The 67,383-nt window shown below is 53.8% G+C and overlaps 3 protein-coding genes and 1 long non-coding RNA gene across 7 annotated transcripts in view; 1 reads left to right on the top strand and 3 right to left on the bottom strand.

Annotated features, from left to right (window-relative positions):
* The window catches only part of Mfrp (membrane frizzled-related protein), a 4,184-nt gene extending 556 nt beyond the window's left edge, over nucleotides 1-3,628 (bottom strand). The window contains exons 1-11 of the mRNA XM_090319794.1: nucleotides 3,575-3,628; nucleotides 3,392-3,494; nucleotides 3,203-3,316; nucleotides 2,944-3,111; nucleotides 2,612-2,825; nucleotides 2,292-2,422; nucleotides 2,045-2,170; nucleotides 1,773-1,849; nucleotides 1,052-1,200; nucleotides 564-694; nucleotides 295-423 (exon numbers count right to left, since the gene is read on the bottom strand). Coding sequence (XP_090175920.1) covers nucleotides 295-423; nucleotides 564-694; nucleotides 1,052-1,200; nucleotides 1,773-1,849; nucleotides 2,045-2,170; nucleotides 2,292-2,422; nucleotides 2,612-2,825; nucleotides 2,944-3,111; nucleotides 3,203-3,316; nucleotides 3,392-3,494; nucleotides 3,575-3,628 — 1,396 coding nt within the window. The remainder of the gene's footprint in view (nucleotides 1-294; nucleotides 424-563; nucleotides 695-1,051; nucleotides 1,201-1,772; nucleotides 1,850-2,044; nucleotides 2,171-2,291; nucleotides 2,423-2,611; nucleotides 2,826-2,943; nucleotides 3,112-3,202; nucleotides 3,317-3,391; nucleotides 3,495-3,574) is intronic.
* Nucleotides 3,629-8,996: 5,368 nt separating this feature from the next.
* On the bottom strand, nucleotides 8,997-35,753 carry Usp2 (ubiquitin specific peptidase 2). 4 transcript variants are annotated; one of them, XM_090319336.1, is made up of 13 exons: nucleotides 35,542-35,753; nucleotides 26,460-27,295; nucleotides 13,295-13,345; nucleotides 12,366-12,489; nucleotides 11,888-11,999; nucleotides 11,682-11,792; nucleotides 11,456-11,520; nucleotides 11,155-11,258; nucleotides 10,989-11,069; nucleotides 10,574-10,652; nucleotides 10,273-10,380; nucleotides 9,984-10,104; nucleotides 8,997-9,373 (listed from the first exon to the last, which is right to left on the bottom strand). In XM_090319336.1, the coding sequence occupies exons 2-13, from the start codon at nucleotides 27,252-27,254 to the stop codon at nucleotides 9,286-9,288; spliced, it is 1,839 nt and encodes a 612-aa protein (XP_090175462.1). In that variant the 5' UTR covers nucleotides 27,255-27,295; nucleotides 35,542-35,753; the 3' UTR covers nucleotides 8,997-9,285. The 4 variants fall into 4 exon arrangements, with proteins under 4 accessions (XP_090175462.1, XP_090175463.1, XP_090175464.1 ...); XM_090319337.1 differs by having other exon boundaries at nucleotides 35,546-35,753; XM_090319338.1 differs by lacking the exons at nucleotides 26,460-27,295; nucleotides 35,542-35,753 and adding an exon at nucleotides 16,421-16,773.
* Nucleotides 35,754-35,920: 167 nt separating this feature from the next.
* LOC150045467 (uncharacterized) lies at nucleotides 35,921-36,484 on the top strand. Its single transcript, XR_016532857.1, has 2 exons — nucleotides 35,921-35,996; nucleotides 36,114-36,484. It is a non-coding gene; the product is annotated as an uncharacterized LOC150045467 (long non-coding RNA).
* Nucleotides 36,485-42,529: 6,045 nt separating this feature from the next.
* On the bottom strand, nucleotides 42,530-46,681 carry Thy1 (Thy-1 cell surface antigen). The gene is made up of 4 exons (XM_090319335.1): nucleotides 46,575-46,681; nucleotides 44,285-44,344; nucleotides 43,636-43,971; nucleotides 42,530-43,172 (listed from the first exon to the last, which is right to left on the bottom strand). Exons 2-4 carry the CDS (start codon nucleotides 44,319-44,321, stop codon nucleotides 43,060-43,062), a joined length of 486 nt encoding a protein of 161 aa, XP_090175461.1. The 5' UTR covers nucleotides 44,322-44,344; nucleotides 46,575-46,681; the 3' UTR covers nucleotides 42,530-43,059.
* Between the last annotated feature and the right edge of the window lie 20,702 nt (nucleotides 46,682-67,383).

The following is a 67,383-nucleotide window of genomic DNA, read 5'->3' as shown; positions in this document are numbered from 1 at the left end:
ATGGAGAAGGTGGAGAGCGAGCTCCAGGCTAGCTCTCATCCTGGGCACTGTGCTGTCTTTGCCCTCAGGAAAGATGGGCACTGCTCACTGCAAAAATCTCCCCTAATCTTTGAAGCGGGCTGTGAAGAGATTGTGAGACAAGGCAGCTGGCAAAGCCCATGCATTGTCCCCAGGTTGCCATGTCCCTTTGGGGTGACATTCCCATCCTCCACCCCTTCCAGACAGGAAGGGTGTTGGGAAATAGGCTGTGGGGTTCCCTGGCTGCTCAGGGTGCGAGGATGTGGGGCTCCTCACCTGGGGGCGGGAATGAGGGGCTGCTGCAGTTGGTGGCCCTGTCTCCCGTGCAGTCTCTCCATAAGTCACACACCAGCTGCAGGGCTCGGCAGCTTCCATGCTGGCAGGGCTCCCTCGGCCCACAGGGGTCTGTAGGCACAGAGGCATTGTGGTACCCTGGGCAGTGCTCGTGTCCACTGCCCTCCCGGCATTCTCACCACGTCCACAGCTCCTGTCTGTCCCAAGGGGGAACCACAGCTGCCCACACCAGCTCTCCCAGAGACACGTACTCTCTGTGGTGTTGAAGGCCCGGTAGGTGGCGGAGAAGCCCTTGCTGCTGGTGCCCTGAGCCGTCCTGAAGAGCACAGCCAGCTGATGGTGTGAGGAGAGGAGGTGTGGGGGTGGCTCAGCCCCACAGAACCTGCTCGGAGCAGAGGCACAGGCTCTGAGCTGGGCCATGCTGAGGATGGAGGGGAGGGCATAGTCCCCATACCCAGAACTTGGAGTCTGAGGGGAGGGCACACACCCAGTAGATATGTGTTAAAGAGCTTAAACTAGAGCCACCAGGATGGGAAGAGTCCGGGAGGGTCAGTGGGAGGTGAGGATGGCCCCTTACGATGGGAAGGGTGAATTGAAGAGAGGTTTGAGAGAAAGCCTCCTGGCAGGGAGGACGGCTGGAGTGAGACTTTGAGGTGGGAAAGCACAAGCCATGTATGTGTAGAGATTCTGGCCTGGCAGATGGAGGGCGAGTGGGCCATGCAACGCGCCTGCTCTGTACCTGCCCACGAGGCTGGGGGATCCTGGGTTGTGCCCTTCGTACACCTCCACGTAATCAAACTTGCACTCATCCTGCGCTTCCAGGCTGAAGTTATGGAACTGGAGTTCTATGCCATATCCCACTGGCACTGAGACATACCATGTGCAAAGCTGGGGGCGGGGCGGGCACAGATAGAGACATTCACCTGGCTGAGCTCCTCTGGCCCCTGGCCAAGCAGGGCAGAGAGTAGTGGCTGCAGTCCACCTGGAAATCACTACCAGGTCTTAAGAAGGTTGTCTTTAAAGCTAGGTGCCAGTGGCTCATGCCTGTAAATCCTAGCCATGTAGGAAGCTGAGATCTGAGAATCACAGCCTGAAGCCAGTCCAGGCAGAAAAGTTTGTGAGACTGCTATCTCCAAAATAATCAGAAAAAAAAGAAAAGCTGAACTGGAGGTGTGGCTCAAGTGGTGGAATGCTAGCCACGAGGGAAAGCATGGAATGAGGGATGACGCCCAGATTTCAAACTTGCAGGCACACACACACTCCGGTTCCTGAGATGGATGAGTTTACCCATAGGCACGCCTCAATGCTTGATAGTAACATTCCCTTCCTGCCCGTTTGACCTCTGACCTCCTGCACATAAGACAGCCTGCACCATCTTGTTCCCGGTCACCCTAACCTTGGTGGCTCTACAATCGCCATGCGCGCATACTATACCAGTTCCCAAGGTGTGCTGTGCTTACCTGTTGGGGAGGATACTGCTGTGGAGAGTTGGGGGTAGAGAAAGTGCCCTGGAGCCCAGTCAGGTTCCCCCCGCACCCTGTGGAGAAGCAGAAGGGCTCATGAGTGGCCGGAATCTGGACCCAGCAAGGACACGTGTAAGCCAGGCCAGTGAGCCAGCAAGGTCTGGCTGGAATGACCAGGCAATGAATTCCCCTGGGAACACTGGGACTCCAGCCCGACCCAGGGTCAGGGGCAGAAGACAGTGCTCCCACGGGCCTGGCAGGGTGCATACCCCAGATCTTGGCACTACAGTTGATCTCATCACTGCCATCAGCGCAGTTGGCAAAGCCATCGCACACCGAGTCTGGTAGCAGGCAGATGAGCTGGTCACAGTGGAACTCATCCTGGGCACAGCTCCCTGGGGGGACATCTGGAGTCCAACCCTTTTCCGTTCGGCAGTGCTGGGAGTGGCTGCAGCTCTGGACCAGGGTGGGGATGCTAAGTGGACAGGCAGCTGGGGACACTGGAAAGTCACTCACCGTGGCCAGGGGCCATGGCCTGGTACCAGGCCTGGAAGCCAGATCCTTCCACACTGCTATCTGAGACAAAGGTCACTCGGAGGCGGCTGGCATTGGTGTTGAGTGTGGGGGGAGGCGTTCTCCCACACACCCTGAAATAATCCAGGTTGAGGGTGAGCTGAGGGCAGCGGGGAGCGTCCTCCAGGCTACCCAGCAAGGCAGTGACAGAGCCAGGTCCCAGGGATCCTCTCTCAATTCCCTGCCAGCCTTGACTTTTTTCTGTTTCTTCCCAGTTCTCTCCTTTAGACAGGGCAGAAGTACTTGGTGGAAGGGAGACCTACCTGAGGAGGGGCCCATCAGGCTCTGTGAAGATTTCCAAGCGATCAAAGAGACAGGAGGCCACACTCTCGATGCTGAGGGCTTCGATCTTGAGCTGTGTTGCGTGGTTTTTCGCCACCTGGATATGCCACACGCAGTGGGCATTGGGTGGGTAAGGGTCCGGGTAGTTGGGACTGTTGAAGAAGCCGCTTGGTCCAAGAAGAAGGCCCCCGCAGGCTGCAGAGTTGTAGGTTAGAACTTAAAAGTGAGAAGGAGGGAGGTCCCTTCCCCCTCCCCCAGCCTGGCTTTCCTGCTGCCATTGTGGGCCTTTTCTAGAAGACTTGCCCATACTCACTGGCATGGTGTGCAGGGCTCATGTCTGCCTCCTGCTGCCCTGTAGTTGTTGGGGAATTGGTGGCTCTGGTGGTGGTGGTGGTGGTGGTAGAGACAGCGTTGATGGTGGTGAGGCCCGGGGTGTGCAATGGACCCCCAGCAGTTCCGGACAGGGGTGTAACCTGCAACTCTGGGTACAAAGGATTGAGGGTGGCATTTGGGTGCTGCGCCCCTGGGGGGTCACAGAATCCATTTAAAGACCTGCTGTCCTGGGTACGTACGTGTTAGGGTGACAGCCACCAGCAGCCCGAGCAGCAGCAGCAGCAGGCTGCTGAGCAGGAAGATACAGAGCCAGGAGAAGCGACAGTCGGGTCGCAGCCCTCGGGGACACCGGCCTACAGGCAGACAGGGTGAGGGTTTGAGAGCCACTTCTCCCGGACAGTCCCCTACGGTCCCCAAGAGACGGTTACCATGCCAGGGAGCTTGGGTGCTGTGTCTGTCATCCTGCTGGAAGGCTGGAGGGAGGCAAGGTGGCCCTGCTTCCGGTTCAAAGGCGGGGTTGCAGAATTCATTCTGGAAGGTAGGGAGCCTTGCGGTGCATGTCGAGTGCAGACGGAGGGGCTCGGGGTGCTTGCTGTTCCTGTGGCCCTTACCTTGCTCAGTTCTGTGACCTCTGTGTAGAGGGTGGCGTCTGAGTGCTTCTTCATGGCCCAAAGATCTGCACGGCTCTGCAGTTTCCCTGCCCTCCGCGACCCCCAAGGGCTCACTCCCACCCCGTGGGGCTCCTATCAAAGGGGCAGCTTCTACTTGCTAAGAGGAAAGGGCTGCCAGACTAGGCCAGTGCTCTTGGCAGACTGCGTGGGGCCCCTGGCTGCTCAGTCCGTGGGGGGCAGGTATGGAAGTGTGGAGGAATTTGCAAAGGCATGAAATGGGCCCTTAATCCAACTCAGCTGAGGGGGCTGAGGTCAAGACCACGGCGCAGGGGAATGTTCTTAAAGGCGCAGGCAATGCCTGGGAAGCTGGGTTACACAGGGGCCTGGACTAGGGGAGCCCACCAGCCCCTTCCTCCTCACCCCAAGGTGCTGAGCAAGCTCCTAGGGAACTGGAAGAGAACAAGAAGCCTCAGATGGTCTGGGAGACAGAGAGAGAACAGAAGGGGGGGATAAGGGTGCGACTTCAAGGCCTCTGCCATCAGTCCTCGCGGCCTTAGTGATGGGGCCATTTGCCGAGCCTGGGTCTCTGGAGGGTCCTTGTGATACCACCTGTGTGAACGGAGTAAGAAAAGCAGCCATGGCAGGGAGAGCCTAGCATGGGCTGGAGTCAGGGAATCCGCTGCCCATCCTCAGACCCCCAAGTCTGCAGTGGAGAGGACGGTGAGGAGAAGGGACTGTGGCAGAGCGGGTTGTCTAGTTGGTGACACTCCTGTGTGCTGTCACGGGGTCTGCTGCTTCTCCTGCCACCATCATGTGGTGGGGGGGCGGGAGTTTGAACTTAGTGTCTATGCTCATTCAACTTGCTTGCTCAGCTGGTGCTCTACCACTTGAGCCATGTCTCCAGACCTGCTTTTTGCAGGTTGTTTTAGACATGGAACCTCATGGACTGTTCTTCCTGAGCTAGCTTCGTTCCTTGAGATCTCAGTTTTGCCAAGCTAGGATTGCAGGCATGAGTCACTGGTGCTTGGCTCACTTGTCCTTTCCACATATATGAAGCTTTCCGGGAAAGTCTGGCCCCCTGCCCTTGGGGAGAAAGGAGAGGGACTGCGAATCAGTTTGCTATTGGTTATCTGTACACTCAGAACCAAGCAGGGAAGAGGGTCTGAAGCAGTTAAGCATTGCTGGCTACCACTTGTAGAAGGTCTTGGGCCCTAGGCAAGAGTGTCCCTCCTTCTAGAACCACAAAAGACTAGGTCACACAGCTGGAAACATACTGAGGTGGGAGTTGAACCTAGAATGGAGCAGACCCAGTGTGTTTTTCCTACTTTCACCCACAAGGTGGGAGAGCAGAGGGGCCAGAGTGGTAGAGGGGAACACAGGAGGAAGCCCAGGAGATGGAAGAACCAAAGGAGAGGGCAGCTCTTCCATACCCAAGGAACGCCCCCACCAAGCCCCAATAGCAGCCAAGTGGACAGCTCTTGAGTATGTACTGTGTGCCATACTGATTTTTAATTATTTTTTTGCCAGTTCTAGGCTTGAACTCAGAGCTTGAGCACTCTCTTTGGGTTTTCTCAAGGCTAGAGCTCCACCACTTGAGCCACAGCACCACTTCCGGCTTTTTTCTATGTATGTGGTACCAAGGAATCGAACCCTAGTCTTAGTCCATGCTAGGCAAGCACTCTACCACTAGGCCAAACTCCCGGCCCCCATCCTGATTTTTTTTTCTTTTTTTTTTCTTTGCCAGTCCTGGGCTTGAGCTCAGGACCTGAGCACTGTCTTTGGACTTTCTCAAGGCTAGAGCTCTACCACTTGAGCCTCAGCACCACTTCCGGCTTTTTTTTTTCTATGTATGTGGTACCGAGGTATCGAACCCGGGTCTTCATGCATGCTAGGCAAGCACTTTAACCACTAGGCCAAACTCCCGGCCCCCCATCCTGATTTTTTAACTGGACTCATAACTCTGAGTTGGTAGTTCTGTTCTGGTTACAGATGAGCAAGGCTCAGATAAGTAATCTTGGGCTATAATTCCTGATTGCTTTCTGCTGCCTTTGGCTTCCTGCACAGGCGTTTGTACCAGGAGGGTTTGAAGGACCAGGACATTGATTCAGAGGTATCCAGCTGAGACTGACCTACGATGGGCAGCATAGGTAGCTTGTGTGGGTTTGTTGGGTGTGTGAACGTTACATTGCTATTCAACTGGGTTCCTGATAGGTGCGGGGTGAATTCTGCAGAACATCTTGCAATCTTGCACAAGGCTGGTGATGATTCAGTCAGAAGCAGAGTGCTCTGATGGAAGGAGAATCAGCTTCATCCAGCCTTGGCTTCTGCCAGGCCAAGCGGCCTTGAGCTCAGCATCCTCACCAACAAAATGAGTGCAGGGTGGACCAAGTAACAGCGACAGTTCTAGCTCTGAAGCTTTAGAGAACTGATCTCTCAAAATACCCGTTCTTTAAATGGGAACAAGGGAACCATGGATGTGTCAAGTCTTATCTTGAACGTGTAGTTGGAGGAAAAATGACTTAGCATGACAACAGCTGAGCCCAGGCCTTCAGGACTCACTAGATCTATCCAATTTGTGGATGAGGCCTAGAGGCTCCTGGAGGGGGAGGTTCTAGTTCAAGGTTATACAAGAGAAACTGGAGGGAAGGGGAGCACCTCCTCCCTGGGGGAGGCCTGCAGGAATGCCAGCACAGAGGAGGGAAGAAATCCAAGTTGCTAGGAGGCAAAGCTTGATGACAAAGAACCCCAAAGACAGATCTGCTTCGGGGGGGGGGCGTGTCTGTGTTGCACCTGGCCTGTTGCCAAGGGGGCTCGAAAGCATCACAGGTTAAGAACCGAAGGCAGAGCTGGGAGCAAGAGCCCAGGGCCTGTGTTGACAAATGTACAAGGGGCTTCTACTGCCAGTGCAAAACTAATCTCAGGCATTAGAAGTTATTTGGGGCACATTGCCCACTCAGCTCTAAGCTTATTCCATTTTGAAGAGGTTTTGTTCACCTTCAGCGTGTGGGAAATCATTGGCTTTTCAAATCATATCCTGAAACGTATTCATTGCCTGACTTATGTAATGTAACCCCTCTGTATATCACTTTTACAACAACCATTTAAAAAATCCCACAAAATAGTTATATACTGGTTCAGGTCCTTCCTAGGGTGGGCAGGGAGGGCGCCACCACTTTCAATCCTCCTCCACTCTCAGGAAGTGTCCAGATAAACGCCCTGACTATTGTCCCATCCACAAGGTGAATCACAACACACAGGCCTTACATGACAGCGGGTAGGTTCCCAGCTCAGTGAGAATGGGAGAGATTTGCCTTGATTTTTCAAGTGTCTAGGAAGGCAGGAAGATTGGCAATGCCAACGCTAGGCTTAGCTGGTAACCTCGGCTTCTCAGTCTGAGATGAGCAGCACGAAGGGCGGCTGAGCAGTGTTACCATCTGAAAGGCAATCTAGAGGTTAGATCCAATGCCTTCAAACAAGTTCTTTGATAGGGCTTATCAATCAATGGTACAGTGTTTACCCAGAATGCATAGGCTCTAACTTTGACTCCAGCAGCACAAAAATGAAATACCCCCCGACCCGAACCCAAGCCACCAGAAACTCGTTAGGGAACTAAACCTTTATCATAAGTTTTTTTAAAATCAAGAATCAGGCCCTGCCATGCCCACTGATACCAAACCACTCCACTCCAAGAACCCGGGGGCATCATGCTCAGTTATGTTCACTCCAGTGGTCAGGCTTTTTGCCCTCGCCACGTGCGCAGCACCCTGGGGGTTCAGTGAAGACCCAGGATCCCCAAACCAGCCGCTCAAAGTGACCACTGACTACACAAAGCTCCCCGTGCCAAAGGAAATGTGTATCAGCGATGCCTGTCCTTATGAGAAGATACTGGAACATGCAGAGGTCTTTCTAATAGTCTATATAAACAAGTGTGAAAAGGCCTGGGGATTAAATGCAGAATTGAAATGTTTAAGGGCGGGTAGGCAACTTATCCCAGAACCTAGCATTCCCAGGCTGACCCGTGCTGCAGGCCCGCTGCAGCTCCAGCTCCCCCCCAATCACGATTCCACCACTCACCAGCTTCTTTCTCAAAGCTACTATTTATTCTGTACAAGGTTCCACTGTACATCAGACATTCTTCCACTCTTGCTTACACAGTAAACAAGTGTACGCCAGCCCATGGGCTCAGGTTCACAGGTCTTCCCTAGAGAAGGGTGTCAGGCCAGGTAAACTCAGGGATCTTTTTCAGGTGCTTCTTCCTGGGAGCACAGGGCCCCCAGGCTGTGAAGGCCCAAGCCAGGCCCGGCTGTGGGGCTGCACGGAGCGCACAGTGCTCCATGCCTTAGTACCCAACAGCTTTGCTCTCCGGGACAGCACGGAGTTCAAGCCCATGGAAGGAAACAGATGATGGAGGCAAGTTGTCCGTAGACTCCCGGGCTCCAGCTCCCAGGGAAGAACCAAAGACCAATGCCGAGGGGAGCAGGAGGGGTGGCATGGGCATCCCTGAGAAACTCAGTCCAGAGGACCTGTGTCTAGGAGGCTCTGAGAAGGGGCAGGGACCAGGAGCCTTGGGAAGAGGGGACTAAAGAGAATAAATTAAAGGGGAGAGCAGCTCTGGGGACAGGGGCTTGTGCTATCCTTCAAACAGCTGGGGAGTAGACCAGGGGAGGGCGAGGAGTTGGGCAGGAAGAACTTGATACACTATCTTAAGAAATCTCCTTCTGTCCATTTCCCTTTACCTCACTGCATTGTACAAGGAGCCCCGGGTCCTCCTTCCCCACGGGCTTGAACATGGCACTGGGGAAATGGGAGAGGCTGAGGGCTGTCTCAGGGAGGGGCAGTTACCCCCTGGTCCCCAAATGCTATAAGGCACAATTCTTGGAGGCAACTGGATTCCATCCAAAACAGTAAAATAACAAAAACAAAAGCCAAAAAAAAAAATCCCAAACCACCCCAAAACAAAACCTTTCAGATCCCAGGTCTACTGTGGCTATGTTTGGGCCTGGCCAACACCCACCTCGCTGCCACAGGGGGCTAGCATGAACAAAACTGAAACTGAATTACAAAGAAAAACAAGTCGGCCCCAGCTTCGAAGAGGTGTGAAGTCGAGCATCTCCAGTTCGTTCGTTCGTTACAGTAATTAAAAAGATGGGCTTCTAAAAACCCAAGCCAGCCTTTGACAAAGGGGTGCCCTTATCTGTGCCCTGGGCTTAGCAGCGTAAAGAGGGCGCTTGGCTCATGGTGGCCTGATGAGCACGTCCCTGCAGAGACCGGGTCCTCCTCTTGCGATCCAGGCAGCGATGCTCCCTGCGGGCTCCAGAGGGCGCTGTCTCCCCGGAAGGCGTGGGGCTGGAGAGGGCAGCGGGTGGATGAGGATCCTCTCCCCACGGACTGTTGTCGTGACACACAGGATAAAACCACAAGCTTAATGCAAACAAGAGAAGCCGAGGGAGCAGCTGTGCCGACTCCAGTCTCCGTGTCCAGTCCATCTTCCCTGCCAGGCCTGGCTCAGGGCACCGGGCTCCTTTGCTTCAGACCTTGACCAGGCTGTATCAACTCCTGCTCGGCAGCTTTATTTTAATTTATTTTCTCTTATTTGTCAGGATTTTTTTGTGTGTGTGCGTGTTGTTTTTTTGTGGTTTTCTTTTTGTCTTTTTAAAAAACAGAAAAGGGGCCACCACAGGGAGGGGAGGGGGAGCAGCGCCTCACTGCCGCTACATTCGGGAGGGCGGGCTGGCCAGTTCATAGAAGAGCAGGTAGGCGTCGCTGCTGCGCACTTGGCTGGAGGACATCGGTGTGACACTGTGGAGAGAGGAAAAGTCCATGGACACCGTGACACCGTCAACTTCTCTGTGGCACACCCAACTTTGGCCTTTCAAGCTTTGGGGTAGGCTGCACTCCTGGGTGTAGTTTGCTGCTTTCTGGACCTGATTTTTTTTTTTCCCAGTCTTGGGCTTGGGCTCAGGGCCTGACCACTGTCCTTGGACTTTCTCAAGGCTGGAGCTCTGCCACTTGAGCCTCAGCACCACTTCCTGCTTTTCTATGTATGTGATACTGAGGAATTGAACCTGGATCTTCATACGTGCTAGGCTAGCACTCTACCACTAGACCAGGCTCCCGGTCCACTCCTGAGCCTTTCTGTGCTCAAGGCTAGCACTCTACCACCACGTGAGCTACAGTGCCACTTCCAGCTTTCTTTTGGAGTATTTTACCAGAAATAAGAATCTCGTGGACTTTCCCTGCCTGGACTGGCTTCAAACTGGCTTCAGTCTTCAGATCTCAGCCTTCCGAGTAGTTAAGATTGCAGGCGTGAGACACCAGTGCCCAGTTTCCCTGACTCTTTTTGTCTTGGACAGATGAGTGGGGTACAGGTGGCCAGACAGCTGGGGGCCCGAGTGGAGCCCTCTCTCACCTGGAGTCATTGAAAGTGTGCCATTCGCCCGTCACTGGACTTCGGCAGTAGGCTGTGTAATGGCCGCCCATGGTGGTTCCGGAGTGATTGGACACAGCGTACAGGTTGTAAACAGCGTGGTCTGTGGAAGGAACACGTGTGGAGCCCTGGAGGTCCTCCTCCTCGGCCCCACACTGCCTCTCCACCTTCTCCCCTCTTCCTCATCGCCACCTCACTCACGCTCGAGTTCTATAACCTCGTTTCTGCCCACTTAGAGTGGACCCGCTCGGGCCTGCTCAACGATACTCACTGGTGTTTTCTGAGGCGAATTCTCTCAAGTCCAGGTCTCTTAGTGGGAAATTCACAAATGTTGTGAGCTTGCTGGTTCGTAGCCTGGATTCTGAGAATCGCTTCAGGTCTGGGCGTGCTGAGTCAAGGACAGTGGAACAGGAACAGACTGGGCAGATCACGTTCTATAGGGGAAACAACTTTTGGGGGGAAACTGAACAGCAAAGAACAGGAGCCAGTCCCCAGTGCACCTCTCATCTAGTCAGTCTCTAGTCATCGGTCACCCCGCCCGGGTCAGCTCCCCGCCCAGGACTGAAGGATACGGAGCACCAGGATCTTTGGGAACCTCTGGATGGAGAACTTCTTGATACATCGTTTTCTGGCTCGGCAGCGGCAACAGGTCTGGAAGACAAGAGAATGGAGCTAGAAAAGTCAGTGGAGCCAGGTGCTGGTGATGCATTCCTGCCTCCCTAGCTACTCAGGAAGCTGAGATCTGAGGAGTTAGGTTCAAAGCCAGCCCAGGCAGGTTACGTCTGTGAGACTCTTAGCTCCACTTAAAAAAGTTAGAAGTAGAGGCCCCAGCTTTGAGTGAAGGAGCTAAAAGGACAACGAGTTCAAGCTCTAGTACCAGCACATCCATAAACAGGTCATTAGGTCAAGCTTGTAACTCCTCAGCTGGACATTCCCCAAAGAGGATCCATGCAAATACGTTCTTGCCATTTCCAGAGAAGGACATACCGGCTTCTCATCACCATCCAGCACATCCTCTTTGGTGAAGAGCCTCATGCAGTCCATTAATGTCACTTCAGGATAGCCTCGCTGTGAAGCAAAGGGTCGGTGAGTACTGGGAGGTGCAGAGGCATAGGAGAGGCGGCTCCAGAGGGGTGGCAGCAGTGGTGCGTACCTTGGCAATGGGCAGTGAGAGGTCCCAGAAGGGATCAAAGACTGTAGAACAGTAGCCACAGTCGGTGCATGTCAGGGAGCTCTTCAGCTGCCCAACAAAGAGATCTGAGAAAAGAAGGCCGGGAGATGCTGACACGGGAGGGCGGGCTCTGGGTCTCCCTTCTCCTGTCCCTGCCAGGTTTACAGGACACAGGGTGATATAGGGTTCCTGGGAGAGGGGTCCTCAGGGCTTTGCAGGCTCTGCTCAAGCAAAATGGTAATAAGTAGTGAACGCAGGCATTCTGTCTGTCCGATGCACTTACCGCCAATCCGGCTGTCTTCCCGCTCTAGGTATTTTCTCCACATCTGCCGCCCTTTTTCGTCATCACTGGGAATCAGAGACAGGAAATCAATTGGGTCAGAGCTAAAACCATGGAGAGTGTAAGGGTCTAGCGTTCTAGATCTGTAATCCTTCGCCCAAATCAGGACTCCCAACCAAGTAGGTAAACCATGTTCACAGCAAGGCACACAGCGCTCTGCCGCACTCACGGGAGGTGATCCAGGTTCTCTGGGTTGGACTTCGGCCTCACGGTGACACGGTTCACCTCATTGTGGAGCCCGTCCAGAAGAAAGCGAAGGAACTCCTGAGCATCCTGCTGACTGAACCCAAAGAAGTAAGCAAGCAAGATCTCTGTACTGAGACCCTGCTCATGCTGTCCTGAACCCTGAAAAGGACGTATGTTCAAGGCCCTTACTTATAGCCAACGAAGCGTGGTGCGTATCTCTGGATCTGGGTCTTAAACTCAGACGGACTCACCACATCGTTGGGGGATGAAGTCCATATGGTCTGAATTAGTTTTGCAAACTCTGTTGGAAGAAGAGATCAGAGAGAGGATGTGGAGGAGAGGTGAGATATTTTCTATATAAACTCTGAAACTAAAGCTGGGTGTGGCGGTGCCCATCTGAAATCACAGCACTCAGAAGGATGAGGCAAGATGATCTCCAGTTCAAGGCCAGCTGGGACTACACATAGCTAGATCCTATCTGAGACTAGAATGACAGCAAACAAGTGGGCAAAGAAAGAAAACCAGGGAAATGTACACACAGAACACAAGCAGGGGTGAGGTATGCGTGGCACACAGACCTCAAACCACCACAATCCCATGACCACTGAAAAAAAGCATGGCAGAGGAGGGAGGGCGAAGCAGGGCCCTGCCTACTCCGGTTCCTCACCTTCCATGAGGGCTGTGTGTGCGTTGCTGGTGTGGCTAAGGTCCCGCATGTAGAGCCTCTGGAGGCAATAATCTCTCAGCTCCCTCGTGTTGCTCAGACACTGCAGAATTGAGTTCATGAAGCACTGCAAGACACCGCTGGATGATCAGTGGATGAGCAGGGCTGCCACGGCCCTATACAGGGAAGCTGGGTCCCGGGCTTGGTGGATCTGGGTTGCGGTAGAAGGTTTGGGATGTGGAGCCTAATGGGAGGCCTTCAGGTCCTGAGAACATGCCCTTGAGGGGCTCCCAGAGCCCCAGCCTCTCCCTTTCTTCTGTCATTCCACCATGCACTTCTACTGTGCTCACCTGCCTCATGGACTTGAAACCTCCAAAGCTGAATCAAGCAAGCTGATTATTTTTAGAAGTTAATGGGAGAGAGGGGTCAAAAAAGGGGGTTAATCTGCCTCATCTATTTGTTACAGGGGTGGAAAGCTGACTAACACTGTGCCCCCCACCGGCTTTCCTTCAGTGAAGACCAAAGGCTGTCTCTTCCAGTTCAGCCACCACAAAGTCCTCTCATGACCCTGTTCACAGCCTCAGGAAGCTCATTTCTTAAGTGGGACACGAGGCCAGTCTCTACCGTGGGCCCAGCTGATGTAATTGGCTATTTACTACAGAGGTGTTCAAAAGGGTGGGAAGTGATGAGAATCCTGGAGAAGGATCCAGGAGAGTAGCATGCTAGGAGTTACAAGGCCAACTTCCTTTGGGCAGTGCTTCCTGTTGGGAATGGGTGAGGCAGAGCCCAGCAATTCTGTGAGGCCCCAGCCAGGAAGGACAGGTCCCAGCTGCCTTAGAGGGTCACAAGTCAGCTGGAGGTGAGAGACTGGTGAGACGATTCCAGTCAGGTATGTACGGGGTGGCCTCAGGAAAGGAGTGGGAAGAACTTACCGTGTTCCCAAGGTTTCGAAGACCAGCCAGACCCTGGGCACTCTTAGAATTCTGTAAGCAAGAATAGGTGGCATGTAAGCATAAGGCAGAGGCTGGCTGTGCTAGGCCCTCTCATGCAACGTTCTGCCATGGAGGAAAAAGAACTGAGAAGTGCTTCGTATTTCAACCCAGCCCCCAATACTCTTCAGGGCTTTGTTTTCTTGTGTTGACCCATCTTTGTTATTCTTCATTCTCTGCTAGGGTATGGACTGGAGATTACAACTAGATACGAGGGATGGTATTATCTGGGTACATACTTGGCTCCAAGCGACAGGAAATTTGAAATCCCAAATCCAGACACTAACTCAAATGACCTATATTTTTAGTACAAATTCAATATATAAAGCAGCTATAATTACAGGCACATCAAGGAAGTTATGAAAAGTTAAACGATAAAATACTCTGATTCAGTTTACATCTTTTGCTGGGAAACACTCAAGCTTGCCCGCTGTTCTGAACTGCCAGAGACAGGTGGAATTCCTTCCAGCTGAACTCAGCTCCAGAGGCTGATTAAAGGCTGGGAGAATCCTCCCCGCCTGGCTCAGGTTTCAACATCCTGACCAGCCACTGGCTGGGAATCCCTACGAGGGCTGATTGCACTAAGCAGAAGGAAGCACCTGGCTGAGGTGCCACTGCTGCTGTGCCTGTTGTGGGGGTTGGAGAGAAAACAGACACTAGATCTGGGTCTCAGTACTGTGCGTCAAGACCTCTTGGCTAATACTGGCCACTCCTAGGAGTCAGAAAACCTTCAGGCGCAAAGGGTTAAACAAACATTCTGGCGGATGAATCTGCCGCTCTGTGTCTCAGGAAGGGGATCTGGGCGCAGGCAACTCTGGAGCAACCGTGGCTGGGGCATGCGTGGGGCCAGCTCCACCCTCACCACAACAGGAGCCTGAAATAACTCAGCTAAAATTACTCATGCCGTGTGCTGACAGCCTCCATAGGCTGTCAGCAGCTCAAAGCCCAGGAGGATTGTCAGCTGGGGGGTGCGGGGGGCGGGGGGAGAGGTAGGAGCAGGCCGAAGGAGGGCTTTTCTCAACTACTGCTTTGCCCATCCCACGAGTAATAGGATCCTTTCCCTGGCCACTTGCCAGGTCCAGCACTAACAGGTAGAGGAAGGAAACCTGCCCAGAGAGAGACCTGGTTTAAACCTGAAAGCCCACTGGCAGCAGGCGGGGCGTCAGTGCCCCGTGGGAGCCTGCTAGAGCTGGCAGTACATGGTTCCCCAACACAACGCTGAGTCTCATCCCACAGACCAAACCCTAATGGGCCCAGTAAAAAAGCCACCATGGAGATAATTCCCTGGGAATTTATCTCTGGTGAACCTGCAAAAGACATCCCCAGAGACCAACAAAAAGGCTGCAGCAATCTCCACGCTGCCCGTTTGGAACCGGCAGTTAGAGCATGCCCACACAGAATGCCCACTTACACCTATTTTTGGCAGCGCTTTATTGGCTCTTACCCCCTGTTCCTCAGCCGACATCTGCCTGAACAGAATGTAGATGTAAAGTATTCCACCACTGGTGACCATGTGCACCAAAGCGGGCCCTCAGCTGAGAGGACGACCCAGTGCCAGTGGGGGAGACGGATTCATCGGTCTGCTCCACTCGGAACCCACAGTGTAAGGGTTGAGAACGCCCCGCTCCCCCAGGTTCTTTCCTGGGGCTAATAGTTTACACCTTCCGTTGATCTAGGGGTGGGGAGAAGGGGAGGCAGAGGCATCATCTCACCTCCTGTCAATTTCAGTGCTGTTTAGGCAGAGAGCTACATTTTTGTCTAAAATTTCTTGAGCTCAAGACCACATGCCCTTTTCTGAGGGCTCTGTGAAGAAACTGGGGGATTACAGAAGTAGGGGGCGTGGGTGGAGGGGCGAGCTAGCCTGCTCAGCGGCACACTCTTCTGCCATGAATAGGAGATCAGGAGCTCCAGGGAGAGTCAGCACTTTCCATTCCAGAGAGGAACAAAATGTCCCAGGAGTGACCTTTCTTACAGGGCAAACAATCCTACCTCCGAGCTGGCAGGGAGCGAGAAAGGCTGGAACTGGAGGAGGTGGGACAGAGGCTGGCACAGCCAATTGCTCACTGGAAAGCAGAAGGAAATGACCCCAGCTGCTGGGCTGTGACTCAGGTGCAAAGAGTTGACTAAGTTTGAACCTGGCACCTCCTTACCCTTGGCCACTGCAAAATGACTGCTGTTTAAGTAGCAAGCATGGCTCTAGAGGGCAGATGCCACCTTTCAAAGAGCGGGTTAAGTGCGGAGGTGGTATCTGGGAACGGGACTGCAAGAGCAAGGCCATCTGAGGTGGCCGTGACTTCACGCTGGAGAACCCCATCCAGGCCTTTTCTGCCCGATTCACCTGCCCCACGAGGGTCAGCCATGTGTTCTGGCTGCAGCCAAGGAGCCTGGTGTAGTCCTGGCACGGGGCAGGGCACGCACTGCCAATGGGAACCGATGCCTGTTACATAAGACCTGTCAAACCCGGGCCCCTTCTCCCTTCCCGGGGGGACAGCGCCCAGCTCTGGCCTCTGCATCACTCTGGGAGTTGCTTCCCGGGAGGACCCCCGCTGCCCTCTTGACGCAGCTGGCGAGGGCAGAGGACGGAAGGGACGCCACCCTCCCTCACCTGTCCGCAAGCAACTCCTCTGCCCTTCACAGGGTCGAAGGGCCCTGGCATGGACCGGAGGGAAGAGACCCCTGCTGAGCCCCGCGAGGGGGAGCCCTTGGGGCCGGCCTTGGAGGGGTGACCCCGGGGTCCGCGTGCTACATGCGCTCCCGCACGCGCCAGGCTGGTCAAGGTTACACTTCCCCGCACCTGTCCCGAGAGGTGCCCGAGTTAGGCGGCCCAGAGCCACCTGGCGCCCGGGACGCGGAGGGAGGGTGAGCGGGGCGCGGGGGCCCGGACACCACGCGGGGCTGGGGGCGGGGGCGGAGCTCGCCTGCGGCCACCTCGGGGGGGGGGGAGCTCCTGCCCGAGACCCCGACGAGGGCCGGGGGAGTCGCCGGGGACGCGGGGCGCGCCAGGGCACCCCGGAGGAGGCAGGCCCAGACCCTCGGCGTGGGGGGGACCCCGGGAAGGAGCCCGCGTACCTTGGCTTTGTTGAGCAGAAGCCCCACGAAGGTGGACAGCAGCAGGGACGGGGAGAGGGGGGAGCGCGGCCGGAGCTCCTTGGCGAGGGCCGGGAAGGGGGCGGCGGGGGGCTCCTCGGGCAGGGTCACGGTGTACGAGGTGCGCATGCTGCGGGGCGGGCAGGGGGCTCGGCCGGCCCCACGCTCAACGCTTGGCCAAAGGGGGCGCAAGGAAGTCCCCGCGCGGTGCCGAAGCCCGGACACCGAAGCCGGCGAGGCTGCCACAGGACACCGTCCACGGCCGTAACCGTTACTGCGGGGCCGATCGCACACTCGTCCGCCTCAACCTCCCCACGGCGCGCGACCAACCGCCCCGGCCCGGCTCTCGCGCTCCGAAGGACTGGCAGCCCCGCGGGCGTCTGGAGCAGCGCGACGTCAGCGCAGGGGCGTGGCCTGGCGCCTGGCCCCGCCCCCGCCCCGCCCCCGGGCGGCCGCACGCGGACCCGAGCGAGGCCGCGGCTGGCCCCCGGCCCCCGGCCCCCCGGCCGCCGGCCGTTCCCCGTCGCCCCAGGCCCAGGCCGAGGCGCGGAGCCCGGGGCCGGCCTCGGCGTCGGATTCTCTCTGGGGTCCGCAGAGCAGGCCTCCTCCAGGCTCAGCGGAGGGGGCGCCCGGCTAGGAGCAGGCAGCTCCCAACTCGTGCGGGGCTGAAGTCCACGATCGCGGGGGACCCCGACCCTCGGGACGCCGCGCATGCTCCGCGCCCGCGCGGGGGTGGACGGAGACCCGGGACGGCTCAGCTCCCCTGCCGCGGCGGCGGGGAGGGCGCGGCGCCCCGGGCCCGGGCCCGCGCCGCCCTCTCCCCCAGCCGGGCGCGCACGGATCTGCGCACGGGGACGGCGGATCGTGGGGGGAGCCGGCCGGCTATTTTTAGCTGGTATTTTTAGCGTTCCGAAATCCTGGTGGAGGCAGCGGCGTGCGCCGTGACTCCTCCTGCTCCTGCCGGCGAGCTCAGCCCCGCACGCACACGCGCACCGCGCGCCCGGCCTCGAGGCCGCCCCGCGCGGGCGGGAGGCGCCCCGGGTCGCGCCCCGGGTCCCGCCCCGGCTCTGCTCCTCGATGGCCCGTGTCCGGTCCTGCTGAGGTGGCTTTGGCAGGGCCCGCACGAGGTTTTCTCCAGGCGAGGCGTTCCCTACCTGGGTCTGGTCTTCAGACTCTGACCCAACCTGAAGCCAGGAAGCTGCGCGCTTCCCCCCACCCCGGGAAGCTTCCTTCTTTGCATGCACACTCCTCCCAGCCCTAGGGCACTCCCCGCTACAGCGCTTATATTTTATTCCATATCTTTCCCTTTATCTTTTATTATTTATTTTTTTTCTTTTTGTGGGTCATGGACCTTGAACTGGGCCTGGGCACTGTCCCTGAGCTCTTCAGCTCAAGGCTACTGCCCAACCCTTGAGCCAAGCCCCACTTCCCGTTTTCTAGAGGTTAATTGGAGAAAAGGAGTTTCAGGTCCTTTTGTGCCCAGGCTGGCTTTGAACCTTGATCCTCAGATCTGAGCCTCCTGAGTAGCTAGGATGACAGGCGTGAGCCACCAAGTCCAGCCTTGTGTGTGTGTGTGTGTGTGTGTGTGTGTGTGTGTGCGTGTGTGTGTCTGTGTTACTGCAGTTTGAACTCAGGGCCTCTTGCTTTCTAGACAGACTACCTATTGAACCACATCCTTAGCCCTTCTGAGCAACACTTCTTCCCCCCTTCTCACTCCCAACATCCAATTTTTGAGACAGGATCTCACTATGTAGTACAGACTGGTCTCTAACAGGACATTCTTTTGTCTAAGCTTCATCACTTTGTTTTGGGTTTTGTTTATATTTTGTGGCAGTGCTGGGGTTTGAACTCAGGGTCTTGCACTTGCTAGGCTGGTGATTTTTCCATTTGTAGATCTACTGGTGATATAGTTCTGTTAGCTTTAGTTTTTTTCACATGGGACCTTGCCTTTCCTGCCCTCCTCCCACTATCATTCTTTTACTTAAAGTCTTCCACACCTAGCTGGGATAATGGGCACATGCCACACCATACGTTGTGTGTGTGTGTATACACTGAAGTTTGAACTCTGCTTACATGCTGGCCTTTAGTTTTTTGTTCAAGGCTAGCACTCTCCCACTTGAGCCACAGCTTCACTTCCCATTTTTGGGTGGTTAATTTGAGATGAGAGTCTCACAGGCTTTACTGCACAGGCTGGATGGAACCTCACATTCCAGCCTCTTGAACAGCTGGGATTATAGGCCTGAGTCTCATACCTCCTTTTTGTCTTGGTATGAGGTCTTGCTAACTTTGTACTCAGGCTTGTTCTCAAACTTGATTCTCCTGGCTTCTGCCTTCTAAGCATTTTTTTTTTGCCAGTTCTGGGCTTGAGCTCAGGGCCTGAGCACTGTCCTTGGACTTTCTCAAGACTAGAGCTCCTTCACTTGAGCCTCAGCACCACTTCTGGCTTTTTTTCTATGTATGTAGTACCAAGGAATCGAACCAGGGTCTTCATGCATGCTAGGCAAGCCCTCTACCACTAGGCAAAACTCCAAGCCCTAAGCATCATTCTTGATTGGAAACAACTAGAGCGTCTTTTGTGCAGTCTGGGAGTAAAGCTGCCAGTCCATAACCACCTTCCACTATCACCATCCTCCATCTCCTCACCTATGCCATCATCTGACCTGCTCTTGTGAGCAGGGTGGTGCATGTCTATAATCCCAGAATTCAGGAGAGTGAGACAGGAGGAGTTCCAGGACCGCTCAGACTACACAGTGAGACCTTGTGTGTGTGTGTGTGTGTGTGTGTGTGTGTGTGTATATATATATATATATATATGCAAACTCAAACTAAACCAGAGCAAATCTACTGCCACTGATTAAGTCCTTATTCAATGCCAGACAATCTCTAAGATATGCATATATATATATATATATATATATATATATATATATATATATATAGAGAGAGAGAGAGAGAGAGAGAGAGAGAGAGAGATAGGAAGTGGTGCTGTGGCTTAAAGTGGTAGAGTGCTAGCCTTGAGTAAAAATGCTCAGGGACAGCTTCCAGACCCATGACCTCATGACCCCCCCCAAAATATTATTTGTATAGAGACGCTGATCTATATAAATATAACATATAGATATATAGATGTAAATATCTCTATAAATACAAGCATATAGATGCACACACATATCCAGTTAGTTGCCATAATGGCATCGTGAACGAGTATCTATTACCTGTACCTTATAGATGATGCTCAGAAGTGAAAATAACCTACCAGAACCACACAACTAATACAAATAGAGAGCTTTGAATCCAGACACAAACCCTAAGAAATTCTGGGATAGCCTTCCTTCTCTGTGTCAATAACCTAATAAAAAGTTGACTCAAAATTGGGGTGTTATGTCTAGTGCCTGGTGGAGCACTTGCCTGTCCTACGTGAGGCCCTGATTTTGATCCCCAGAACAACAAACCAACGAACCAACCTCAGGTTTTTCATAAGGTCTTTCTCATTAACTATTTCTAGACACCTCAAGACTGCATATACTTAGTCTATTGGAGTTGCATTTCAACACAGTCATCTTACTATCTCTACTTGTGTTTTGTAAGTGTCTGTAAAACTTTTGTAAATGGCTGGAGGATGTGTGGCTTGTCTTGGTAGTGCCAACACACCCTAGACTTCTCTAAGACAGGGTTGTGAGTTCTCCCTCTCCCTCTCTCTCTTTGTAGTTGGTCGTGGGGCTTGAACTCAGGGCCTGGTCACTGTTGCTGAACTTTTGTCACTCAAAGCTAGCACTCTACCACTCTGAGCCACAGCTCTACTCCTAGTTTTCTGGTGGTTAATTGGAGAGAAGAGTTTCCTCAGACTTTCCTGCCCAGGCTGGCTTCCAACCACGATCCTCAGATCTCAGCCTCCTGAGTAGTTAGGATTATAGACCACTGATGCCCGCCCTTGTGGCTTCTCTTAATGAGGACCCAGCCAGACTCTGCCTGGAGCTCTGGAAATCTCACTGAGCCGGGTGAGGGCAGGGTGTGAGTCTGGTTTTACATGCTAGGACGGATTGCTGCGGGTGGGGGCAGCATCCCAGAGAGGCCTAGCCACGGTGGCATTTGGTCTATAGCCCTGTGACCCAGAGACCTGACACTGGTAACCCAGAATGTCTTAACACTTTCCTAGCATGCTCTTGCTCCTTCCTGGGGAGTAGGAGGCTGAGGGAGGGGGTCTGGGAGCCAAGAGTGGAATGAGGAAAGCTCTACCATGAGGACTTTGCAAAGTCCAGGGTGTAGAGAAAGGTTCACATAGGGTCCAGTCTTCTCCACAATGTCTGACTGTTGTAGGTCACAGACAAAAGAGAAACATGGCTTTTTTTTTGGGGGGGGGTCAGTACTTGAACTCGAATTTAGGGCAGAGATTCTGTCCCTGAGTTCTTCATTCAATGATGTTGCTATGCCACTTGGGCCACAGTTCTTCTTCCAGTGTAGCTTTCCTCTTTCTTTCTTTCCTTCCCTCATCTCTTCTCTTCTCTTCTCTTTTCTTTTTTTCCAGTTCTGGGGTTTGAACTCAGGACTAAGACACTGTCCGTGAGCTTTTTTTGTTCAAGGCTAGCATTCTTATCACTTGAAACACAGCACCACTTCTGCTTTTCTCTGTTTAAATGGTACTGAAAAATCATGCATGCTAGGCAAGCATTCTACCACTAGGACACACTCCCAGTCCAAGGCTCACTTTCTTTTTTTTGGTGGATCACAGGGCTTGAACTCTGAGCCTGGGTGCTGTCTCTAAGCTCTTCAACTCAAGGCTACTGCTCTACCCCTTGAGCCACAGCTTCATTTCCCATTTTCTAGTGGTTAATTGGAAATAAGAGTCTTATGGACTTTAGTGCCGGGGCTGGCTTTGAACCACCATCCTCAGATCTCTCTTGAGCAGTTAGGATTACAGGCATGAGCCATGGCGCCCGGCATAAGGCTTACTTCTTAAATAGCCAAGTCTGAGTGAGATCCTTCTCTCCCCAAATCCATTTCTTGAAGTGGCTGGGTACAAACAAAGTAGTCTTTGGGATCTGCATCTGGCTCAGCCAGGCTCTGACATTTTCTGTGTCTCAACAATCTGGAGCTCATTCTTAGCCCGAGACTGCCATTTCCCAGAGTTGGGCTCTACCCATGGTCTTCTGAAGCATAAATCAGTTTCTTTTCCTCAAATCCTTTCTGGTACGACATAGACTATATCTTCATTAAAGTCAAGGTAGGCCCCCATGAGGACAGGACCCAAGAATATCCTGCTTCCCCCAGATCTGAGCAGCGGTTTCATCTAGGGTTTGGTGATGTCGCTTGGGCTCAGGCAGATGACTCAAGGTCAGTGGCCTGGCTCTCTGTACGTGTCTCCCATCGTCACAGCAAATGGATAGACTGGTAGCTTGATTGGCCAACAGATAAGGGGGTGCCATGGGGAGGAGGTCAGCTGACCCCACCAGCTGTAGGAAGCCCTGCTTCCTGGTATGACTTGGAGAGCCAAATAACTCCAAACTCCTCCAAGCCCCAGGCAGTCTGCCCTGAACCAGCCAGATTCCAGAAGCCCACACACTTTTTTTTTCCCTGTTGTTTCCATCTCTGTCTGGGGTGCAGGTTTTACGCATGCATTGAGGTAAGAGGGGATGAGGAGCCAGGTGGCAGCTCTAGGCTGTGAAGCTGGTGGTCAGTGGAGCGGCTCCCCCAGGGGCAGGGAACATTTTGCCAGCTTCGGATTAACTTCTCATTGCTAAGCTCCACCCAGCACCAATTAACTCATGGAGTGTTCTGGAGTGGGGGTGGTGGTGGAGAGGAGGGGTAGGGGGAATGGAGGCTGCTAGGCATGCACTGAGAAACACAGCTTGGGTAAGGGCAGTGGCAAAGCCACAGGGCTGGTCACAGCTCACAGAGCGTCTTCACCAGCAGCATTTTGCTAATTATAATCACAAACCCCAATGGCTGCCCATTCTTTCTTAGATCCCGGTCCTGGCTGTGAGCACTCTGTCCCTTAACATCTCCTCCAAGTGACCTTCATGGGTGGCAGCCCTCAGGAAGCTTGACATGCTCAGGGTGGCTGTGTGAGCGGGGAGGAGAGGGAATGGGTGAGGATGGGCCTAGCGGGGGTGGGGGGATGAAGCTGGATCAACAAGACAACAGAGATGCAATCCAGAGTGGCTGAGCCAGAGATGAGAAAGAGAGAGGGACAGGGGAGGGTCAACTTCTCATCTAGGAGCTCTGGGCAGCTCCTGCCATCCTCCACTTGTTCTCTCCAGGGCAGCTTTCAAGTTCAAAGTCCCCCCAAGAGGAAAGTCACGTGACTTGAGTTTATATAATCTCCCTGTCATTGAACAGCTGGAACCCAAAGCTTCAGAAGATGAGTCAGCAGTGCCAGTGACAAACAGGACCCAGGTACTCAAGTTCTCTTGCTTCTAGAAACAGGTCCCCAAGCTGAGGGCAAGGGTGTGAGAGAGGCAGCGTGTGGGAGAATGGCCTGTGAGAGGAGCAGGTGTCTGTCCAGTCTGCTGACAGTGTCTGGGAGGGACGTAGGCCAAGCCCTGGCTCTTGGTAGGGAGAGGAGGGGAAGGCCTGGGCGGGGCAAACGTGGTACTCAGGCCAGCAGGCAGAAAGCCAGGGCTGGCTAGGGAGCAGCTGGAGGGGTGGAGCAGAGAAGGATTAGGAAGGATTGTAGGGGTTAAGGCAGAGCCCTGGCAGGGCTCAGTGGGAACAGCTTGTCCTTCTATAGGCCCCGGGTACAGGGTACAGGAGAGGTGGGGTGGATGGGAAGATGGGTGGTTGGTACTCTGGTTTCTGGCTGTCTACAGGGCCAAACCACCTGGGCTGGCTTGGAATGCCCACAGTGGGGGGGGGGGCGCAGTGAAAGCTTTCCCCCTCCATCTCTGTCCCTCCTGGCTCACCTCCTGCATTTTCAGAGGACAGTGGGGTCTCAAGGTACACCCTCACAATCTTAGTGCCATGTTGTACCTGCCCACCGACTGGCTTTGTACTGGTGTGAAGGAAGGGTATTCTGAACTCATGTTCCCCACCATCCCCCCCCCCAAAATTAGTTCTTGTCTTGTGCTGACTGTGGTCTGGTGGAACGTTTCTGCCCCTGGTCAGGGCCTGTATCTTTCTTTATGAAGGTCAATTCCAAGACGGTCGCCCTGAGAGCCCTGGGCTACAGGACACACATTCTCCTGCTCCTCCCACAGGTCAGGTATTTATTCTTGCTTTGGACCCAGGACCTCACACGGTGCTGGACGAGCAAGTGTTCTGTCCCTGAGCCGCATCCCTAGCTTTTCCCTCCAATGTAGAAACAAACTTTTCTGCAGTTTTACTGGTTTACAGTTCTTCCACATTCACTGTTTGCTTTGGCTCTAATGGCATTCCATGAGGCAGGCAGGGCAGGTGTGACCATGCCCTTTTATAGATGAGGAAACAAAGTTCAGCTGACAGGTGTCCAAGGTGAACGAAGCAAACTGTCTCTCCCAGAGGTCCAGGCAGCCTGCCGCAGCCTCAGGTGACCTGGGCCTTCCCTACCACTGCAGGCACTTATGAACACCCATGGCGGCCTCCTACTGTATTTATTTAAGAGCACATTTCCCCGAGTGAACTGTGACAGCACAAGGGCATGGATCGTGACTTTACATCTCCTGTGGTACCGCAAGGGCACAGGTAGCAGTCCTCCACTGAGTACTGACACTGGTCAGGCTCTTTCTCAACCATCTCTGAAGCTGGAACTGTGAGCATCTTCAATGTACAGAAGAGGAAACAGCTTCAGAAGTTAATGCCTCAAGAAAGTGAGTGAACGAGAAGTCACGCCCTCAAATGGAGATCTCAAAGGAAACTGGGCTTGGTATAAAAAAAGAAGGGATAGGGGCCGGGAGTTTGGCCTAGTGGTTAAAGTGCTTGCCTAGCATGCATGAAGACCCGGGTTCGATTCCTCGGTACCACATACATAGAAAAAAAAACCAGAAGTAGTGCTGAGGCTCAAGTGAGAAAGTCCAAGGACAGTGCTCAGGCCTTGAGCTCAAGCCCAGGACTGGCAAAAAAAAAAAAAAAAAAAAAAGGAGGGATAGGGCCGGGAGTTTGGCCTAGTGGTTAAAGTGCTTGCCTAGCATGCACGAAGACCCGGGTTCAATTCCTTGGTACCACATACATAGAAAAAAGCCGGAAGTGGTGCTGAGGCTCAAGGGGTAGAGCTCTAGCCTTGAGAAAGTCCAAGGACAGTGCTCAGGCCCTGAGCATAAGGCCAGGACTGGCAAAAAAAAAAAAAAAAAAAAAGAAGGGATAGGTAGAGCTGGGCAGTGGTGGCTCATACCTGTAATCCTCGCTATTTAGAAAGCAGGGATTTGAGGATTGTGGTTCAAAGCCAGCCTGGGCAGAAAAGTCCTGTGAGGTTCTCATCTCCAATTAACCACTCAAACCCTGGGAGTGGTGCTATGCCTCAAAGTCATCGAGTGCTAGCCTCGTGCAAAATTGCTCAAGGACAATACCCTGGCCCTAAATTCAAGCCCCATTACTGACATGGTTTATTCTCCATAGTCAGCTTCTAGAAGGGAGCACAGAAGCAGAGAAGTCAAGAAAAGGTCTTAGGCCACTGCCCTAGGATGCTCAGGATGGAAGGCTAGCTCAGCTGCAGGGTTCTGAAGACAACTGGACAATCTCCCCTGCTTCTGGGCAGAAGGGAAGGGTGTTGGCATGGCTGAATTTGCAAATATGTCACTCTTCTGAGGCCTTCTAAGTTTACCTCTCCTGGGCTCTGGGGTGGAGGTGGGCTGGGTGTCCCCTGGAGAAGAGGTGGAGGGCAGAAGACCCCGGGAAGGTTTGGGGTAGCCCTTAGCTCTTTTTTTTTTTTTTTTTGCTCAAAGCTGTTACTCTACCATTTGAGCCACAGCTCCACTTCTTGGGAGCTGCTTTTGACCACCCGCTGGATAAACAACACCCAGTGTGTCCAAGTGACTCCTGTTCCACTCAAGCACAGCACAGGTGCCTGGGCACAGCCTTCTCTCCTGGGCCAGCTGTGTGGATGCCTTCTCCCCACTTTCTTCCACAAGCTCACCCGTCTAGTCAGCTAGCTATGTCTCCCCTGGTCTGAATGTATCTCCCACAGCGCTGTGCCTCCCAGACTCCCCAAGGAATGTTAGCAAAGCTGTCCTCTCGAGCTCTCAGTTACAGTATATGCACTGTACAGCCGGCAGTCCAGTACCCTGCCCAAGTCCACAGCCCCTTCCCCCATTTGTCCCGACAGGCCCTTTTGAGTGAAATTTCTTGCTATAGCCCAGGTCCTCTTGTTCACAGAAGGTCTGTGTTCTACAGTGTGTGGGGAACTGTAAGAAAATAGAGAACACTAGCACCCACATGTTTGAACGTCCATCTGTCCATGTACCTATCCATCCACCAGACCATCCATCCATGCAATCAGCAGGTCAGCTGAGCTGGGCGCTGCCAGGGCACGTGGTGAGGGATCTAGAAATAAAATCTTTCTCAACCTCTGGGAGCTCGCCACCTAATGGGCACATGAATAACTACAGAAAAGGCAGAAGGTATTGTGTGCTAGTAGCTAGCCTGTCATCCTAGCTACTCGGGAGGCTGAGATCTGAGGATCGCAGTTCAAAGCCAGCCCGGGCATGAAAAGTCCATGAGACCCTTATCTCCAATTAACCACTAGAAAACTGGAAGTGGAGCTGTGGCTCAAGTGATAGAGTGCTAGCCTTGAGTTGAAGAGCTCAGGGACAGTACCCAAGCCCAGAGTTCAAGATCCACGACCGACCCCCCCCCCCAAAAAATGTCTGGGGCCTGCAGAAACCCTGGCATACTGGGTGGCAAAGGAAGAGTAACAGTGTATATGGGGGTAGCCAAGCATTCCACAGAGCCTTTGCGCCCCCAAATGCACAGGTCCTGGGGAAGCAGGAGACACCCCTCCCCTTGGCACTGAGTCACAAGGGTAGCGGCCATGCACAGCCCTGCCCCAGCCTGACTCTTCTACATGGACAGCTGTCCCTGGGGCCCATCACCACCTTCCCAAGGGTAAACTCACCATGGTGTCTCGCCCTGGAGAGCTGGAGCGGCTGGGCCCAGGCGTCTGGGTCTTGCCCTTTTCCCACAGTGTATAGCGGCCGCTGGGTCGGTAGGTGGGGCTGAGGACTTGAGGGGCTCGAGAGGGAGAGGCCTGCATGAGCACCTGTGGTGAGCTGCTCTTGTGACTGTAGTTCTCCAAGTAATCCGTCAGGTACTCCGAGCGGCTGGCCGCCTGGTACAGCCCCTGCAGGGCACAGAGTTCCTTGCGCGTGCGGGCTAGCATGGGGCTGCGGCCCAGGTTCGCAGCGTCTATCCTGTAGCCATCAGAAGTCCGGTAGCTGTCTGAGGTCCGAAGGCTGGAGAAATCCCGGGCCAGGTCGGATTGGCTGTTGGATTTCTTCTGGGTCAGAGTCACTCCTGGGTCACGGGCATTCATGGGCAGGTAACTAAGGGAGTTGCTGGTCACTCCATAAGGAAATCCGCTGCCCCCACTGAGTCCACTGCCTGAAGGCCGCTCAGAGCCCCGGGTCTGGCTGTCCGCCCGCTTACCACTACCAATGATGTCAGGTCTTGGCAAGGGGCGGCCTCGATCATAGTCCAGGATGGAGGAGGGGCCGTAGGTGCGTGGCCGGGGCAGGAAGCTGTTGGGGGTACCCTGCTTGAAACCAAGTTTCTCCTTCTCCAGGAAGGAGGTGGCCAGGTTGGCCCCATAGGAGGAGGGGGAGTAGGTACCATAGCCCGATTTGGCAAAAGGGGCATCTGTGTAGCGAGTTGATTCTGTGTAGCGCTTCAGGGTGGAGGAGAGCTGGGACATCCTTCCGGGCGGCACTCAGTGGGAACTGGGAGCCTCATGGGCTGAAAGACAAGAAGAGCAGTTGTCAAAGGGCCCTGCTGGGTGGGGTGGTCCCCACTGGGCGAGTGAAGGCTTCGGCAGCGACTGTCCAGCCTGTGTCTTCATGAGGTCGCCAGGAAATGCATGGATGACCGCAGATATGCACTAGGTTTCTCTGCATCTTGTGACCACAGAAGCAGCGTGTCCTGGGTACAAGTCTTCCTCTCAAAGGGCTACATTGACAAATACCACCCCATACCCTTCTCAGCCCCACACTGTCTTTCGGCAAACTGTCCCCTGGTTCCTCTCTTTAGCTTCTGCAAAAACTCTGAAGTTGGAGTTCCACTGTCCTCATCCTTTGGCCTGAGGGTGCTGGATATTTCATACGCAATTAGGCTTCCTGCCTTGATTTATAGCAAAACACGTGTGTGTGTGTGTGTGTGTGTGTGTAGTTTTGGTAATAATGGTATTTGAACTCAGCCTCATCTTTGCCAGGCAGGTGCTATACCACTTGAGACCTCCTCCACCTTCCCGCCCTCTGACTTGTGTGAAGAGCAGGAGTCTATGACATTACTGTCTCCTGGGCTGTGCTAAAGATCACGGAGTCAGATCCCTCATGAAGAAAAGAAGGCTCTTGAGAGGAAGTGATGAGTGGTTGGGCTGGGGAGGTAATGAAATGGGGCTGGGCCTGTCTCGAGACTCCATCCCTGGACACCCTACTCAGTGGGGGATAGTAGCATGTTAGAACTTGTCCTCCTTAGTGCACTTAGCCTTCGGTTTTAAGTGGTGTTAGGGCGGGTGGCGCCCCAGGAGGGGTCCCCTCCCAATGAGATGTCTCACTACCTCCTGGTGATAGTTAGCTTGTGCAAAGCACGCCCCCTAGAGGCCAAAGTCCTGCACTGAAGTTGGCACTGCCAGTCCTCCCCTCAAGTCCTTTGTGGCTGGGGAGGATCTGGCGAAGGAATGCAGAAATCACGGAATATGGAGCTTGGGGGAGGGGGCCCGAAGGATCATGTATTTAAGCCCTCTGTTGCACGGATGGGAAAAATGACTCAGGTTTGTCCAAGGTTGCACGCAAGCAGAGTCAAGACTAGAATCCAAGTTTTTCGGAGTCTGGCCCGGTGATCTTCCCAATAAACCTTGATTTGCCATCTGAGTTAGGCTGAATGGGGGACCCTCAGAGTCCCTCCCGCACGCTAGCATTCTGGCTTTATCTCCAGTGGAGCGGGAGAGAGGAGTGAGTAGGATCCAGCTCCTTTCCTGGAGTCCCGGGGGCTCCCTCCAGTGTGTGGGGAGCTAGACCCTCTAGAACACATGACTTTCCCCATGAGAGACTAGCTGGACAATTTTGCATTAGCTATTTCACTTCTCTGAGCTCCAACTTCCTTCCCTGTAAACGAGTTAAATAATTACCATCCTGATTCCCATCTCCCACAGTTGTTGTGAGGAATAAATGACACAATAACACGTGAAAGCATTTAACAATGACTGGTTATTATCTCCTCCACCTGCAGGCAGGCAGCCTGGCTCCTCCCTTTGCAGTCTATAATAATGGCAGGGTTGGCTACCTCCTGGCCAGGCCAGCGTGACCTCAGCCCAGGCGCCACGCTTCCCTAGCTGCCCCCAGTGAGATAAGCCAGGGGTGGGCAGACACTAGCTGTCCTGCAGACACTGGTTGGGACAGCCTACCCTAGGCCAACAGCCTAGCTCATGGGACGGACGGGAGTTGGTGCCAGGCGAAGTGCCTGGCAGGAGGCTAGAGAAACCCAAGCCACATAAGGCTTGGGATAGATAGGTGCAGGAGTGGAAAATGAACAGGTGGCAACTTCCACATAGGCTCTAGAAAGACATTCCTTAACGCTGTCAGAGACCATCAACTAGTTTCAGTGCAGGCAGGCATCGGAGAGGCTGGTCTATCTTCTAGTCTGCCTCCTTGCCTGGCCCAGGGTACACTCTATCCTTGTGGATTGACTGTTCCCACCTCCGGCACAACTTTTTCCCTGTTCTAGGAAGAGGTAACTGGGTGACCATGTCGTGCCCAGGGCTCGAGGCAAAATTACACAAGAGAAGAGCGACTGAAGCTCAGGGGTGGGGGCAGGGGACCAGTCCTGCTCTATTTCACTTTGGAGAATTCCATCAATAATGCAAAGTCAAAGAGACTAGGAGTGTCAGGAGCTGGGCCCTGGGACAACTGACAGCCAATCAGATACAGGGCCACCCCCTGGGTATGAGCTCAGGGCTCCTCCCCCTGGCCTCCTCCCCTCCTCCACTCTGGGGAATTGGTATTCTGGTGGCAGTTACCCAAGCCCATGACCTCTCTTGGCCCAGCAGGGGAGGTCAGGGGCCAAACAAGTGCAGTGAATATGGACAAACAACCCTGGGAGGGATGGGGGCTAGACATGGAACCCCATCTTTTGGCTTCCAGAATCACCAGAGGACGCCCCAATCCTGCCCCTTCATTTGCTCTAATCTGGCAGGCAACTGCAAGCCACCCCCCCTCCCCCAGCCCGGGGAGCTGCTGCTCTGCTCAGCTCCAAACAGTTCCCAGGTTCGGGGAGAGGGGCTCTGCTGGGGCTAGGCCTTGCCTACATCTCTCCCCTCCAGCAAACCCTGGTTGTGGGGGAGTAAAGTTCCAGCACCTTCCAAGTGGCCCCCCTTGTTGTTACCTGGCTGTCCCCAGAGGTCGCAGAGTGCACGGTAGGCAGGAGTTCAGGCTGGGGGCCCTGCTGCCAACACAGGGACAGGCTCACATGGCTGCGAGTCTCCCTGTTGCCACAGGAACGGCCTGGACTGAATGGCTCTTTCATGGGGCAGTGGGAGGCCAGCCGATTGGCTGGGATGCCCCCCGTCCCCCTCCCTGCCCAGTGTGGGGCCCTTGCTGCCCAGTTCCTTTCACTGTTTACCAGAGCTGGCAAGTTCAGGCATGTGGCTCCAGGAGGCACCTCCCAGGTACCCGCCACCTCAGACAGCGGAGGGCAGTCCCTGCCCCTGCTCTTCCTTCATGCCATCTTTGTACCGGTGCCCGCTCCTCCCTTCTCTGTGATTCCCCATCACTCTACTTAGGTCCCCTTCCTGGGAGGAAGCCAGCATTCCTCCACACAGAGGCGCTCGGCTTCCTGTCGGAACACCTGAGACAAGCTGCCATCACCTGGCCAGCAGGTGCTGTACAGACTTCAGGCGGTCGCTGATCCCATCTCAGCAGGCGGGCATGGAGGTTCAGGGGCCCTCAGCAGGTATCCCCGCCCTTTGGGCACTCATGGGCTCTGTGTCCTGGAAGGCCTAAGCCTGTAGGAGCTGGAAGTCTTTTAGATAATGTAGTGCCTTAAACTTATGGACATCACAATAAAAGATGAAATTGGTTTTTAATAAAAAAACAGGCACCTACAATTTGAAAAATCAATGTACAAGAAACAAATAGAGACTGGGCCTGGCGGCTCACACCTATAAGCTTAGAACATCAGGAGGTAGAGATCTGAGCATCAACTTTTGAAGCCAGCTCAGGTAGGAAAGTCTGTAAGACTCCTATTTACAATTAACACCACCTACCAAAAAAAAAAAAGGCCAGAAGTGGAGCTTTGCCTCAAGTGGTAAAGTGCCAGTCTTGGAGGGTGGGGGGAGAAAAAAGTTGAGGGATAATGTCTAGGTCCTGAGTTCCAGTCTTAGTACCAGCCCAGAAACAAAACCAAACCCAACAAAACAACAAAACAAACCCCAAATCTTAGATATTATGGATGAGGGGTTTTGACATAGCATCTTGCTATGTAGACCAGGCTGGCCTTAAAAAGTTAATCCTTCTGCCTTAGCCTTCCAAGAGTTAGGATTATAGGCATGAACAACGATACACAATGAAACTTTTAAAGCAAGTTTAAAAAACATTCAGAGTTCATATTTCTGATGGTATTAAAGGCTGGTGACATTAGGATTGGTGGGATGGCTCAAGTAGTAGAACACGACAACTACCTCCAGCATCACACACACACACACACGCACGCACGCACGCACGCACACACACACACACGCACACACACGCGCGCACGCACACATGCACACACACACAATGCTGATCTTAAAAGTGCACGAAATCTGGGTGCTGGTAGCTCATGCCTGTAATTCTAACTACTCAGAGGGCTGAGATCCCAGGATCGAGGCCCAAAGCCAACCCAGGCAGGAAAATCTGTGAGAGTCATCTTCAATTAACCACCAGAAAACCAGAAGTGGAGCTGTGGCTCAAAGTGATAGAGTGCTAGCCTTGCATACCTAGGCCCTGCGTTCAAAACCCATGACGGATGACACCAAAAAGTCCGTTAAGACTTGGGATACAGTATGTCAACTCCTTAAGTTTCCTAGTAGTTCTGACTCTCAGCCATGGCTGCCCTTACAATGCCCACTGGCACACAAGAAAAAGCGTTCTCGGGAGTGACGCAGACCTCCCGAGGAGCAGTGACAGAGCTGGGCTGGGACCTGAGCACTGTTCATTAAAGTCACTGAAGTCAAGCCTCTCACTCCACACTTTCTTAGGCCCCTCCGGGCCAGGGACCTGTAGGATGGGCGGGGGTGGGGAGGGGACAGGGATAATGGGATGGTGAGAGCTGGGGGATGCCCAAATTCCTGCAGGATTGGCCCTCTGGATTTTCCATTGCACATGGACGAGAGCGAAGCCAGGTGCAACCCGAGCTCACAACCAGGCAGATCAGCCTCAAGATGCTTCGGGAGGCCTGTGGCATAGGCTGTGCCAAGCTCCTGTGGCCCCTGCCACTGGCCTCCAACTCTACTCAGCCTCCTCCCCTGCTTAGATCAGCCCACTCCCCAAGGTTTAGCACGAGGTGAGTCAGGGGCCAAGATGAGCCCTGTCCCCTGGGGGGCAGTCTAGCTCCTTGCGTCAGCCACTGTCATCAACCACTGTCATTTCCTGTGGCTCACGTGAAGGGCTCCCTGACCTGCCCAGCCAGGGGAGGGACTTGCTCCCCAAGAATCCCAGGCACTCCCGGCCCTGGGGGTGGGGGATGGGGATGGCCTATATCCCAGCAGCCTTCCTGCTCAGTCCTGCCCACACCTGCTCAGCTTTCTGTGGCTGGCCACTGCCTGGACACAGGGCCGAGTGCTGGCTTTGGGCAGACCAGTCCCTGTGAAGTCCCTTCCCTCCCCCAGGTGTGCTGGGCAGGCGAGTGGGGAGTCAGTCTCAGGGCGTGCTTGGGAGCCTCCACAGGGGTGACCTCAGAGCTTCCCAAAGCTGCTTGCTAACAGCATGAGAATGTGCTAACCCGAGGGGCCCTGTCTCCCTGTACCTCCACTCTGACCCTGCCTTCAAACTGCTCTGGCTACACCACTGGGCACAAACATCCAACACTGGCAGGCATAAGGAATGGAGGCTGAGGGCAAGGTGGGGGCGGGGCACCTGTAGACTTCCCTCTGGCTCCTGGAGCCCCCTCCCTTCTGACTTGTCACCAGTAGTTTTCCCTAAGAGGGGCTAACCCCCAATGGCCCAATAGTACAGGATCGGCTTGCATGCCTTGTTAGGGGTCATTAGAAGGAATGTGTGTCCATCTCTGTCTCTCTCTTTCCTAGTAGGTACCAGTGGGCCTGTGGGGGCGGCGGGGGGAGGGAGCTGGGGAGGGTAAGGGGAAGGTAAGATACAGAGAATGGAGAGGGAGGCAGGCATACTGACTGGTGGAGAAGTGGGTGGGCCCGTTCTAGGGCATTCCTTGGCTTGGGGTTGGGAGAGGGTGGGCATCTCTCCAGGTCTAAGAGAAAGGCAAGAGAAATGGGCCTCCAGACAATACTTGTACCCATTGAGTCTCCTTTCCAGCCACTCTACCAGGCACTTTCCTGGGGACAGTCCTGTCTCCCTCTCTCTCTCCTTTGAGGCTTTCCTCTGCCTCCACCTGTGTGGGAGCTTCAGACAAGTCCACCGCATTCCGCCCTCCACACCCCCCTCCATACTTGCTCCTGGTGTGTCTACTCCACAGCCACGCTGTGAAGTTCAGAGACCAAGGGGCAGCTACTAACCTGTATCCGGGGCAGCGGAGGGGCCTGGGGGCTTCTTCCCCAGCAGAGCAGGGACAGCAGTGAGTGGAGAGCCCAGAAACTAACTAGGCCTGGGTAATCCGGAGCTCAGGTTACTGCCTGATATATATAGTATCTTATCTGACCTCTCAGAGACGGCCACTCACTTGCATTCCGAGCTCTGGGAGAATTAAAGGGGCAGCGGCATGCCCACTCTCGGCTGGCTGGTGTCTGCCAAGGAGATCTACCAGGGCTCTTGGGAACTAACATTTTGAAGCAGAACAGAAGAGAATGCAAGTGGAAACAAGGCTGAAAGAGGGCAGAGGGCTGGCATGGAACTTCAGGGCAGAATACAGAGAAGGCGGATTCTCTAGAGTTGGCAGAGTAAATAGTCCAGCTCTTGGCATTTCATGATACAGCAGACCTAGCTTCAGTGCTCACAGATTGTTGGGACCAACTCACTCCTTTCTTTTCTTTTTTTCTTTTGCCAGTCCTGGTACTGGAACTCTGGCCCTGGGCACTATCCATGAGCTCTTTTGCTCAAGGCTGGCACTCTACCACTTGAGCCACAGTGCTACTTCCAGCTTTTTCTGTGATCAATTGGATGAGTCTCATGGGCTTTCCTACCCAAGCTGGCTTTGAACCACTATCCTCAGATCTCAGCCTCCTGAGGAGCTAGGATGACAGGTGTGAGCCACCGTCATCTTGCTTACTACTTGATGGACTGAATTTAGACCTAGGCCTGGGTTCTGGCTTTTTTCCTGTTAGATCTCAGGCAGTAAGCAAGTCATCTAAGTGGTCTGAACCTTAGTTATTTAAGCTGTCAAACAGGGAAGTAAAAATATAACTATAATAATAATATAACACTGATATAATAATACTGTATAGTTGTGAGGATGAAATAAAATATACAAGAAGTATTCAACCAACGGCAATCCTACTTAATACTTACTCTAATTAAAAGTGTATTAGTAGTATCAGGCCACCCTTTTAGAGAAAAAGGGCTTCAGGCTTCCCCCTCAAGGAGTATCCTGTTCGTATGCCACCCAGCACCCCTGTGAACTTCTCATGTCCCCAAAAGGAGAAGAGCAGCTGTGGTTTGTCATCTTCTTCTATACCTGCTGCACTAAGGCAAGACAGGCTAAGTCCCTTTGTGCTACTTTTCCCCTTTGCCTAGGAAAAAATATGGTAAAAGTAGCTTCCCCCAGGATGCCAGGAGGATGCCTGGCTCCTCTGAGGGTGGTTTCACTCTACCTGTTGGCAGACTCAGGACTCCCCAGGTGGCAGAACTGGGCTTGGCTGGGTCACTAGAGGAAGGAGCAGGGTTCGTGGCCTCTCTAGCCCCGGTGCACCTGTCTGCTCCTGGGACGATTCTCCTGTGTCTCGATGGCTCTGTGTCCCGAGGACTGGGAGGATCCAGGCTGGTGCCTCCGCCCTGTCTCAGCTCAGGCCACTGACTCAGCCTGGACCTGGTGATGCGCTTCAGCGGACGCCCTCATTCCAGTCCCCATTCCTGTCTGGCATGCACTTAAGCATCAAAAGAGTCGGGGATGCCCCAACTCTGGTCCACCCACTAGCTGTCCTTTCCTTCTGCTTTAAAGTGGATGGGCGGGGGTGCTGGTGGCGCTCATGCCCGTGCCTGGGGAGCGCACAGCCTCTTCCTCATCCTCAACTCGGCCCCCTTCTGAAAGGCCTCGGGGTCAGGGAAGAGCCAGGATGGGCCAGCCAGGCTTTCCCATGGCAAGTGGCTGGCCTGAGCACAATACCTCCTTTGGCCACGGGACTGAATTTCAAAGTTGCCTCTTTCTGGTTCGGGATTGGTGGAAAATCTCTCCTTCCGCTGAACTGCTGTCTTCTCCGTAAGCCCCCTTCCCCCTTCGGCAAACTAGCCAGGCAGCGCCCCTCCTCCTCCCCCACCCCGGACCTCCCGGGGCAGCGGCGAGGTGAGCGCGGGCACCCGCGGGCAGGGGCTGTCAGGGTCCAGGCGTGGCTCCCGGCCGCGGAGCGCCCAGGGCGCAGCGTCTCCCGGAACACGGCGATCCGCGCACAGATGGCTCTCCCTGGCACCCGGGCTGGCAGCTGGCGGCCCCCCTCGCACCCTGGCACCCACAGCTGGGGCTCCCCCGCACAGCTGGCCCTCGCCCTCTATTTCTGGTGCCCATCCTGCCCAGACCGTGGCTGACACTTCACTTTGTGAGCCGGCACCGACCCCCGCGTGCACCCCCCCCCCCGGGCCCCAGATCTCCGACAGGTGGTGGCGCCGTACCTGCCTCTTCTCGGAGGATGGACGAGTCGAACCGGGCACAAGCATGGAGCTGCGGGTGAGTCCTGGCTGGTCCTGGCGCGGCGCAGCGAGCAGCAGCTGACGCAGAGGGCTCCCGGGCCTCGCTCCGCTCCTGCCCGCCTCTCCCCCGCCTCCGCCGGGGGCCCAGAAAGGACCTTCCCGGGAAATCGGCGCCACCCAGCGGGCAGCCGCCTCATTGCGCCCGGACCCGCGAAACCACGCCCCACGTCTCGCATCACTGACACGCGTCGCGGCTATTGGCTTGTTCCGATTGTGACGTCGCCAGAGCCCCGTCCCACCAGGGTTTCCCAGGCAACCGACGTACACAGAGAACCACGTGGAGCGAAGGCGCGCTGGGGCGCGGTGGGTGGGGCGGGGAGAGAAGCCGCCTGGACAGAGTCGGCCGGCGGCCGCGAGCAGGGGCCGGGCTCGGGCAGGTACGGGGCGAGGCGGGCTCAGGGTTCGAGAGGGCTCGGCGCGTGCGTCCCGAGGCGCACCGACTTCCCCTGGGGCGCTTGCGGAGCTCCTGTTCTCAGCCTCTTCCTTCCTTTCAGGTCCCTTTCCATCTTCCAGAGGCCGTGATTGCCAGGGCAGGGAAAGGGAGGCGCGGTGTCCTGGCAGGAGTATTCCCTCTGGACCATCCCGAAAAGGCAGCAGCGGAAGCCGCTGAGAATCACCCGCGCGCTCCTCCCCGGGGACCAGGTGCGGTGGAACCAGCGAGGAAGCCTCTCCGCACCCCTTAGCAACGCCCCCTTCCGTCTCTGCGGTCACCACTCCTCTTGATTTTCCAAAGAAACCAGAGGCAATCGGGAGGAGACTACTCACATTTCTATTGACAAACATATCCGAATCTGCCCTGGCCTCTGCCCAGGGAGCCGTGAAAGATGTGTCCCGCTTGTCCAAGACCCTTCCCTTGGGGATCTCACCCTTCAGGATTTCTTGAGCCGGCATTCCAGCCCTTCATTTAACAGGAAAGCATTGAACCTGCCAGGCCCTCTTCTAAAAAGGGGGATGGGTGTCCAACAGGCACAATCCCTGCCCCTCTAGGAATTTACGTCCTTACTGGAAGCAGAATGTCAACCAGAAAGTGGAGAAGACAGCACATTAGAAGGCCCTAAGAGCTACTGAGGCCAGTCGAGCATGGGCCAGGGGCGGGCAGGGTGTGTGTGTGTGTGTGTGTGTGTGTGTGTGTGTGTGTGTGTGTGTGTGTGTGTGTGTGTGTGTGATAGGTAAAGTATGGTCAGAGGCACCTCAGTGAGAAAGTGACATTGGAATGATCTGAAGATGAGTGAGCCATGGTGCATATCTGTCCCCAGAGAATGTTCTAGGCAGAGGGGAAGGTAATTTAGAAGGTCCTGAGGTGTGACTGAAGTAGTTATTCATATGACTGCAGCCGGGTTTTTTTTTTTGTCAGTTTGGGCCTTGAACTCAGGGTCGGGGTGCTGCCCCTGAGCCTCTTTGTGCTCAAGGCTAGCACTCTACCCCTTGAACCACAGTGCCACTTCCTGTTTGTTTGTTTGTTTGTTTTGAGTGGTTAATTGAAGACAAGAGTCTCACAGAAACTTTTCTGCCCAGGCTGGTTTTGAGCTGCAATCCTCATATATCAGCCTCCTGAGTAGCTGGGTTGACAGAGAAGCCACTGTAGCTATCTTGAATTGTAGCCACTATGTATGCCCCAGAGTCACCCTAACTGATTTTTCTTGCACTGTTTCTCAGCAAACCATACCTAGAATAAAACTATTAGAGCCATTTGTAGAGCTTTACAATCAGACCCTGGCTCCAAGGATGCCCTCGACTCATACTATTTCTTTCTTTTAGAATATTTATTAGCATATATTTGCTCTATGAGTGTGATGTGAAGATCAACCAGGGTTATTCCAGCCAGGATGAAGTCATTGTTGTCTTAATCCATAAACATCCCTCGTTGGGCCCATTTTTAATTTTGCAGCTTCTGTCAATCTAATAAATTGTATAGTGTACTCTTTTAGATCTGCTGGCTTTTTGGGGGTCTCACTGTATCTTGGGTCAGTCCTCATACACCAGATTGGAGTTAATCTGGGATAAGCAAGGGAGGATGGCTGGGAGAGAATAAGAGATGAGAGGGATGTGTTTGTGGGGCCCTAAAAGTCATTCTCCTGAAATTGGCTTTTAGTCTGACTTGCAAGGTTTTGAGCCAAGTGGGATAGGGATCTGATTTTTTTTGCCAGTCCTGGGCTTGAGCTTAGAGTCTGAGCACTGTCCTCGGGCTTTCTCAAGGCTAGAGCTCTACCACTTGAGCCTCAGCACCACTTCTGGCTTTTACTATGTATGTGGTACCGAGGAATCGTGAATGCTAGGCAAAACTCCCAGCCCACTGATGTTTGTTTTTAACAAAATCCTTTTGGCTACTATGTGGGAAACAGATCTGGAAAGAGTCAGAGGCCATTGAGGAAGTGACTACATTCATCTGGTGAAAAATGGTGGTGGCCTTGGGTTATTGGGTTACCAGAAGAAGCAATCAGAAGTGGCTAGATTCTAAGAGATGGGGGATATAGTTCAGTGATAGAGTGTTTGACTACTGTGCGTCCAGCTTTGGGTTTAATTTCTGGCATTGAAAAAAAAAGGTGTGGAGGTATTTTGGCTGTGTTTTGAATGAAGAGTCCCAGGGTTTCCTTATGCATCACTGTATGAAAGGAAAGGAAGTTCCCTCCTGAACCTTCTCTGAGGAGGAGCGAGCCATGGAAGAAGTGAGTTGTGGTGGTGGTAGTGATAGATCAGGAGCCTGGTTGGATGCATCATAAATTTGAGATGTCTGTTAGGCACTTAATGAGATATCAGGAAAGCAGTTGATGTTCAAGTCTGGGCTCAGATATGAGATTGAATCATCAGCATATGGATGCTATTTAAAACCATAAGAGATTGCCAAGAGGGCAAGTGTAGACAGAGAGATGGGTGAGGCCTGAATCCTGGAGCTTCCAAATGGAAGTGGCTTCCATTTCCCTTCTGGGAAACTGAGGAACGACGTTGTAGTGGAGAAGAGGAGAGGGCACACGATGGATGCTGGTGGGTGGGAAGGGGGTCACCAAGGAGGAGGGAAAGGTCAGTTTTGTCAAATGCTGCACCGAGATCAAGTGACATGAGTCTGAACATTGAGTTAGAAGGTTAGTGACCTTGGCCAGATACTTCCGGTGAAAGCCTGATTGTGGATGAGTTCATGAAGGAATGGGAGGAGAGGGATGAAAATGGTAGAGACAACCATATTTCTTTCTTTCAGGTGCTGGCTTGAATTCAGGCTGCTCAGAATGCTTTGCCTTAGTCTCACAGACTTTTCTGCCTGGGCTCACTTTGAATCATGATTGTCAGGGCTCAGCCTTTTGAGTAGATAGGATTATGGGTATGAGCCATTAGTGCTAGGCTTTTTTATTTTTTTTTTTTTGAGTCTTGCTATGTAGCACAGCCTGGCTTCAAACACTCCAGTCTCTTGCCTCAGCCTCCTGAGTCCTGAGATTACAGATATGCACCATCAAGACTAAGTGAAGCTCTAGCTCTCTTTTTTTCCACAATTTGTTTGGTAGAACTATGTACTCTTTTTTTTTCCTGCTTCCCAGTCTATGCAACATCTATCTACATGTCTTCTGTCTCTCAGACTGCAGGAAACTTCTCTTACACAGCTGTAATTGATCCCCTAGCTGCTAAATCCAATGGATACTTCTAAATGATAAGCAATGTTTTGACCTCCCGTGGTTTTCTCCTCTGCTCCTGTAGGGGTCGTGGTGGCAGTGCTTTCCTGGTTTTACTGCTGACTGTCCAGCAGGCCCCGCCTGTAATTCTCCTTTCTTTCTGTGTTCTTTCATCCTTTTTAAATGTCACCTGGTACTGTGTGAGAAAGGAATCTTGGCCCAGCAGACGCTTAGGTAGAGATGAGGAGAGAGGAGAACGAGAAAGGACATCAGTGGTGTTTACCACACCCAGAGACAGAAGGTGAGAAACAACTGAGGCTGTGATCCATTTGCTCCATGCCTGTTGGGACCATGCATAGATGGCCAGAACAGACATCTTTGGAGATGCTGATATAGCTGTGCTCTGGGCATGTGGGTGGCTTGCTGGGTGACAGGCATCACTCAGCCCTGTGGATGGGGTGGCTGTGTTCCTCTGAAGAGAGTACAGAAAGGAAATAAAGAACAGGGGTTGCTGAGTGCTGTTGGCTCTTGCCTCTAATCCTAGCTACTCAGGAAGCTGAGATCTGAGGACCGTGGTTGGAAGCCAATCCAGGCAGGAAAGTCCATGAGACTTTTTTTTTTTTGTCAGTCCTGGGCTTGAGCTCAGGGCCTGAGCACTGTCCTTGGACTTTCTCAAGGCTAGAGCTCTACCACTTGAGCCTCAGCACCACTTCCAGCTTCTTTTCTAGGTATGTGGTACTGAGGAATCGAACCCAGGTCTTCATGCATGCTAGGCAAGCATTCCACCACTAGGCCAAACTCCTGGCACCCAAGAAAAAGGTACTTTTTTTTTTTAACTGTATTTTTTTTTTTGTCTTTTCTTTTTTGGCACTGGGGATCGAACCCAGGACGTTGCACTTGCTAGGCAAGCGCTTTGCCACTGAGCTACATCCCAGCCCCATGAGACTCTTATCTCCAATTAACCACCAGAAAAAGCTGAAAGTGGCACCAAAAGTGGCTCAAGTAGTGGAATGTTAGCCACTAGCCGAAGTGGTAGCCTGAGCAGAGCTCAGGGACAGTGCTCAGAGGGACAGTGACCAGACTCTTGAGTTCAAGCCTCAGGTCTGGAAAGAAAGAAAAATAAAAAGAACAAGGGAGACAATTTGCCTAGCCCTGAGGCGAAGCCTCGTCTTGTCTGGGCCCTGAGGTGTCAGAGCTCAAAGCATTCCTGGGCTGAAATTACTGACCCTCACCTCAGGTGTCTGGACTGAGAAGTTCCCAGAACCTTTGTGCTCTGCCTTGCCTTCCTGAAGTCAGACACATGGAGTGTGTTCGTTCAGAAAGTTCATATCTATTGTCCAGTCCAGCCCCAGCCCGTGGAACTTTGTGTGAGGCTGGCGGTGGCTGCGGTTCTCCCCAGCGCTCAGCCATTGGTCCTCCAATGTGGCTGTGCACCCCAGGATCTGCTGTTTCCTTTCGGTCAGTTTAATGAATGCAATTGTAGGTTAAATGGCCTGTACACGGCAGCAGGACTCCCTCAAGTGGCAGAGTGGTGGCCGTCGCTGGCATCAGAGAACACAGAGCCCCAAGAGTGTGAGCTATACCTGTGCAGGTGGTGGGGATACCCAGGAGGCCCTCTACTGGAAGGGCACAGTCTTCTGACGCAGTTGGGGCTCTGGCAGCTGGGGGGTGGGTAGGCTGCTGGGCAGCTGACCACATCACGGGAGGCCATGGTGGCCACCAGATGGTGGGACCAGAATTCAGACACCATTGAAGGCAGACTGAACACTCTTCCTGCCTTCCCTGTCAGGGAAGACACCAGACACACAAGAGGCAGGGCGCAGGTGCCAGGGTCCCCCGGCTTCCTGGTTTCATCTAGAAAGACCTTGGAGCTTGACCTCTTAGTGCCTGAAGGACGGCGCTCCTCAGCCTCCCTCCCAGGCAGAGGCTGCTCCTTGCCTTGCTGCCCCGTGAGCCCGACCTTCGGGAGCATTCTAGCCTGGTCACAGCACTCCAGCCAATGGCTGTGATGGGCCGTGCTTCCAGTGGACTCACCCTGCCCTCTTTGGGCCTGGCCACGACAGGGCCCAGAGCAAGGCAGACACAAGGAGGTAGCAGGAGGAGGAGGGAGCAAGTGGCATTAATTTAGAGAAACGTGCTGCCCAGGGCTGAATACATGAGTCAGCCTCTCTTCTGCAGTCCCAGGCTGCGGGGCCTCGGCTCAGGCTGTTTGCCAGCTCGTACAACTACAACCCATTCCCACGCTGGGGTCCCCATCTAGCCCACCCGCAGACTGCCCCCCACCATGTCTATTCACATGTTCCTCTGGCTCCTAGGAGAGCCAGAGATGGGGCCAGCATTCCCCAGCCACTTCTGAGGGGACAGTGTTTTAGCCCTTTTTTTGGCCACGGCTGTTGGACTGAAGGCTCCAATGTTTTTGCCCTGCCACCCTGGTCCTGGGGCCATTGCTACCGGCGGGCACACTGTCTTCCTACTTGTAGGTGGGACTGGAGAGGGGGTGTTCTAGAACCATGGGGGCTGAGGGATCAAGGTGGGCCTCTGCACTCGGCTGAACGGGCCGGGTGGCCAGTGGTGAGTCAGCAGAGGCCACTCACTCATTTGGGCACAGGTCATCAGCAGGGGCCAGCCAGCAATGGGAGGGGCAGAGGCCTGGGAGGGATGCAGGCCCCTGCACCTTCTGCCACAGACACACAGCCAGGCATTAGGGGGATTTCAGAGGGGCAAAACAGAGGCGCACGCAGACAGACTCCAGAGGCCTGGTTTTATTGTGTGGTTTTCTTTTTCCTCAGTGAGATGCTGTAAGCTATGGGGGCAGCACACATGGTCAAAGGACAGGCAGAGCTGCTGGGGGTGGGGGGAAAGGCGGCAGGGAGAGGGGAATTTCTAATAGCAGTCTCCAGAGGAGTGCGTGGCCCTGGGGTCTCCAGGTCTACCTTGTGTCCCACAGAGGCCCCAAAGGCAGGCTGTGGGGCAGGTCTGGGAGGACACAGGCCCAGCCAGAGTGCTGGTGCTGTGGGGGAAGGGAAGGAAGGAAGAACCTCTCTTAGAAACTGGGGTACAACTGTACATCTATAGGACTCCCCCCTTATCGAGTTCTGAGGCTTGGGATGGCCTAGGAGGGGGCTTGCCCACCTCCCATCTTCAGTGATGCCCAGGCCAATGCTTAGCATACGTGAGGAGGGAGGGCTTGAAGGACCCCTCTTCCCCTCCCTCAGCCTCCATTAGCTGCATTTTTACTGCTTTGGGGCTGTCCCAAGCTCCCCACAGTCTTCTGCAGTGTCAAGAAGGGGCTTATTATTATTATTATTATTATTATTATTATTATCATTGGTCTGGGTCTCGTGGGGACTCTGTCCTCACCCTTACGTGACAGGCCCCAAGTGCTTGGGGGTACCTTCACCTCAGGGTCTCAAGGCATCCTTCTTGGGCACATGCCAGGCCCATGCACACCCAGCCCTCCTCATCAGGCCTCTCTCAGAGCAGTCCCCCCCCCCCGCCATTTCCTATGTATCACATGACCTCATTCTCCATCAGGTCCCCAACCCTGGCTTCCCTGGTCATAAACTCCCAATGAAAAGGAAGGATAAACTCTAAATAAACCAGGCAGAAGCAGCTCTGGAAGAAAGAGACAAAAAGACAGCCAGTGGTGTGCGGAGAGGGTGGTGGTAGTGTGGCAGGGTGGGTGGCATCATGCAGCACTGGGGTTCCTCATAAGGGATGGGGTCCCCACTTCTCCCCAAGGTGTGTGAGGGGCTGAGGGGAGGGGGGTCAGCCAACTCAGAGAAGCAGGGTCTCTGCACTGGGTCTTGAGGCTTCCTATATCCTCCATGGGCCAAACCAGTCAAAGGGAAATGAAATCCGTGGCTTGGAGGAGGGAGAGAGAGAGCAGGAGCAGCAGCAGCCATGAGGTATTCTGAGCCAGCAGGTTTATGCCCTCACACTTGACCAGCTTGTCTGTGGAGAGAGGATAAGGTGAAGGGAATGAGTGATGGGGCCCCAGGCAGGACAAAGGCCTGGACCAGCCTCCAACCCTTATTCTCATTTGCAGGTTCCTGAGCTCCTGGACCAAGCAGCTTTCAAAAATTGTACTAGACATCATCCCAAGAAAGCTAGGCGAAGGGTTAGCTAAGCTGACGTCCCAGTCAGTGTTTCAGCTGGAGAGAACAGAAAAGGCCCAAGTGACATGCTTCTGATCAGGTGTGATGGCTCGGCCTGACCTCCTTCCTCCACTCCCAGGCTGGGCAGTGGTACCCTAGGGGGCAGGTAGCAGTTGGGGAACAGAAAGGAGAAAGGCTACGGGCTTCTCCTCTGACCCAGCTATGGGAACTGCTGGCTGTGCACTGGATTGCTTCTCCCCAGCCCCCCCCCCCACTCTGGCTCTCCTGGCCTCGGTGGCCTTGCTGCGGACAGGTCTCACCTCTGAGCACGGAGACGTTCTGGTTGGAGATGGTGGGCGGCTGGCCGGAGAGGCGGAGCTCGCATGTGTAGATGCCCTCGTCCTTGGTGGTAAAGTTGGCTAGGTAGAGGACCTTGATGTTGTGCCTGGCGGTAAAGTTGGTCCGGGAGCGGTACATGTGCTCAGGCACCCCCACCGTGCCATACAGCACGTGCTTCTTCTTCTCCCGGGTCAGGCTGAACTCGTACTGGATGGGCAAGTTGGTGGTGTTATCATAGCGGCAGTCCAGGCGAAGGTTCTGGTCCACCAGGCAGGCAGTCAGGCTGGTCACCTTCTGCCCTTGAGATACCTGCAAGACTGGCACCAGCGGTGCCTCCTCCTAGTTGGGGGAGAGCCTTTGGGACAGGGTCCCTACCCTCCCGAAGAGTGGGCATGGGCCTGGCAGGGAGTTTATCCGCAGGGTGAATATCTCTTCCCACCCCAGGGGTCCAGAAAAGGGGACTTCTTGGTCCCCATATGGAAATTTCAAGTCCCTAGCACAGTGGGGCTCAGGGAATTGTGCTCCTCCAGTCCTCCCCAGACAGGCAGGTCCCCTAGGCTGGGGCTGTCTTTGTGATGCCTCTGCACTGCTGAGGCTGTGAGGAAGAGGCTGCCCTGCCCTGCCCAGTACCTGCCAGGAGGAGAGCGATGCCGAGGGCTGGGTTCATGGTGCAGGAGCTTTGTTCTGGATCTGGGATGGGAGCAGATGGGAATCAGTGGAGAGAAGGTTGGGGCTCAGAGTCCTTCCCTCCATCCCCTCCCCTTGACACCTGCTTTCTTTGTTGTTGTTGTCAGTTGTTGGCCTTGAACTCAGGGCCCATGCTCTGTCTCTGAGCTCTTTTGCTCAAGGCATTCAGCTACTGTGTCAAGTCCTCTTTTTGAATGGTTCACTGGAGATAAGAATCTCATGGGGATTTTTCTGTTTGGGCTGGCTTTGAACTGTGATCCTCCTGAGTAGCCAGGATGATAGGCTTGAGCTGCCAGTGCCATTTGCTTTTGAAGGTGACACTGGTATTGGCCCTGTCATCAAGGAAAGTAGGGAAGGAGTATACCACGGAATGGTGTGTGTGTGTGTGTGTGTGTGTGTGTGTGTCTGTCTGTCTGTCTGTCTGTCTGTCTGTGACCATGGTGCCCTTCCTAGCTGAGTGACTTTTAAGTGATTACATTTACTACTCTTTGTCAGAGCAGGGTCTCTTTGTGCTTTAAATGGTTTTCTGTGGGCTGAGATAGTCTGTCTCACTATGTAACTCTGGCTGGCCTAGAACTCACAATGTGGTCTGGGCTGCTTCCACAACTCTGTATCCTTAAGTGCTGAGATTTCACATAGGAGCCACGGTGCCCAACTTACTTCTCAAAACAACACTTTTATGTCTATTAAACGAATTCTTCCTCAGGAACTTCTATTCCCTGTTTAAAAGAAAATCCTCGGTGCCTGAGAACAGTTCCTGGCACGTAGTAGAAGTCTAGACCGTATTTATGAATATGTTCCTTTCCTACTTTTGCAGCACTGGAGGTTGAGTTCATATCCTTACCCTCCACTCTACCGCTGAAGCCCCACCCCGACCTTTTAGGTAAGGAGGGTCCAGTATTCTCCTCTTCATACAAGATCCTGGTAGCTGAGGGGACTAGAGCCTGACCACGCCCAGCTCATGGAGATGGCGGCCAGCGAGCCTTTTCCCCAGGGCTGTTTTGGAACCAAGATCCTCTCAGCCTCCATCTCGCGAATGTGTGGACCTTTGGTTGTTAGTGTGAGTGTGTGTGTGGAGACAGTCTTGGGTACATCCCCATCTGACCTGGAACTCTCGATTCTGCCGCTGTCTCCAGAAGGAGTGCTGGGAAAAGACTGATTGAATGAATGAAGCTTTTCGAACCTCAGTTATCTTACTGGGCTGCGGTAGGACATTAAGAAAAATGTGGAAAGGTGAGATGGAGACATGGTTCGAGTGGAAGAGAGAGAGAGAGGCTCAGCGTTCAAGCCCTGGCATCAGTCCCCGGGGAAGACAAATGACCGCTGGCCAGCGCGGGGCTGGACCCCGCTCGGCCGGGGCGTGTCCGCCGCGGGTCGAGGCCGGCCTGCGTGGGGCTGGCGCCCGCGCCAGCAGGGCTCCCGCACGCCCGGTGCTCCCAGGGCGGCTTCCCCCCCTCCCCGCCTAGCCTGGATCCGCGTCCCGGCGACCTGGAGCCGGGAGCTGGCGGTGCGCGCGGGAGGCGGTGGACGGGCGCCCGCCAGAGCGCGTGCGCCCGGGTGCGCAAGACGCGCGCCGCTCCGGAGGCCGGGGACCGGAGGGGACCCGGAGGGGACCCGGAGGGGACCGCGTCCGCCGACGTCCGCCGGGCGAGGTGGAGCTGCCGCCCCGGCCAGGCGCCGCGGCCGAGAACCGGAGTTGGCACGGGGCTTGGATTTCGAGGACTCGGGGCGGGGCGGGGGCGCGGGCCGCGAGGGAGGACGGGGAGCGGGGCTGGAGGGGCCGAGCGCCGGGGAGTGGCCGGCGCACTGGGCGAGGAGCAGGACGTGGATGTCCCGCGCCTACCCCGGCTCTGCCCCGCCGGCCTCACCCCGGCCTCCCCTCCCCCGTCGGCCCCCCAGCCCCCTCCCGTGGCGCTGCGGCTTCCTGGCTTGGGTGCGGGCGTTTGCACCCGGCTCCCCGCGAGCTCTCGCGTGGAGCTTCCCTCCAGCCTGCCACGCTCCCGCCTCGGCCCCCGGCCCCGTCCTGGCAAGCTGCACTGGGGGGTCGGGGGCGCGCGGACTCGGCTGTCCCAGGTGTCCTTCCAGCCGGTTCTCCTCCGGTGCCCAGTCTCAGCCCGAGGTCCTGGGGCCCGGGCTTGGCGGCGCCCGCTGCGCCCCGCTCTCGGGGCGCCCGTGGACCGGCGCCCGGCGGGGACCCCCGCACGCTGGGGCCCCGTCCGGCTCCACCTCTCACCTGGCTCCGCTCGGGTCCGCGGCCGCCGCAGCCTCCTCTCCACCCGCCGCCTCCAGTAGCTGCGCCCCGCACCGAACCCGCAGTTTTCACCCGGGGTGGGGGCGAGGGGGAGCGAGGAGGGCCCGGGCGTCAGCCAATCAGAGGCCGAGGAGGAAGGACGAGGGCGGGGGAGAAGGGGAGGAGGGAATGGGGGAGGGGGAGCGGGAGCGGGAGGGGGAGGCCGGGGCTGCGCCTGGGTGTGGGAACGCGGCCGGGCCGTCGGCCTGGCGGGGAGGGGCGCGTGCGGGCCCGGCGGCGAGGTGGGGCGCCCCGCAGTGTGACACCACCGCTTCCCAGCCCCGGGTGCTGGCGGTCCTTGTAATGTCACCCTTTCTTCCCGCCCGGTCTCCGGAAAACCCGAGGAAAACCTAAAAATAACGCATGCGGGGGGGAGGGGGAGGAGGGGAGGGAGGAGGGGGGCCGGAGGGAGGGGAGGAGGGGAGAATGGGAGGGGGGCGGGAGGGGGGTGGGAGAAGGGGGGAGGACGGGAGGGGGGGGGAGGAGGGAGGGGAGGAGGGGAGGGGAGCGGGAGGGGGGCGGGAGGGGAGGAGGGGAGGGGAGCGGGGCCACCTCCCGAGGCCCTTCGTGGGCGGGAGCCCTTCTCCATCCACCCCTCCTGAGAGAGGTCTTGACCTCAGAAAACCCCCTTCTTTCTCCAGAGGAAGCCGACGGCCTGGCGGCCCCTCTGGATCTCCCCGGGTCCCCAGTCCTCCCCCGCCCCTCCCCCAGCACAGGGGGTCACCCGTGCTCCCCTTAGCTCCCCGGCTGGCGCCTTCCCTCTTCCCACCGGCTAGGAGCACTGACGAAGGAAGGAGCCGTCCAGGTTTCTGCCGCTTGCACTGGTCACATGAAATGCAGGGCCATGTCACCCCCCGACAATTGGCCCACCTTCCCCCGTCCCCCTCCCAGCCCTTCCACTTCAAACAGGCAAGAGCAGGGGCCCAAGCCCCCAGCGCCCCTGCCCGGCCACTCCCAGCCACCCTGGAGCCCAGTGGGAGAGGGGAGGGGGAACCATGGGGCAAGAGGGCAGGGCTGGTCAGCTGGGAAGGAGCAGCCCTCCCTCTGGTCCCCTGGGATATCTTATCCACCCCACCGAGGTCACCAGGAGTCCTTTTTCCTCCTCTTTTTCTTTTAAACCAGCTCGTTCTAGATGGCTTATCCCTCACACCAGCAGGGGCAGTGATTTTTTGGGGGGGTTGTTTTTAAACAAAAGTTTATTTGATGGGATCCTCCTGCGTCCCTGAAGCCCATCCCTCACCATAGGATAGCCTGCCTGCCTCTTCCTTGTTTATGGTGGTTCTTCTAGAATTAAGGTTGGAATGTAGGGCCTTCCACTTGCTCAGCTTGTTTACTCATGGCTGGTGCTCTACTACTTGAGCCATGTACTTCCAGCCTCTTCTGTGTTTTTTTTTTTCTCCTCTTCCTTGTCCTTTTCTTCCCTTCCCTTCCATTTCCTTTTCCTTCCTTCCTTCCTTTCTCTCTCTCTTGGATGTGGGTACCCAGAGGCCTCTTAACCGCAGTGGATGTTGAGAATCTGGTTAGCAGGGGTCCTGGATGCTCCCTTCCCAGCCTGCACCCTGTGTCTGACTGAAGGGCTTAACTGTGCTACTTTTGGTAAGGTTAGGAGGACCTGACCTACTTTCTGGGTCCCCAGGCACTTTGCCTTCAGGAAGGGGAGGGGGATGTGCCCGTCTGAGTGTGCAGGGGTGCGTCGGCTCCAGCAAGATGTGGCATTAAGGGCTCAGATGAGACAATCTGGGATGTGGGAGGGGACCCAGAATGGTACACATGAGGAGATTTAATGACTCCCATTTACTGATGGACAGGGCTGAGCCCCCAAAGCTGGAAGGAAGCAGTCAAAGCAAGATTTCCTGACAGACAGGCCGCCTTGTTAGCCCCTAAGATCCTTCTTCCACCATCTCCTGTCGCCCCAGCTAGAGACACATGGAGTACAAACCTCTCTGAAAATGCATGTGTATTTAGGACAGCCAAGCGGGGAGCAGCCACCACATGCTTCACATTCATGGTCCCGCCAGACAGTCTCGCTGAGCTGGCAGAGTTACAGCTACCCCTCATGTCACGGTGGTGGCACTCAGGTCTCCTAACTCAAGGCCCAGGGCTCTCCAGGGCTTCCAGCCTGGCTCCTCACACCTCTACTCAGCTTACCTCACCAGTTGGTGGAGCTGCCAGGTAGCCACTTTCTTTGGCTTTCCAGGGAGATTATGGGGATGGCAGAAGAGAAAACACTCTACCACAGACAAATGCAATCAGTGGCAGCTTACTGGCCACACATGCAGTCCAGGTGGGGGCCACTGCCCACAGTGAATGATCACACACAGGGCTCACACTCAAACCGTGGGCAGCCAGGACCTGTGGGAGGCAGGCCTGGTAGCATCAGAAGGTGGGATGCTGTGCTTTCTGTAGGAGGTTATGACTTGCAGTTTGACTAATTCTTCACTGTGGTGGGGAACAGGCCTGGGGGATTGGCAGGAACCTGGGGATCAGGGAGGTTGTTTGGAGACCTTACAGCTGGTCAGGGGAGGGGTGGTTGATCAGATGTCAAGACAACACATAATACTGAGGCCTAATTTTTCTCTATTTTCCTACACTTCCATTCTCAGGTTATACCTTCCTTTTCACTTTTCTCATGTCGTGGTATCTGATGGTGTGTGTGTGTGTGTGTGTGTGTGTGTGTGTGTGTGTGTGTGTGTATGTTTAATGTCTTTACTTGGCAAAAATAAAAGCTACTTTCTGTGGATCTTCAGAGTTCTCTTAAAATGTGACTAGTTAGCTGGGTGCTGGTGGCTCACGCCTGTAATCCTAGCTACTCAGGAGGCTGAGATCTGGGGATCATGGTTCAAAGCCAGCCTGGGCATGAAAGTCCAATTAACTGCCAGAAAACCAGAAGTGGTGCTGTGGTTCAAGCCCTACCCTTGAGCCAAGTCCCACTTCTGTTTTCTAGAAGTTAACTAGAGTAAGAGTCTCTGGTCCTTTTGTGCCTGGGCTGGCTTTGAACCTTGATTCTCGGATCTCAGCCTCCTGAGTAGCTAGGATTACAGGTGTGAGCTACCATGCCCAGCTATCATCTCAAGCAAGCTATATCGGAAGCAGGAATAAGAACAAGAGTATGAAGAGTATTTGGGAACTGGACTGCAGGTCCTCAGATTCTCTAATGTAGCTGGAGAATGCACTGAGGGACAGGGCAGGACCAGAGGTGAGGCTGGGGAAGGAAGAAAAAGCAGATCATTAAAAAAAGAACTGGATTTAAAAGGCACAGTATACAGGCAGTTTCTCCTAAGCAGGGAGCACTATGGCGGAGCATTTGGGATGGATTAGTGGGAGCTGTGGCCTCAGGGTGGGGTTGGAAGGGTGACAGGAACCAGGTGTGGGGTGAACACAGAGGAGTATGAGATGGAAGGGGACACCTGAGCTGCATGCCACGGGATGCTCAGGTTTCTGGCACAGCTCACCGAAAGAGGGAAAAGACAGGAGGACATGGCTTTAGGGGAGAAGACCGTGCATTTAGCGTGAGTGGGGCTGGGGTTGAGATGCCGGTGTGACCTGTGTGGGAGGGAGGGAAGGTGTCCTAAAGCTGCTTCCGGTTCAGTGGAAATGATCACCTGGAGTGCAGGTGATCCTAAAAAGCACACCTACAGGAGCATCGTCTACAGAGGAGCATCTGAGGAGTGGCCCCTAGGGATGGAACCTGGAAAGTGACACCGATGACACCTCAGACACGGGCGTGTCCTCACGGGAAGTGGCTAGTGATGTGCAATGAATGCACCCATTAGCTCTGGCAACCAGGAGACTTGGCAACCTGGTGAGGCCAGTTCCAGAAGAAGGTGGAGCTGATGCCTAAAGTCATTGTTTCAGCATTATTATCAGTCACAATTATATCTTTTATTATTCATTATAGATTATTATAAGCCATAGAGCCTTGCAATGAATAATAAATCATTGTTCTTCTCACTGTGGAGCTGTGATTATTTAGGTATGGCAAGATTGACAGATCAGAGGTGGCTTCCAGTGAGGCAGCTTATTTTCTCCTAGATTTCAGGAAGAGATCTGCCACACCAGGAAGCCAAAGGCTTATCAGCAGTACAAGAAGGAGGAAGCTAAGTAAGAGCCTCTACTCTGGTTTGCAAGGGGAGGGGTGAGTGAGGCTGGACGAGTAGGTTTGAACTTCTGTGGGCTCTGCTCTGAGGCAGAGAGCTATGCCTAGTTATCTGGTGACTTGCCATGGTGACCAGAGCTCACAGTTTCTCCCACCTGCCCACCTCCAATAGGAGAGGTAGGTTGCAGCCTACCATAGCTCAGGTGCTGAGGGATGCTGCTGGGGTTCTGGGAAGGCCAGGACCAGCCTTCTGGTCAGTTCTTTCTTGAGTCTGCTGGGCAGTGGATCCTGGCAGACATTCTCGGGGACATGGCCTGTGGGGCTGCCTGGTCCATTGGTTCTTTGGTTTGGTTGAGCTCAGCTCTTCTCAGTCTGCACCAACCCAGGGTGGGGGTGGGGGTACAGAAAGGGCTGTGCGCAGCATGACAATAGCTGCTGGAGACCTGATTCAGTTTCTGCAGTGCAGGGAAAATGAATTAGCAGGTTTTTTTTTTTTTTTTTTTTTCTCCTTTTGGCAGGATCCGGAATGAACAAGACCCATCCTTGTGGAATCTAAGCACAGTTGCTTTTTTTTTTTTATAGGATATTTGGGGTAAAAAACTAGGCAGAGATCTCACAACTGTCAGAGGCCACTGTAGCTACAACCGGCCACAGGCCACATCTGGAAAAACTGCTCTGCAAGCAAGCTGATGCCTCCTGAATTTAGGTTCCTGATACCTCTGATTCCTGGGGAAGAGACCAGTGGTTACCCAGAATCCCTTGCCATCTGGCTTCAGCCAGTAGCACTGCAATATGTAAATGAAGCATCCTGCAGCTGCCGTGGTCCAGCCATGCCAAAGTAGGGTAGATGCTTCAACTCTCACAGGGGCAAGGGGCGAAAACTGGAAATGTTTTCTTTATGTTGGAGGCATTCCTGCTGCTCATTGGCAGGACAGGAAGGATAATGATGATGGATGTGTCCTTCCTCCTCTCCTCCCCAAAGTGCAATGTGTAGGAGACACAGTCACCCAGCTTTGCTATTTAAAGCACGTTTCTTTATGGAAACATAACCTGGGTAAGGGTTTTGTTGGTGTTGGTGGTGGTGTTGATGTTGGTTGTGCGGCTTGGTCTCTGCGCCTGGGTGCTGTCCCTGAGCTCTTCAGCTCAAGGCTACCACCCTACCCCTTGAGCCACAGCCCCACTTCCTATTTTCTAGTGGTTAATTGGAGATAAGAGTCTCACAGTCTTTAGTGCTGGGCTGGCTTTGAACCTCAGTCCTCAGACCTCAGCCTCCTGAGTAACTAGGATTACAGGCAAGAGCCACTGCACCTGGTGGCATAAGGATTTTGATTGGATGTCAACATGGCTTTTGGGCAGGTTGTCTGAATGTGGTGGTACTGTGAGTTTCCAGGGATACTGGAGAGAATCTTGGTGTCTAACTTTGGATGCAGCCCAGAAAGATCATCCTTTGTCTGTTGTGGGGCTTGAACTCAGTGCTTGGATATTGTTCCTGAGCTGCTTTTGCTCAAGGCTAGCAATCTACCAACGCTGAGCCACAGTGTCACTTCCAGTTTTCTGCCAGTTAAATGGAGGCAACAGTCTCCTGGACTTTCCTGCCGGGGCTGGCTTTGAACTGAAGCCTTCAGATCTCAGTCACCTGGGAAGCTAAGATTATAGGTGTGAGCCACCACTGCCCAGCTTGAAAGGTTTGGTTTGCTATTTTTTTTCAGTACTGGGATTTGAACCTAGGGTCTCCTACATGCTAGCCAATGATTCTATCACGCCTCCAGTCTCCAGAAGGATCATCTTTTTTTTTTTTTTTTTGCCAGTCCTGGGCTTGGGCTCAGGGCCTGAGCACTGTCCTTGGACTTTTTTCTCAAGGCTAGAGCTCTACCACTTGAGCCTCAGCACCACTTCCGGCTTTTGCTATGTATGTGGTACCGAGGAATCGAACCCGGGTCTTCATGCATGCTAGGCAAGCACTCTACCACTAGGCCAAACTCCCGGCCCCCAGAAGGATCATCTTAAGATACACTAGTCCTCTGTCCCTCTGAAAATCCCCTAGCCAGCTCTCTGACCTCAGGTTGCCTGCCTCTGCCATCTGTGAATTCATGTATGTTTCAAGTACCATCATCTGGGTCTTTTTTTAGCATCAAGAACATGGGATATGAATAATCTATGTAAAGGTCATTATAGTTAATAATACATACAAAGTGCAGATGTGTCTAACATAGTTTCAATCTGTGGATTCTAAAAATGTGACTGTTGTATCAGGGGATTATTTAAGTTTATCTTTACATAACAAAGAATGAGTGCATGGAGAACTGAAGGTCAGACCTGGTATCTTGTATATGCCACCACTATGCTACAGCCTGCTGACGCTTAAATTTGGAGGATGGAGTCTTGACATTATTTCAGGCTGGAACGCATTAAAACTAGGTAGCCAAGATGGCTGTGTGTGTGTGTGTGTGTGTGTGTGTGTGTGTGTGTGTGTGTGTGTGTGTATGTGTACCAGTCCTGGGGCTTGAACTCAGGGTCTAGGTATTGTGCCTGAGCTGCTTTTGCTCACACTTAAGCCACAGCACCACTTCCAGCCTTTTCTGTGTATGTGGTACTGAGGAATCAAACCCAGGGCTTCATGTATGCTAGGCAAGCACTCTACCACTAAGCTACATTCCCAGCCCAATGCTTTCTTTTTCTATTTTTTTGAACAGTAAAAAGCCAGCAGTTACTGAGAACCGAGGGGAGGATGTGAGGAGCAGTTTTACTGCAGAATGGTTTTGTGGTTCTTTGTGATATCACAGTGGTGGCTTGAGTCAGTATTTGTGTGTGAAGCTCCGTAGAATATGAAATTGTCCTAGCCAAGCCTAGAGTAAACTATGGGCATTGGTGGTAGTGCTGTGTTCATGTGGCTTCACCGAGGATGCTGATGGTGAGGAGGCGGCCAGCATGGATAGGGGCCTTATGGGAACTTCCTCTACTCCCTCCTCCATTTTGCCAGAACTCTTAACCTGCTCTGCAAAATAAAGTCTATGATTTTCTTTTAAAGGATGTTCGTTTTAAATTTTGGGAAACCCCTAGCTAGGCTCTGAGTTACAATGGCCCTCTTGTCCAAGCTCTTGCTTCTTTCATGCCCTCATCCTCCCTCCCTCTCTCCCTCTCTTTCCCTCCCCCTCCCCCTCCCCTTCCCCCTACCTTACTCCTCCTCTATTGATATGTGTTGATACTGGGGCTTGACTCAAGGCCTGGACACTCGCCTTTGGCTTTTTATTTTAAATGCAAGGCTGGTGCTCTACCACTTGGAACACCTCCATTTCTGGCTTTTTGCTTGTTTGTTGGAGGTAAGCGTCTCTTTAACTTGTCTACCTGGGCTGCCTTTGTGGGGGGATACTCGGAGCTCAGCCTCCTGAGTAGCTAGGATTTTGGATGAGAGCAGCCTTCGACAGGCTCATCACTCCCTTTTTTGCAGGGCTTGTTTCTCCTCTCCTCTGCCAGATGATGTCACACACCCCTTGGCTCAGCTCAAGCATCCGGCCCTCAGGAAGGCTCCGGGAGCATCTGCTCTCAGCACTAGAGCCTTCTTTCCCTAGTGTGCCTTCAGAGCCGCCTTGCGCAGGTATGGCTGCACTTAGGAGTGCATTCTCATTCATTATCTATGGCTTATGCACCATAGATGCCTCCCCAGCAGACGGTTGTTTTGTGGAAAGGGCAGTGGCTTGGAATGGAGTTGGAGCTGTGGATGGGAAGGGCTGTGTGGCCCAGGGTGGGACAGAGGTCAGGCTGCTGTTGGGTCTGTTTGTGTTGCACACATGGCACTTCATTGGAGTTTTTAGTGACTCTTCGAATGGCTATAATACTCTCAGTTTTATTTTTTTTAGGTTTGAGCTCAGCTTGACCTCAGGGCCTGGGCACTGATCCTGAACTTTTTTTTTTTTTCTTAAGTGTGGTGCCCCACTACTTGAACCATACCTCTACTTCTGGCTTTTTGGTGGTTAACTGGATGTAAGAGTCTCATGGATTTCCTGTCCAGCCTGGCCTCAAACCCTAATCCTCAGAGTTCAGCCTTTTGAGTAGCTATGATTACAGGAGTGGTCCATCAGTGCCCAGCTTCCAGATATTTTTATCTTATATTTTAATATAAAATCTGTGAGTTTTTTTATGGTAATATTCCATGTAAAGTTTTTTTGAGGGGGGTCATGGGGCTTGAGCTCAGCCTGGGCTCTGTTCCTGAGCTCTTCAGCTCAAGGCTACCACCCCACCCTTGAGCCAAGACCCACCTCCCATTTTCTAGAAGATATTTAGAGATAAGAGTCTCAGGTCCTTTTGTGCCTAGGCTGGCTTTGAACCTTGATCCTCAGATTTCAGCCTCTGGAGCAGCTAGGATTACAGGTGTGAGCTACCACATCTGGCTCCATGCAAAGTTTTTTTTTCCATATATTTTTTTATTGTAATTAATAGAAGGGTTACATAATATTCACCAGATAGAAGGTACATTACTTCACAAACATTGATACCCTTTCTCATGTCTTGGTCCCCATTTCCTTCCCCCCACTCCTTCCATGCAAAGTTTTAAATGGCTACCAAGACATCACCAATCAAGTCTATGGCTAATTTGCTTGTTCTGATTGGCTGGTCTGTAAGGTTCTTCTGCTTTAATTAAGAGAAAAAGAAAACTACTAGGTTAGATACTCTGGCTAAGACTCTCTACTCGCATACAGTCTAGAGCCTTGAGATATCGCCTCCTTTCCTATCCCCCTAATGTCACCAAACCTTTATTCAGCTGTCAAAATGGTGGGGAGAAGTATCCAGAGATTGATTTGGCTCTTTTTTTTGGGATAATGCTGAAAGGGAGGAATTTGCAAAAAGGGAAGGTATTTACCTTCATTCATATATCCATGTATTCATACATACATATATTCTTCCATTGTTCCATCCATCCATCCATTCACCCATTTATACATCCGTCCATGTGGGCATCTATCCATTCATGCATCCTATCAAATCCCTGGTTTGTAAATTGTTCAAGGTTAATTATCTTGCTTACTGCTAAGCACCAGAAACTCTACTGACAATGATCCCCTTGCTCAGAGATCCCCCAAACATTATGGAATACACATTCTTCTGTTAAAAGAGCTCGCAATATAGCTTTAAGTGGTAGATCCTCATTTAGCATGCATGAGGCCCTGGCTTTAATCCCCGGTGCCACTTAAAACAAAACAAACAGCCTCCTGGCCCACACAAATTCTCCTAACTGGTTAGCTCCCAGGGAAAAGGATGTTTTTGCCACTGGGTACATCATCAAAGCTCCTTTGTTAATGGCCAGATTGCATTTTTCAATCAGGAGTGGAACTCTCTAGGATGAATCCAGGCCATCAGCTTCTTATTGAAGACACAATGACTTAAGGAAACTTTGAGCTTGCAGCTCCTCTTAAGTGTAGAGTTCTAGACCCATGGAGAGCCTCACTGCACCAGGCAAGTCACAGGGGTTTGGAGCATGGCACTTGAGCTCACAGCAGCACCAGTACCCAGTTGACTTGCTAGCTCCTCCCCCACTCATTCCATTAGGCCATTAATGAAATTAAAAGGATTTGGAAGAACATCACATGGTCCTGGTGTTCTTCTGGCCGTGTGTGTGTGTGTGTGTGTGTGTGTGTGTGTGTGTGTGTGTGTGTAGGTGGGGGGCGGGGGGAGCTCAACCTTTTGCTCCAGGATGCCTCTGACTATTTGCTCAACTCCAGGGAAGGATGGGCAGGGTGAGGTTGGAGGGACAGACCCTAGTAGTTGCCTTGGAAAACAGTGGAGTCCAGCAGAGCATCCTCAGAACCGTCCTTGTGTGATTCTCAGGCTGGAAGATTTAGCCAATGCCCTGTAATGGGCGATGGCTCCAAGCTGGGAAAGACCACGCGGCTGCTTCAGTCCCGGTGGGGAAGGAGTGCTAGCAGTATGCCAGGAGTCAGATTCCCACGTGGGCTGTCAGGACAGGTTTCTGGCCTGCTGGGGTGCTGATCACATACACCGATGGAGCCTGGAGAAGGGCAAGTGCAGAGTTCTTTCATCTCCAACTCTGGGCAACCTTGTCTACTTACCTTGGCATTTTCCCCAAAGTATTGTTTTCTATGAGAGTCCCCAAAAGTCTGAGTGTGTGATGGGATCTGGCTATCTTAAGCTGTTGCAAATCTGGGGATCCCTAATGGCTAAAGTCTTCTGCCATCTGTGTTGGGCCTTGAGGCTACAAAGCTAGAAATGTCACTTGGAAAAAAACAAGTGGCTATGAGGCTAGGGTGATCATGTCAGCACAAGGCAAGTACTGTGTCTTCTGTGAGCTCCGAAGAGATGGGGGCTCGCTCAGAGAAGGCCACTACTGGCTGGTCTAAAGGTGAAAGAGAAAAGAGAGCCAAAACGGCTCCAAAGGCAACTGCTTGTGCAAAAGTACAGGGGAGGGAAGATCTCAGCTGGTAGAGGCATGCACAGCCATTCCATTTGGCTGAGGGGGAGTAGGCTCCAGTTGTTTGTCTTTTGCTTGGAGAGCAACACGACTGCTGTGCTTGACACAGATTCTTCTTCTTTTGAGGTGGTGAAAGCCTAGAGTTACAGAAATCCTGCTGCCCTGCAGCAGGCAATGCTGCAAGTGTAGCGTTACAACTTTACTGCGTCCTGCTGCTGCTGCTTTCTTGAGTTCTTGTTTTGTGAACTCCGAGATGAGATCCATGAGAAAGGATAGAGTTAGAAAAGCTTTATTTAGACAAGAAAGGACTTGACCAGAGGCAGCTGCTGTTTTAAGTCACAAAGTCTCAGGTCTTAGATTCAGATTTGCTGTACCCTATGCAAATTAGGTATAAGAAAATTGATCAATCAGAGAGGATCTGCTGACCCAAGATGTAAGTTCTCAATTTAGGTCTGTCTTCCCATGCCCCTCTGAGATTTTACCAACCTACAGAGGTGGGAAATTCTTTTCCTTCTTTCCTTCCTTCCTTCCTTCCTTTTTAAATTTGTTGGTCATGGGGCTCAAACTCAAGACCTGGGTGCTGTCCCTGAGCTCCTTAAGCTCAAAGCCAGTGCTCTATCACTGAGCCACTGAGCCACTCCAGTTTTCTGAGGGTTAATTAGAGATTAGAGTCTCATAGGCTTTCCTGCCCAGGCTGGCTTTGAACCCCAATCTTCAGATCTTAGTCTCTTGAGTAACTAGGATTATAGGCATGAAGCACGAGTGCCTGGCCTGGGAATTGTTTTTCTGAGGCTGGAAATTTTAAAACAATCTTACACTGAGTTCTGTTCTTGATATGGAGACCAGCCTGCATTACCTAACATGACCTTCCTCAAAACCAAAATATATGGGCATAAGTGCTCTCAAGTGTGAGGCTGCTGCAAGTGGGATGGCAGAGGAAAAAGCTTCTGGAACAGTGCCTGCTCACTAATTAACCTCAGGAGGATTGACTTGGGATTTTTATTTTTCTGTTGCATGTAGTGCCCTCTTGGCATAAAGATCAGTGAGGTTGCAGCCCTGTAGCAGACATCACTTTCCAGTGTTGCAGCTTACTGGTGAACAATGCCTGTCAGCATTGCAGCTCCAAAGCAGCCACTGCACTGCAGCCTCCTCAGGCACTTACCTCAGGAATCCCACAGACTTGCTGCAGCCTCTAGGTCCCTTGTCTTCTAGGTGGCTGAGTCTAGGGGTTAGTTATACCCTGGGCTGTGCTCTGATTGGTTGCTCCTATTATGATTAGGTGTTTTGAAAGGTAACATTCTATTGGTCAGATCCCACACCATTCTGATTGGTTGTTAATTCCTAGTCAGGTCCCATCTGCAGATCCTCTTTCCAGGGCCACTAGATGTGGGTTGGGTGGGACAGAGGCAAGATGTTCTGAAAGTGTCTTCTTTGCCTCTGTTTTTTTCTTATTCTTGCTAGGTCAAGATGCTGCCCAGGGCCCTGGGGCTCAGTTAGTCCATTCTCTCTGCGCCGTTGCCTAGCTCTGTGACTGGCAGCAGGAAGTCAGGGAGAGGGGGTATGAGAGAGGATCCCTAGACAGGAACTGGTATGAGGCTATCTTTGTAAGTCTGGATAAAGAGAGTGAGGGGATGGGTGGAGGGCTGGAGGATGTGGGGAGGTTGAGGTAGATGGAGGATTGGACTGTGAGGAGGTGCAGGTGAATGGAGGACTAAAGTGTCAGGAGTCGAAAGGCTGGACTCCACCCTGGGAGACCTTGGAAGTGTGAAGGAGAAGGGTTCCTAGGATAAATTTCCAGAGAACAACACAAGGTTAGGAGTTTGATGGGTTAGAATAGCCTGGAAAGAAGTCAGAACAAGGAATGTGTGTGGGGGAGGGGTGGAGGAGGACCAGGAGAGCTGAGGCCACTACAGGGACCCCAAGAGGATAGGGTGGCAGACATGTGGTATGTGTCCACCCCAGGTTGTTTCTGGGCACAAAGTCAGGGTCTTGGATTTCTTTTCTTTTCTTTTTTGTTGTGGGTCATGGGGCTTGGACTCCGGGCCTGGGCACTGTCCCTGAGCTCTCCAGCTCAAGGCTGCCACCCTACCCTTGAGCCACCCTTGAGGTCCTCGGATCTCAGCCTTCTGAGTAGCTAGGAGTACAGGCATGAGCCACCAGGCCTGGCAGTGTCTTGTGTTTTTAATTAGATGTTCTAAACAAGCTGGGAGTGGGGAGGGAGGGAAGCGAAGAGTGGAATTAAAGCCACATCCTGAGGGAATGAGATCTCACTTCCTTTTTCCCTCACTGCCAGCCTCTTCTCCTGCCCTCCTCTGTCAAGAGAAACACATCACTTATTGGGAAATCAGCAGGAAAAACCTAGCATTCCATATATAACCCAGCGTGTGTGGGAGAGCTTCGAGGAAAGGAACACAGTTGCTTAGGATCCTGGGTGCATGACTGGCAAGCCTAGCAGGTGGGGACTCTGAAGGAGATCAGATGCCCAGCTCCACCCTGGGAAGGTGGAACGAGTGAAAGGTGAGCCGCTGGCCTTTAGAGCCCTGATGGCAAAGAGTCAGAGAGCTGATTAGAACTCCCCAAACCTTCCTGACCAAGAGCTGGCGGACTCAGAACCAAAGGAAACTCCAGCTGTCCGGGGTGGGCACCCAAGACTCAAGGAGAGATGTCTTCTCTTTGCTCCCTCATTGAAGACTTCTGTGGCTGTTCCCTACTGGCTTTGGGTGGCTGGCCTGCAATCTCCAGCTCAGCTTCCTAAACACAGCTGGGTGGACAGGAGCTATTTAACCACACATGTTCCTGGAGCACAGACAAAGAAGGCATAAACATGAGGTAACCTGAAACAAGCCCAGGTACAAGGACAAGGCTTTCCTCTGCAGCTGTCTCAGTGGAGAGAGCTTGCAGGGTTGGTGCTTGGGGGTAGGGAGGCAGCCAGGCTTTCCTGGCAGTGCCTTGGCCAATGTTCCAGGAAACACACCGTCTGCAAGTCCCAGGATGCCGCCCTGGCATCAGCCAGCCCTGGGTTCCTTCCGTGTCTGAGGCCACATGTACCTTGGCCATGCTAGGGCAAGTGATTTCTGTGGAGAACCTGCATGCTCCACTCGGTTGAGTGTACATGCGTCCCGGTCCTCTGTCCTGGGGGTCCACTGGGAGTCGCCGGCCAGGAGGGTCCTGTCCCTCTCCGGACTCCCAGGCGGCTCAGGTGCCCACGGCCACCTGGGAAGAGCCTGAGGCTCAGCCTTTCTCCTATGGCCGTGGCCGGCCCTGGACCAGCCTGTGTAGGGAAGATGGTCCAGCCCTGCTCATCAGTTAACACAGACTCCAGGTGAAGTTGAGGGGCGCGCAGAGCCACAGGCCCAGCCTGGTCCTCCTATCGGCAGGGTGCCCACCCCTGCTCGCATTCTTTTCTCTTTTCTGTTTCTTCTTCTCTGAGCATTGCCTGGGGGAAATCCAGAGAATGCGGGCTGCCTGTTTGACTGGCCCCTCTTCTTGCTAAAGTCTCCACCCTCTTCTGTGCACATGTCGTTCCACTAAATCTATGAGTCATCAGTTTTCAGTAATCAGATTCAAATACTGATATGCTGGAATGTGGAGGGCCTTTCCTCCTCCTCCTCCTCCTCCTCCTCCTCTTCTTCTTCTTCTTCTTCTTCTTCTTCTTCTTCTTCTTCTTCTTCTTCTTCTTCCTCCTCCTCCTCCCCCCTCCTCCTCCTTTTCCTCCTCCTCCTCCTCCTCCTTCTCTTCTTCCTCGTCCTCTTCCTCCATCTCCTCCTCTTCTTCTTCTTCTTCTCCTCCTCCCCCCTCCTCCCCCTTCCTGCCCCCTCCTCCCCCCTCCTGCCCCCTCCTCCTCCTCTTCTTCTTCTTCTTCTTCTTCTTCTTCTTCTTCTTCTTCCTCCTCCTCCTCCTCCTTTTCCTCCTCCTTCTCCTCCTCTTCTTCCTCGTCCTCTTCCTCCTTCTCCTCCTCCTCTTCTTCTTCTTCTCCTCCTCCTCCTCCCTCCCCCCTCCTCCCCCTCCTGCCCCCTCCTCCTCCTCCTCCTCCTCCTCTTCTTCTTCTTCTTCTTCTTCTTCTTCTTCTTCTTCTTCTTCTTCTTCTTCTCCTCTTCCTCCTCCTCCTCTTCCTCCTCCTCCTTCTCTCCCCCCTTCCCCTCCTTTTTTTCTTCTTCACTGTGTCATTCTTCTTTCTCCTTCTCCTTGAATTCAGGGCTTAATGTTTGCTAGGCAAGCACTCTACTACTTGAGCCATGATCCTAATCCTTTTTGCTTTAGGGTTTTTTTTCTTCTTCTTCCAGATAGGGTCTCTTGTTTTGCCCAGGCCAGCCTTGGACTGCAGTCTTTTTACCTTAGCCTCTCTTGTAGCTGGGAATACAGGCTTGAGCGTCCTAGTTTGGCCCAAAGGCTACTTTAAAAAATGTTGTCAAGCACCCATGGCTCACACCTATAATCCTGGTTATTCAGAAGGCTGAGATCCTGAGGACTACAATTCAAAGCCAGCCTAAATAGGAAAACCAAGGAGAGTCTTATCTCCAATAACCATCCCCACAAGCCAGAATGGAGTGCTGGCTCATGTGGTGGAGTGCAAGCCCTGAGCAAAACAAGTTCAGGAATAGCACCTAGACCCTGAGTGTGAGCCCCAGGCCTTGCACGTGCGTGTGTGTGCATGCATGTGTGCATACGCACACACACACACACACACACACACACACACACACACACAAGTTGAATGAACTCCAAGAGAAATCAAACAAACATAAATGAAGGAATTCAAGGCCTAGAGGAGAAAGTAGGCAAAGACATTTAGGTCCTGAAAAATGGAAATGTTGGAAAAGTAAATCAAATAAGAGACCTAGTGAAGGTATTTGAAAATTCCTTCAGAATACTTCCACAGGCAAAACAAAGAATATCAGGGATTAAAGACAAAGTAGAGGAAAGACAACATTCAGATAGCCACAAAGGGGGGGAAAATAAACAAGAACACAACTTTCAAGAGCCTTGGTATTTATGATCAAGAGACCAAACCTAAGAACCCATGGGGTTGAAGAAGGAGCTGAGATGAAAGCCGAAGACACCACTGAGGAGGTAATGGGAGGGGATGTGGCACAGGAAATATGGTGGAGGGAGAAGAGAAGAGGCCCGTGGTGGAAGCCAGAGAGAGGCACATCCTTCCAGGCTGACAGGCGGGTCATCCACGAGCTGTATGAGCTGTGGGAGCTGAAGAATGAGGAAGTATCCCGGGAGCATTTCTCCTGGGCTGCAGCGGCTTAGTAAGGCCGTTTTCCAAGACCACAGGCTTAGTTGCTGGATGCGTTTGGTTCTGGGGCTTCTGGGGAGCAGAGGATTAGCCCAGATTCCTGGACCTGCACAAGAGCGCTTTGAACTCAAGAGCCTGTGAGGCAAGCACCAGACTCTACAGCAGGGGCTGAGGCCTTGTCTCGGGCCAGATGGGAAAATCACATCGGTGGCAAGTCAGTGAAGAGGGAGAGGCGAGGACAGGGCCGTGAGAGGGTGGGGCAACTTGGAGGGGACTCTCAGAGGTGAAGGTGGGTGCTCGTGGTCCTCCTGCAGGAGCCTCAGCATCTTTCAGTGAGGCCATGTACCCTCTGGTCAGGACTAAGGAGTCTGGCTGGACAGGTTGGAAGCTGGACGCCTGGCGAGGTGATGGGCATTGGTTAGAGCAACGTCGCCCCCTTGTGGTCATTTCTGAAAATGCAGACGGTGGCTGTGTCAGGGAGCCCAGAGCCCCTTGGGGTCTGGAGACCGCCCTTGCCAGCCTGCCTTCCAGTCTCACCCTGTTTTTGGCTACCTGCTAGTCTACTGCCCGTTGTGGGCGTACCTTGGTGCGTCCTTTTGTTTCTGTCTTGTGTAGATTGGCCTGTCTGGTGTCTGTCTGTCCATCTGCTCTGCTGGCTCAGCCTCAATCTGCTTGTCTGTCCATCTTTGTGTCTCCCTCTGTGTCCCCGAGCTGGGGTCAGTCCCAGCACTGGGGCTGGTTCTTGAGAACAATTAAGGCCTCATGGATTGTTCCAGAATGAGTCAGACGCTCTTGGAGGGAAACAGAGCTCTCAGCTCCCACCCCACAGTGATCTCAGAGAGGCTACCCCAGGGCAGAGAAGCCGGCTGAGCCACAGCAGGCGGTGACAGTCAGGTGGCGGAGGCATTCCCGTGAGTGTTAGGGAGAGGAGTGAGCGCGGGCGGGCTGCATGTGGTGATGGTTGTGCTCCCTGTTTGGCCACCCTGCCCCACAGCTGGCCTCAAGACCCTGCCTGGGAGCAGGGCCTTCCTCCCCTCCTCATCCCTCTGGCCTTCTGTAGCCCTCTGGCTTTGCACAGATTCTGTCTCCTTTCCTGGGGTCATTTTCCCTGGCACCTCCACCTTGGAAACCCCTCCTCCAGGGAGGCTTCCCTGATTTTCAGTGTCTGAAGTGGGGTCTCCTTTGTGCCATGGTGGTACCCATCCATCCTGCCTCCTCCTTCCTCTTTGTTTCCACGGTGTTGTGTCCCAAGATGACAGGCACTGGGGAGGGCAGCCCGGCCCTCTGGCTGGCTGAGCCATGGAGACCCAGCTCCCCTTCTCCCCTTTGGGTAGCTCTGGCAGGCTGTACCACATAGAGCCCTCCAGAGGCACTATCCAGAGGCTCGTGGGTGCCATCTGTGGCCCAAAGCCCCTCCACCTATATTTGTTTATTTGTAGGTCATGGGGCTTGAACTCTGGGCCTGGGTACTGTCCCTGAGCTCTTCAACTCAAGGCCACCGCCCTACCCCTTGAGCCACAGTACCACTTCCTGTTTTCCTAGTGGCTAATTAGAGATAAGAATCTCACGGACTTTAGACTTTAGTGCCCAGGCTGGCTTTGAACCCTGATCCTCAGGTCTCAGCCTCCTGAGTAGCTGGGATTACAGGCGTGAGCCACCGCGCCCAGCTTCCAGCTACCTCCATAGAGAAGGCTTCGCATGGCGCTGGGATGCACAAAGCGCTGGATCCGTGCTCCTGCTTCCGCTGTGGGCGGCTGTCCCTCACACGGCTCAGGGGAAGAAGCACATGCCTCCCTCTCTGGGGAAGCGGCTGGAGGAGCAGCAGTGGGGGAGAAGGGAGGTACGGGGTGGGGGGGGAGCTGTGGATGTCAGCTGCATTTCTGAGCTTGCTCATTTACCTGGGGTGGGCGTGGGAAGGCAGGCCAGGGGTCAGCCTGCACTTCTGGGGGACTGGTGGGCAGGGGGTGGGGAAGGACAGTGCTGTCCCCTCCCTCCAGGCTTCCTAGCCCTGGGGAAGGCACAGCAAGTTCTTTCCTGTGTGAACGGGTACCTTTGCTGGAGCAGGTAAAAATATGCAAATTCCCCTCTCAGCTTCTAACCCTGCGGCTCCCTCCAGCCCTCCTGGGAAACCTACTTCTTGAGATTAAACCATCAATAATTTAAATTGCATCCTTTCTATACCTTCCATACGCAGTGCCTCCATAACCCAAGCAAACACCCACATGCAGACGTGTTTCGGTATAGAAAGGAAGGAAAAGCATACACTGTCTTGCATTCTGTTCTGCAATCTGATCTTTCCCGCCCATGACAGCAGGCCCAGGCCGCCTCCAGGGGCTTACTCGGGCTACGCTGTGGCTTCTCCTGGGACAGAGCAGCTCACAGGGCCATCTCCCCCTTGTATCCAGTAGCCAGTAGCAGTCTCTCCCTGCCCATTCCCTGTCCCCTTCCTCCAGCTCCTGACACTCCAGGCCTCCTCAAGGAGCAGTCTACTGCCTGTGCTTCACTTCTGGGTGCCTTGTCCGCACAGAACCACGCGGCATGGGCTTTTGTGATGACTTTCACGGGTCTGTTGCTCTCTGGTTTCTTCTACATGGTAACACGAATCAGTACTTTACTCTTTAAAAAAACAAGCAAGAAAACCAGTGTGTTTGCTCAGACTGATGGCTCACATCTGGCCCTCTACCACTTGATCCATGCCTTCGGCCCAGCTTTTTGCTGGTTGGTTGGTAGTGGTGTCTCATCCACTTCTGGCTGGCTTCAAACTCTGATCCTCCAGGTCTTAGCCTGGTGAGTAGCTGGGATTACAGGTGAGAGCCCCCAGCACCAGGCCTAGTGTCTGACCTCTTCACTGTCATCACCCTTGGCTGTCCCGGGGGGCCTTTCTCGACTTTACACACGGTTAATCATCACTTCCCTCTCTCTTCTGACTGGGGTTCCCCCTTCTTCTTCATAGCTCCTCCTCTACACCACCTTTTATGTCTTTGGCATCTTCTTGACCCTCAGACATCAGGAGGCTCTGGGCTTGGGCTCCGACCCTCAGGGTCGAGGTTCTGTCCAAGCTCATCTAGAACCTGGCAGCGAAGCCCCATTTCCTCACTGCCTTGGTGGCCTTTGAGCTCACCCCACACCATCTGTCTGTCCTCCGCCTCTCACGACCCACGACCATCCAATCTGGGTCTCCAGACACAGCAGGCATGACTTGGGCCTTTGTACTTGCTCCGCCTTCCGCCTGGGCTGCAGCTCAGTGGTGGAGCTCCTGCCTGGAATGCATGAGGCCCTGCTTCTACCCCTAGCACTGCAAAGGCAAAGACAATAACAAAACGCGTGCACACACACACACACACACACACACACACACACACACACACACAGCAACACTGCACCTCTCTCTCCTCTGATGTCCTCTCAGGTTTTTCTCAAATGCCTTGGTGAGGCCCTATGTGGCCTCTTATTCCAATCACCTTTCCCTGAGCGCTCCCTACCTGTCCCCAATTGTGGGACAGTTGAATTTGATGAGGGGGTGAAAAGGCCTTCCAGCCTGCATCCTGCCATGGCGCAGCCCCATGCTCCGCCACAAGGGCCCAGCAGGTGGCACTGTGGGCCCGGAGATCACAGGACCTGGTTTCCAGAGATTGCTGGTGACAATGGAGGTGTCTCCGGGTTGCCTGGAGAACCCCAGAGAACCGTGGTTACTTCCAGGCATGTCGGTGAAGGTCACCTTAGTTCCCACCCTCAGCCTGTGCCCAGCGCTGCCCGTTTTGGCCTTTGTCCCCCAGGACCCTGGCTGAATGCTGAGCTTTGGTTTTGTCATCTGGCCAGTGGGAAAGGTGAGATGCTAACCTGTGTGGGGCAGGCCAGCATGGCGCAGGAAGCGCTGGCTCTCACGGGGTGGGCGCCTCAGTTAGACTCAGAGTGTCCCTTACTGTTCACCTACTCCACAGCTGTGACTCGGGCTTCCCAGGCTCCATGCCGGCCAGGACTTCTGGATCCTACAGGACCCAAACGACCTGGTTCCTGTGCTGCAGAAGCCGGGAGCTAGTGAAGAGACTCGAGGATGCCCACACAGGGCAGAGCGCAGGTGCCAGCGGAAAGCTACCTACAAGACCGACAGGAAACGCTGTGAGCTGGCACGGGGCACAGGCACATAGCACAGGGAGGCGGGGTGGGGCTTGAGGAAGGAGGTGGAGGCTAAGGGTATGGGGGAGTAGCCTGGCGTGATGTCAGCAGGGATTCCGCCCTAGCCTCTGCCAGCGCCCACAGATGTTTTGGGGAGCTGCGCCCCACTGACTGTGCGATCCATGGTTCAGGCTGGAGAAGCAGAGTGTCTGGAGACATTTTGCCACCTGCCTGGGGGTGGCTGTCACTAGCCCAGGCCACCCGGAGTTCCATCCACCTCAGGGAGCCATCCAAGAAAAGATGGCTCTAGTTCTGTGGACACTGGGCACAACAGGGTGAAGGTCTCCAGAGGAGGGGCCATCCCATGGGTACCCCATATCCCCCAGGACACCTCAGAACTGGAGCTGGTGTCCTGCAGGGCCCCACAAACATAGAGCAGAAGGAGGGCAGGGTTGACTGACCTAACAGCACTTTGGAGAGACAAAACAAAGAGGTGGGAGCTGGCGGCTCACGCCTGTAATCTAGCTACTCAGGAGGCTGAGATCTGAGGATTGCGGTTCAAAGCCAGCCTCTGCAGGAAAGTGCGTGAGACTCTTATCTTCAAATAACCACCAGAAAACCAGAAGTGGCCCTGGGCTCAAAGTGGTAGAGCGCTAGCCCTGAGCTGAAGAGCTCAGGCAGTGATCAGGCCCAGAGTTCAAACCCCACAACTAACAAAACAAAACAAACTTTAACAACACTTAACAAACAAAAAACTTAACCAAAGGTGAAGGCTGCATGCCTGAGGATGACCAATAAGGATAGAAACTGTGAGCGCCATCTTGGAGTGAGACCTCATTCCCACATCTGGAAACTTAGCACCTTGTACCTTCAC

This window comes from Megascapheus bottae, chromosome 27 (assembly GCF_031878675.1).
Source record: "Megascapheus bottae isolate mThoBot1 chromosome 27, mThoBot2.hap1, whole genome shotgun sequence".
Lineage (NCBI taxonomy): Eukaryota > Metazoa > Chordata > Mammalia > Rodentia > Geomyidae > Megascapheus > Megascapheus bottae.
Note: the sequence above shows the minus strand (reverse complement) of the source record. Positions and strands in the feature narration are given on the sequence as shown.

Coding starts and splice junctions, on each gene's coding strand:
- Usp2 (XM_090319336.1), bottom strand. CDS start 27,254: ATGTCCCAGCTCTCCTCCACCCTGAAGCGCTACACAGAATCAACTCGC. Junction 12,490..13,294: donor TTCGAAACCTTGGGAACACG/GTAAGTTCTTCC, acceptor GGTGTCTTGCAG/TGCTTCATGAACTCAATTCT. Junction 9,374..9,983: donor CACACTTTCAATGACTCCAG/GTGAGAGAGGGC, acceptor CTCTCTCCACAG/TGTCACACCGATGTCCTCCA.
- Thy1 (XM_090319335.1), bottom strand. CDS start 44,321: ATGAACCCAGCCCTCGGCATCGCTCTCCTCCTGGCAG. Junction 43,972..44,284: donor CATCGCTCTCCTCCTGGCAG/GTACTGGGCAGG, acceptor CGCTGGTGCCAG/TCTTGCAGGTATCTCAAGGG. Junction 43,173..43,635: donor GAACGTCTCCGTGCTCAGAG/GTGAGACCTGTC, acceptor CTCTCTCCACAG/ACAAGCTGGTCAAGTGTGAG.